Genomic DNA, 72,089 nt, shown 5'->3' on the forward strand with positions numbered 1-72,089 from the left:
CTGACTCTAAGTATGTAGATTTGTTTTTGTATCTCCTATTCTGTTTCACTGGTCTATGTGTCTGCTTTTGTGAAAATATCTTGCTGGTTTTGTTACTATAGCCCTGTAGTATAATTTTGAAATCAGGTATTGTGATTCTTATAGCATGGTTCTTATTGCCAGAGTTGCTTTGGCTATTCTGAATCTTTTGTTCATCCATATGAATTTTAGGATCATTTTTTTCTAGCTCTGCGGAGAATCTCATTGGTATTTTGATAGGGATTGCATTGAATTGAGATTGCTTTAGGTAGTATGGTCATTTTGACAATATTTATTTTGCCTATACAAGAACATGGGGAGTTTTCTCCTCTTCTAAGATCTTCAATTTCTTTCTTCATTCTAAAGAGGAAATCTATAGAATGAGAGAAAAATTTTTCTAGCTACTCCTCTGATAGAGAACTAATATCTAGAATATATAACAGACTCAAAAAACTTAACATTAAACACCCAGATAACCCAGCCTGGCGTGGTGGTGCAACTTGTAATTCCAGTACTTGGGAAGCTGAGACAGGAGGATCTCAGGTTTGAGGTCAGCCTCAGCTACCAAGTGAGGCCCTCTACAACTTAGTGAGACCCTGTTTCAAAAATAAAGAATAAAAAATGGAGCTGTATCTTGTATCTTGGGGGTAGAATGCCCCTGGGTTTCATCCCTAGTACCCCACCCCACAAAAAAAAAAAAAAAAAAAAAAAAAACGGATAACCCAATGGGTAAAACCTGAACAATAGAACTGAACAAACACTTCTCAAAAAAAAATACAATTGGCCAATAAATATGTGAAAAAATATTCAATATCACCAGCAATTAGGGAAATGCAAGTCAAACTATACTGAGATTCCACCTAATTCCACTTAGAATAGCAGTCATCATGAATACAAACAATAACAAATGCAGTGTGGAAACGTGGGAATTCTTATACACTGTTGGTGAAATTGTAAATTAGTACAAACACTATGGAGATCAGTTTAGATATTCCTCAAAAAACTAGGAATAGAATCATTATATGACCCAGCTATACCATTTCTCAGTAACTTTCCAAAAGAATTAAAGGCAGAATACTATAATGAAACATTCATATCCAAGCTTATAGAAGAACAGTTCACAGTATCCAAATTATGTAGCCGATCCATGTGTTCATCAGTAGAAGAATGGATAAAGGAAGGACTTCTATTCAGCCATGAAGAAAAAATATGTCATTTGCAGGAAAATGTATGGAACTGGAGAATATTATGCTAAGTGAGATTTCTCAGACAAGGTTGATACGTTTTCTCTCATTTGTAGAAGCTAGAGAGAAAATAGAAAACATAAAGGGCGTTAAATACTGCCGATGGAGAGACCCATAAAATAGTTAAAGGGGGAAGAGGCTGAGGAAAGAAGTTAGGGAGAAGAAAAGAGAAAAATCTGAGGTTAGAAGCCTTTATAAGATAAGTCTTAGATAAGTCTATCTCACTAAGCCATAATGAGGCAAAAGTAAACTTACTTTACAGGACTAACATAATAAAATGTCCATCTATTTGTTAAATACTTTCTGAGTACCTCTCTATTACTGTGCATTGTTCTCAATGTGGAAAACAGAGGCATGATTGAAGCAGGTGCTAAAATAGACCAAATAACATTACGTCTATATGTGAAAGTCTCACTAACAATCTTCCTAGCACGTCTGAGGAGCGAGGGGGTATAGCAGGATAAGGGTAGGAGAGAACTACATGAAGAGATCCTGTGTGGGTATGTGAATATAGTGCTTTTAATCTCCCTGTGCTGTGTAATCATATTGCATGAATAAAACTCCAAAAAAAGTGAAAAAATAAGAAAGAAACAAATGAGTTATTTGCCTTCGAGAGCTTATATTCTAGTAGAGAGGAATAAATAATGGAAAGATAAAAGGAGACAAGAAAATACCAGGCAGTAGTATAGACTGTAGAGGAAAGAGAAAGGCTGATATGACTGAAAAAGACTATAGGGTTTCTATAGGTCTGTGTTAGGTGATCTCTGGGGGTAGAAGTGACATTTTGAATGATATCTGAGTGATAAATAAAAAAGGTATGAGTGAAATTCTTGATGAGGAGCATTCCAGAGAAAAAGTACTATTTAGTTCAGATACCAGTGTGTGAATGAGCCTAGGGAGTTCCAAGAATACAAGAAAGGCCAGGATGCCTCCTACAGGACCGTGGAAATGGAGGGGGAGCCAGAACAGGCTAGGCCCACAAGCCAGGAAGAGCATTTGGATTCTTTACTGCCTGTCATCTCAATGCATAGAGTGGATAAAACCAGGGAGCACAAGAATGTGATTTACACTTTCAAAAGCTCTCTCTTGCTAGAATGTGGACAAGGTTTCTTAGAAATTAGAAATGAAAGGAAGGAGTTGTTTTTTTTTTTTTTTTTGCGGGTGTGGGGATGGAACCCAGGGGCATTTGACCTCCGAGCTACACCCCCTGCCTTATTTTTTATTTTGAAAACAGGTCTCACTGAGTTGCAGAGAGCCTCACTAAATAGCTGAGGCTGACCGCAAACTGCGATCCTCCAGGTCTCAGCCTCCCAAATGCTGGGATTACAAGTGTGCACCACCACGCCCGGCAGAAGTTTTTTTTAAACTTTTTATTGGTGCATTGTAATCATACAGCTTAATGTAATACAAGATGGAGGAGGCATACATGCGCACTTCGCCCAATTAGCCCTTATCCAATTCCCGGCCCCATTACCTCCCCCTCCTTCCTTCTCATGTTTAGCTTAGTGATTGACATTGATATGTTTGTTATATAACACCATGTGCATTAGAAAATTTCCCTCTTCTCCCCTCTCATCTCCTCAGGTCACATTATTTGCTCATCTATAGTATTTCCTTCATTTAGAGTTCCTCCTATGACCCATTTTCTCCCTAGCTTCCCCATATTAGGGAGAGCATTAGATGTTTTATTTTTTGTGAATAACTAATCTCATTTAGCATAATGTCCTCCAGTTCCATCCATTTCCCTGTAAATGATGTAATTGTGTTCTTCTTTATGGCTGAGTAAAATTCCATTGTGTACACAGTTTTGTAGTCCATTCATCTGTTGATGGACATCTTGGCTGGTTCCATAGTTTGGCAATGGTGAATTGTGCAGCTATCAACATAGATACACATGCATTAGTTTGGTAGTTTGACTTCCTTTCTTTTGGGTAGACACCCAGAAGTGGTATTGCTGGGTCATATGGTAAGTTTGTTCCCATTCTGCTAAGGACCCTCCATACAGATTTCCAAAGTGGTTGCACTAATTTGCAATCCCACCAACAATGTAGTAGAGTTCTCACTTCTCCACATCCTCTCCAGAATTTATTGTTGTTTGTGTTTTGAATGATTGCCATTCTAGTTGGAGTTAGGTGAAATCTCAGGGTAGTTTTGATTTGTATCTCTGATTTCTAATAATGTTGAGCATCTTTCATGCATATATTGGCCATTTGAATTTATTCTTTTGTGAAGTGTCTATTTAGTTCCCTTGAGAGATGGTTGTAGTAATCAATGTGAGATATGATGATGGTTAGAAGTGGGATTGGGGATATATTTATAAGAGAGAGAGAGAGAGAGAGAGAGAGAGAGAGAGAGAGAGAGAGAGAGAGAGAGAGAGTGTGTGTGTGTGTGTGTGTGTGTGTGTGTGTTAGGGGATAGGGAGTGTTCCAAACCACAGCCTGGGACATGCTAGGTAACTATATCCCCATTCCAGCAATGTATTTAGTACAAGATTTGCTCTTAGGTCAGATGTGGAAACATCCAAAGGGAAGAATTATCCTAATCATTATAAGCTTTTGGACATTAGATAAAGAAAACTTTTTCAAATATGGAAAAGAATATTTAAAGAGCAAGCTTTGGAACAAGGAATAAGGATTCTATTTTAAACATGTTAATTTTGAAATGCCTATTTTACATCTGAAGGAATATGTTAATTAAGTATCTACATATATGAATCTGGAATTTTGGGAGTAGTTAAGGTCCAGAAGTAGTTAAGTTTAGGAGCAGAGTGGATATATTCTACAAAGGAACAACCGCAAGTTATTATTCTCACTATTAAAGAGTAGAAATAAGATGCAGATACTGTAATTGGATTATTTTTATGCTGAGCCAAGCATATGAAAAGATATTTTGATCAATCTCTTGAGAATTGGAATCAGAACCTTCCAACATTTTGTTCCCAGCATGCCCTTACAGTGGGAGGCCATAAGGGGGCATGTTTGAGCTATATTCATCTTTTGGGTCTATTAATTTCATTATATCTCTAGGTCTGAGAATGTGTGTGAACCATCACTCCAGCTGAGACAGCCTCACACGGAGACCTTAATGACACACAGGTAGTTGGCAGTGTCGGATTTATCTTTGATGTTTTGTTTTTATGTTTATGTTTGCCGTCATTGAGGATTCTTCAAATTTAAGACTTACTCTTCTGTTTTGATTTGAATCTAGAATGTCCTCCAAAGTCTCCCGTTGACTGCGTGGTCCCCAGTGTAGCAAGGTTCAGAGGTGGCGCTTTCAGGCAAAGACTGGGTCATGAGAGCTCTGACCTCATCAGTGGATTAGTCTGTTTGATGCACTCACCCAGTGATAGCTGAATGGAGTACTGGGAGGCGGGACTTAGTTGGAGGAACGGGGTGACCAGGGAGCACCCTAGCGTTTATCTTCTCTTAGCTTTTCTTCCCACCCTTTCTCTCTGCTTTCTGGATGACAAGAGCTGAGCAGCTTTCCTCACTGCAAACTTGTGCCATGATGTTCTGCCTCATCTCAGACTCAAAGCAGCGTAGCCACATGACCATGGCTGAGACTGCAGAAACTATGGCCAAACAAAATTTCCCTCCTCTAAGTAGCTATTATCAGATAGTGTGGTCGCAGCTCCCAAATTAAAGTTCATACTTGGTAACAGAAATAATCATTTTAAGCCGGGCATGGTGGCGCACTCAGCATTCAGGAGTCTGAGAACAGAGGATCGCGGTTCGCGGACAGCCTCAGCTACTTAGTGAGGCCCTCTGCAACTCAGTGAGACCCGGCTTCAAAAATAAAGAATAAAAAATAGGGCAGGGGCTGTAGCTCAGAGGTCAAATGCCCCTGGGTTCCATCTCCAGACCTGCAAAAAAAGAAAGAAAGGAAAAAAAAAAAAAAAGAAATCATTTTAGAAATAAGTGGAAATCAAGTTTTGTTTAAGTATATAATCCAATTCCATGAAGTCATGAATTCAAGTGAGATTATATTAATATCAATGTCTTTGTTTTTTAAATTTTTAAATATTATTTTTTAAATTTAAATCAAATGTATTTTCTAACTGATATGTAAAAATATGAAAATTGAATATTGTTTATGGGGGACCATGTCATGTTTTAATGTATTTTTATGTTATATAATGCTCAGGTCAGGTTAAACATATTTATCTCCTGAAAAATGTACCATTTATTTTTTTATTTTTATTTTTATTTTTTTGAGGGTCTGGGGATGGAACCCAGGGGCATTCGACCTCCGAGCTATACCCCCTGCCCTATTTTTTATTCTTTGTTTTGAAGCCGGGTCTCACTGAGTTGCAAAGGGCCTCACTAAGTAGCTGAGGCTGTCTGCGAACTGCGATCCTCTGGTCTCATCCTCCCAAATGCTGGGATTACAAGCGTGCGCCACCATGCCCGGTTTACCATTTCTTTTTTGAGAAAGCATTCAGGATCCTTTATTTTATCCTTTTGAGATATACAGTGCATTAGTGTTTTCTATAGTCACCCTGCTGTGATAGGACACATCAGCGATTCTCACTTCCTATCAACAGCCTTGTTAACAAATTTCTTTATTCCCTCCTTCCCTCTATTCTCCATGGCCTCTGGTAACTGCAATCCTATGAGATCAACTTAAGATTCTGTATGTGAGTGGGTTTATGTGGCACACGTCTTTCTATGCCTGCCTTCTTTCACTTAATGGTCTCCATTTCTCAGCCATATTGTTAGCAAGGACGGTTTCCTTTTTTTTTTTTTTTTTTTTTTGTGGTACTAGGGGTGGAACCCAGTGGCTTTCTACCTCCGGGCTATACTCCCAGACCTATTTATTTTATATTTTATTTGGAAACAGGGTCTCAGTAAGTTGCTGAGAGCCTCACTAAATAGCTGAGGCTGGCTTTGAACCTGTGCGATCCTCCACACGCCACCACACCCGCTGACAGTTTCCTTTTTATAGTTGAATACTATTCCACTGTTTTCTTTTTTCATTAATCAGTTGATGAAACACTTAAGTTATATCTATTTATTGGCTATTGTGAGTGGTGCTGCAAAGAACATGGGAGAGCAGTGGTCTAACATAATTTTCATTTCCATCAATATATAACTTTTAGTGGTATAGCTGGGTCATATGATAGTTCTATTTTGAGAGGTCCCTCCATACTGTCTTCCATGATGGCTGTACTTATGTACATTCCCACTAACAATGTACAAATGTTCTTTTTTTGCCTTATGCTTACCACCTTGTTTTATTTTTTACTTTTTTTTTATAATAGACATTCTTACTTAAGGTGATAGTTTGTAATGGTCTTGATTTTCACATTCCCTGATACCTAGTGATAGTGAACATTTTATATATATATGTTAGCCATTTGAATGTCTTCCTTTGAGAAATGTTTACTAGGTTATTCATGTATACTATTCATATTTTAACCAGGTTAATCGGTTTTTCTATTAAAAATTTTTAATTGTTTGTTCTAAATATTAACCACTTAGCAAATGTGTAGTTTGAAAATATTTTCTCCCATTTGGTAGTTGTCTTTTCAGTCTATGGATTTTGTTTTGTTTTGTTTTGTTTTGTTTTGTTTGCCAAACAGAACCTTTTTAGCTTGACGTGATCTCATTTGTATTTCTTTCTTGTGCTTTAATTCTTTGACTTTTCCGATGTCCTGAATGCTTCCCCTGTGTTTTCTTCTGGTAGTTTCATAGTTTCAGGTCTTACATTTAAATCATTCATTTTGAATTGATTTTTGTAAATGGCAAAGATAGTGGTCTAGATTCATTCTCCTGTACGTGGATATTCAGTTTTCCCTGCGCCGTTTATTGAAAAGGCTGTCAGGTTTCCACTGAGCGTTCTTGACACCTCGTAGAGAAAGCCGAGGGAAATCTTTGACTTCAATTTAATTGCTTTTAAAGCTGCTGGCATACTCAGTATTTTAAATGTTATGTCTACTTTGTCACTTTTCAAATTTTATTCATTTTCTTTAAGTTTTCTAATTGCCATGCCTGTTCGTAATATCGTATTGCTATTTTTACTAATTGTTATATCAGTATTAACTCTCCCTTTTTATTCTCTATTTATTTCGTCTTGTATTTTCATAGCAAATCTTATCAGAGGTTTGTTGAATTGATCTTTGGAAAAAATGTATTTTCATTCGTTTTCATTCCTTTTTATTGGCAACTGCATTTCATTTTATTATATCCTTTCATCTCATTGTGTTGGGTTCACTGCTGCTCTTCCTCAATATTGGTAAGATATCAACAATTAAGGTGGCATAATAACTCTGAGTGAGTGATCTTTTAAATCTGTCCAAGAGTTTTAAAAGCCACTTTTTTTTCTGCAAACATTTAAATTCCATGAGCAAGTTTCTCTTTTCCAAAAAAAATTTAAAGTAATTATTTTATTTCATATTACAGGAATGTTTTTCTCTGTTTAGTTCACTTTTCTGGGTCCAAGCCTCTATCTTGTTTTTGGCCAATTTGTGTGTTATAATTACTGATATGATAGGACTTTTTCAATTTTGTCTTTAATTTTTTATATTTAGTTTTAATATTTTTACATGTCTTTTATTGAGCTAAAATTATTTTAATACTTTAAAATAATACTTCGTGCATATTCTTCTGGTGTTTTCTGCTAACTTACTAAGGACAATATATATACTCATTTTTTAATATCAACTTTTTCGATTTTCAACATATATTCATTAGTATAATTCTTACTTTTATTATCTCATTTCCTACTCTCCTACTCTTCCATGCAGTTCTGAATTAATTAGTTACTTTATTATAGAAATATAATTTTGAGCACTTGTTTTTTTTTTTTTAGGCAGTAATAAATTTTAGTGAGTACTTATTCTTTTTATATATCTTATAGCCTCCCTCTGGATTACTTTTTAGTTTTTCTAGAGTACTTCTTTTGAAAATATTTTAAAGCAGTCTTGATGTCATAAATTTTCCAAAGATTACATGCTTAACAATATCTCTTTCATTCTGTCATTTTATAATAGTTCAATAATAAACTGTAGGCCCAAGACTTTCAGCAAATAAAAATAATCAAGGCCCAATAAAATGTGATTTACACACTTAAAAAAAAGAATAGCGATAAGGTAAAAATAATGTAATAGGAAATATGTGGCCAAAATAAAGGGTAACCTAATACAACGATGTTCATATTTTTATGAAAGAATAAGAATATTTAGTCTGGCATGGTGATGCAGACCTGTAATACTAGTACTTGGGAGGCTGAGAAAGGAGGATCATGGATTGGAGGACAGCCTCAGCAATGTAGCAAGACTCTTAGCAACCTAGTAAGACCCTATTTAAAAACCAAAAATTAAGCCGGGCGTGGTGGCGCACACTTGTAATCCCAGCATTCGGGAGGCTGAGATCTGAGGATCCTGGTTCGCGGACAGCCTCAGCTACTTAAGCCCTCTGCAACTCAGTGAGACCCTGTTTCAAAAATAAAAGAATGAAAAATAGGGCAGGGGGTGTAGCTCGGAGGTCGAATGCCCCTGGGTTCCATCCCCAGACCCGCAAAAACAAAAAACAAAAAACAAAAATTTTTAAAAAGGGCTGAGGGTATAGCTTGGAGGTAGAATGTTCCTGGAATCAATCTCCAGCACCACAAAAGAAGAAAGAAGGAAGAAGGAAGAAGGAAGAAGGAAGAAGGAAGAGGAGGAGGAGGAGAAGGAGGGAGAGGACGAGGAGAGGACGAGGAAGAAGAGAAGGAGGAGTAGGTTTATAGCATCACTTTTAAAATTAGCCTCAATTTGAAAAAAAAACAAATGCCCCTTAATGGTAATGATACAATAAGTAAATAGTTGTGATAAACAGTGCTTATAGAATGGGATACTGTTCCACAGTAAGAATGAATGAGCTACAGCTGTATGTAATAAAGTTTTTACATCTACAGCTGAATGAAAGAATTCCGACACAAAGGAAGAAATACTTTATGAAATTCAAAAACAGAGAGGCCTGGTCTCTGGTGGTAGAGGTAGGAGAGCGTTTGCCATGCTGGGGCGTAGGAGTGCGTAAGGGAAGCCGAGAAAGCCGGAAGAGCTGGTAATGTTCGATTTTTTGATCTGGGTTCTGCCCACATAAGTATACTTAACATTCAAATTGTGTACTTACGATATATGCACTTCATGGATGACACACTTAACTTCAAACATTAAAAAAATGTGCCCGTGTAACAGTTTTTGTAAAATGGAATTAAAAGTTTTCAACACAGATGGGTGTGGTGGTGCATGCTTATAATCCTAGCACTTGGGAAGCTGAGACAGGAAGATGCTAGGTCCATGGCCAGCCTCAGCTACTTTGAGGCTTTTTGCAACTTAATGAGACCCTGTTTCAAAATAGAGAATAAAAGGGTGGGGGTGGGGTGCTGGGGATGTAGCTTGGAGGTAGAATGTCCCTGGGTTCAATCCTCAATACCATAAAAAGAAAAAATAAATTTCAACACAGACAGGTATGGTGGCTCACACTTGTAATCCCAGTACTTGGGAGGCTAAGACAGGAGGATCACAGTTTGGAGGGCAGCCTCAGCAACTTAGTGAGACCTTCAGCAACTAAGTGAAACTGTTTCAAAATAGAAAATAAAATAGAGCTGGGGCTGTAGCTCAGAGGCAGAATGCTCCTGAGTTCAATCCCCAGTACCACAAAACATATATTTTTTCAACACTTTGAAAATATTAACTCACTGCCTTCTTATATCCAGCATTGCCCTGTAATTTAATGTCTTTGATTTTTTTTCCTTTGTGTTACTGTTCTCTTCATATCTGAAGCTTTTAGAATTTTCTCCTTGATTTTCTTGATTTAATCTTCATAATTTCTCTGTATTTCTATAAGTCGGCTTTCTTTAATATGGCCTATTTGGCCCTCCATGATTCCTTTAGTCTTTTCAATATATCTAAAGGAATTCCTTCATCACTTTATGATTTACAGTCCTTAGTTTTTTTTCCCCTCTTCCTATGGGTCTCCTGTTAATACAAATATTGGTACTCTATTTCTATGTGTGTGTGCACAGGCATGTATAAATATTCCTACCAACCCAAACTGGTATACTCTGTTAACTGGAAAGGCATTTGAGGAAGCGGTTGGATGAAGGGAAGGAGGAGCTTAGGAGTGGTAAGGTCATACCTTCCCTGAGTTACTCAGATATTTTATAAAGAACATTTCTGAACCCTGATTGAAGAGGTAAATTTAATTAGCTTATAGACAAGACAGTCTGGAAGTGAATTTTAGTTTCTGAAGATAGTAAGAGTGGTTCAGAGGTTAAGTCCATTATCTAAGTGACTTAAAGAAGAGGCTAGGACCCACTTGTTAAATATAAAGCAATTTCGCATCTAACTGGCAAATAATAGTGATAGGTTGCTAAGAACTCACTATGTATAGGAATTAAGCTTCACAAGAAATCATGAATTTGGTATTATAACTATTCTGTTGTTCTCTATCAGAAGTGTTAAGCAGCTTGCTCCATATCAAGTAATTGTCCCCAGAATTCTCTGGCTATACTGTCTGCAGTGCTACATACATAGGGGTGCTAGTCTTTTAATTTTCCTTCAATTGCGGTTGCCACTTTCTAACTCATAGGTCATCTGACTCATAAAAGTAGTAATAAAATTCTTGAGAAAAGAACATATACTTACAAATAAAAACTTCCAGAATTTTCTCCAGTATTGCAGTCTGATTTTAAAGCTTTATTAGAATATGCCAGTGTTGGCACTTGCCCAGGCACTCTTGACACCGTGCCGTGCCATGCTGTGTGATCAGGGAAGGACAAATACTGCCTGACACAACTTATGTGGAGAATCTCAGGCAGCCAATAGAATGGTGGTTGCTAGATGGTATCAGAGGAAGGGAACTGGAAAATAGTAGTCAAAGAATGCAACATTTCAGTTGCAAGTTGAGTAGGACTTAGAGATTTACTAATAGCGCGGTGCCTTTGATGAACAATACTGTATCTTATACTTGACATTTTTCTGAGAAGGTAGGTCTTCTGTTAAGTGCGCTGATCACAAATAATTAATGAGCGTGAGTAAACTTGCAGAGGGTAGATACGTTCATGGCGTGGATCACAGTGATGGTTTCTTGAAATTGTACTTAGGCCACATACACAGATATGTCAATCACACCTCAGTTAAGTGAGGAAGGAAGGGAGGAGGCAATATTATGGGTCTTTACAGTAAAAGCTTTGTGCCTGCACCTTGTCAGAGGGTACTGGTAATAAACATAAACGGCTTTAGGAGGCCCTGAGTGGTAGTATTAAGTCCTCAGTGGTATGTACTAGGTCCTTGGTTGGGCTCAATTCCCCAGTACCACGAAGAAACAAACAAACACAAAAGGCTTTGGAAGGTTTATGTTTCATCGATCTCTTTGCAGGAGATGAACATTTTATTGATTTCTTTGTCTTTTTTTTTTTTTTAAGACCCAAGAACTGTGGCACTGGTTAAAATAAAATGAATCTCCATCAGTAATGCAAGTGGAAGGAACTGTTCAGCAAAGAGAAAAACTGATCACATCGTCAAAGAAGTCATCGCAAAATTGATTGCGTCAATATATAATTTGATTCTGAATTAAAAATAATAAATGTGAGGGTTTTTTTTTTTTTTAAGTGTCCGTTTGGTTAAATTCCACTGGAAAACATGTGCCACCTTTTCAAATGCTAATAGTTAATTAAGCCATTCATCTCTCCCTCCTCCCACTCCATTTCCTTTTCAGCACAGGTAACAGAAAAATGGAAAAAGTGATTTTTCCAGAAGCTTTCTCAATTTTCCCCAATTGCCACTTTCGAAAAAAAAAGTCAAAATGCATATATATAAAACAAAAAACCCACTAAAAAACCTATTTGAAGATGTGAGACCATCGGTGCCCACGGCGGGGGCTTCCTGTGGCCTGGTGGGGGCGGGGCGGTGGAAGGAGGCTGCGGCGGGAGGAGGGGCCGCGGGAGGGGGGCCTGTTGCTGGTGCTAATGCTGGGGGCTTCGAGGCAGGTGAAGCTCCGCCCTAGCTCGAGTCCGCGCAGCCCGGTCCTTGGAAACCGCCAGCCCTTTCTCTCGCTGCAGTCGGGCACCCAGCGCGGCGGGAGCGAGATGGAGAGGCTGGTGAGCGAGCGGCGGCCGGGTGGGAAGGGGCGAGGTGGGGCCGCGGGTCCAGGGCGCTGGCCGGCGCGGGCCGCAGTGCGGGGACGGCGGCTGCCCTGACAGATCTCCAGCCAGGTCCGTGGTGCTGATACGAGCGCCTTCTTCTCGGCGCTTTACCTGGCTGAGAGGCTGATCTGGCTCTCCAAAGGGTGTTAACAGGCCATTTCTGGCGCCCTGGTTCTCTGTCCTTGGAGAAAAGGATGCTACCAGGCGAGGGCTCCGGAGGCGCCTTGCCGGAAAGATCATTGCTTTCTGCCCAGAGGAACTGGGCCTGGGAGCCGCGGGACCTCTGGGCGGCCCCTATCGCTGGCCTCAGTTCTCAAGGCCAGGAAACCACAACCCCTTTAAAACTGCCCCAAGACGGGGCTGGCCGGTGTTGTGCTGGCTCGGGTGGGAATGCAGAATTCCCATCGCACGCGCTCCAGGAGGGCCCCTTCCCTCTCTGATGCCCAGCCCTTTTCTGCATCCTCTGGGGCTTTGCCTGGGGAAGTCATGGAGGATCCCAGAGGCTGCCGCAGCGCCGAGAGGCGATCCGAAAGCTCTGCGATCGCGTTCCTTTGAAGGGTTAAAACCCGGGATATCCAGGGAGTCAGACATTTTGTTTATTCAGGATCTGTTTATCTGACAAAAATCAAAGCAAAGGGTGTTCCTATAACCTATTGGTAGAATTAGATAAAAACCCAAATACAATGGAAGCCGCTAGGTAGTATTTTCATGTATAGCTCGCTCGCAAGCCCAGACAGCCATTTATTTTCTTGATCTTTCTTAACAAAGGAGAATGGTGGTCTGTGAGCTAGTCTCTACTGACGCCGCTCAATGCTTTTTTTTTTTTTTAATCTTTGCTGCTATCGTTCAACAGGAATTAATACCCTATTTTACAAATAAATAGGCAGGTTAATTTTTCCAAGTCCATGTGGTTACAATGTGGTAGGATCGGAATCTGGATTTAAAACTCTCAAGAGGATGAGGGGCGTATGTATACCAGCTAGGTGGGTGGTTGTCAGGGGAGACCCAGGCCTTCTAAACCTTGCCTGGCCCTTCATGGTCAAAGCTAAGGCTGGATGTCTTTGTTTTCGCAGAAGGACTCCTTGTTTAGGTGCTGTTGCTAATCGTTTTTTAGCTACCTAACTCATTTTGACATTTATTAACACCTAGGCACTGTACTAAGTAATGTAGGCTCTTTACTTTCATCCTATCCCTATGAGATTACAGCAACACTGATTTAGTGCTTATTTGTATCAGATGCTATTCTAGGAGCCTGATATATATTCCAGGTTGAATATCCAATATCCAAAATGCTTGGGACCAGAAGTGTTTCATATTTTAAATTTTCTTTTGGGTTTTAGAATATCTGTATATGTCTGATAAGATATGTAGGGAATAAGACCCAAGTCTAAACCTGAGATTCACTAATTTTTCACGTAGACCTTACGCACACTAGCCTGGAGATGATTTCGTAAAATATTTTTGTGTGTATCTGCTTTATGGCTACAACCCATGACACAAGATCAGATGTGGAATTTTCCATTATGATACCGTTTCAAAAGTATTAGATTTTGTAGCATTATGAACTATTTCAAATCTCTTACTTATATTTCTATTAGTCCTTTTAGCTGTGAGATTGGTAGATTGTTTTCCTAAATCACAGAAAGATAAAGTGATTTATTTTACCTTACAATTTAGTGCTCATGCCAACCAGTGTCTGTCTTCCTCATTACAACACAGCAATGCCAAGTTGCTACCCTAAAAATATAAATACCGCTGTTTTCAAGTTGGTAGTATTGTCTGTTATTCTTCATGGGCTAGAAGGCAAAAATAAATTGTGAATGTGTGTGTGTGTGTGTGTGGTGTGTGTGTGTGTTTAATAGCAAGGCATTTCTCCAGATTCCCATTGCTTCACTGTTTTCATTTCTTAAATTGCTGGCTCCTAGCTGGGCGTGGTGGCATACATCTGTAATGCCAGTATTTGGAAACTGAGATAGGAGGGTCACAGGTTCAATGCCAACCTTGTCAAATTAGTGAGATTCTCTGCAACCTATTGAAACCCTGTTTCAAAACAAAAAATAAAAAAAGGATTGGGAATGTTGCTCAGAGGTAGACCGACCCCTACCCCTCACAGTCTTGTATGTATGAGTCTGCTTTCCCTCATCCTGAAACACAACCACTATGAAAGCCTGGATTTCCATATGAGAGAGAGAGAGAGAGGGAGGGAGGGGAGGGAGAGAGAAACAGAAAGAGGAGTGTAATAGTTAAAAAAAGCATGGAATTAGGATGCCAATATATGTCTCCATGGTAGCCTTAGCTAATGGCAAAACAAAATGTGTTGGGCCCTAGCATCACACCCCCAGGAAACATTTGACTCTTTGGGTTCTTTTTATTTTATTTTCCCCTGACTTTTCTAACACAGTAAGATAGGATAGAACAGTCTCAGTGATACTGAGAAAATTTTCAGGTAGCCATTGTGGCCCTTCAAAACTAAATGGAGTGCCTGCGAATGGGTGAGAAGAGGAAGTGAGGTGAGCAGGCGTCGTGGAGATTGTCTCTTTTTAGACAGCGCATCATCCTAAAACACAGACATCCACTATGAAAGCAGATCCATCTGCATTTCCTCCTCACAACCTGCTAGGGCCTGGATTTCCATATGAGAGAGAGAGAGACAGGGACCGAGACAGAGAGAGAAAGAGGAGTGTGCCCTACAAGCAGTGTCTTTGTTATTAGCTTTAGACCTAAGAAAATAAGAGAAGTCATGGGTAGGCGTAGCAGTCTCATGGTATGCTTGGGTATTGAACAATAAAAGTATATGAACAAATGGCACCTTATCCCAATGGCACATTTAGATGATGTACAATTTTATTTTCTGTAGCTTTGGGAATGTAAGTAAAAATGAAGTTATGTTACATAGATGAAGTGATCAGGATGCTCCATGAAGGCACTCTACAGGATCTAGACCAAAAATCTAAGAGATTGGGCCTTTCTGTTTGAAGACAGGAAGGCGCTTGGGTATGGAGTGGCACTGGAAATGGGCCATGGGAAGGTGAGATATCATCTCTTCCAGGTCATCCATTTCAAAAGATGTACAAGGGACACTGCTGGGGACTGATGAGATGCTACCTCTCAGGTAGTCTTAGTGGATGCTGGAGAAGAGCTGGGCCTTCACCCAGGCTGTGACAGGTCTAGTGCTCCCAGGCACTCCCACCTCCAGGGTCCAAATGAACCTGGGGGAGTTGAGACAAGCCTGGTTCCAATGTTCATCACCTTGCTGATCCTCTGGCACAGTCCTAGCCAGGATAATCGGGGCTCCTGTCTTTATGGCTGTATACCTAAGGTCTAGCTACTGTGAGTGATTTCCATGAAAAGGTCTACCCCTTCCTATAAGGGCACTTGGCAACTCTGAAACTGAAGGGAAACCAAGGTTACATAATGACACACCTACAAGACACCAGTGGTTCTAAACTGGTTTAGTGATTCTTCTGTAACACTTCCCATTAAGTTTTAGGTCATGGCTCTTTCCCAAGGGAGGAAAAACATGTGTTGGTCAGAACTAACAAGTCCAGACAGTGGGAAGGAAGAAGGATACTAAAATTGGAGTGTGTGCCTCCACTGGACAGGAATAAGAAAGAGAAATTCTCTTGACAGATTAAGGAGAAGATGTTGAGATCCTCAAAGACTGTTCCACTAACCCCTGATCCTATGGCCAAGGAATAGGAAGATATAAAGCAATAGAAATCCCAGAGAAATTTTAGGACAATCAGAAGGATCCAGTTCAGAATGTTGGGGCAAAAAGGAACTCTTGCAGAGAAATCATTGTATCTAAAAGGACTGGCCAAAATAAGACCTCGTTAAGGCAGATATTAAGAACAAAGTGATGAGATTCTCTCTGTGTAATATACTCTTCAGTACTGTCCCTCAACCAAGGCAATTTAGGTGGTTATGGTCCAATAGTCTAGAAATAAGCTTCAAGTTATATTAGCAGACGCTGGACCTGAGCAGGGTTGGTAAAAACCTACACATTCAGGATGGGATGTCCATGCAGAGTTTGCCATGTCTATGGATTAAAGCAAGGATAAGCCAGTCGGCATATCCTGCTAAAACAATAGGACTTGGTGAGTCTTGAGGTTCTTGTGGGGAAACAGAAAACATAGACAGAGCCAAATAAGAGATTGTCTTTATCCAAACAGCCAATATCCCAACCCCAGGAATTTAGCACAGTCTGAGAAGATTAGCAGTTTCAGAATTGGCAGGTCAGGTTTTGGTATTAAGTTTTTCCCACTGACAAGAGAGGATGAACTGGGGTAGGGAGAGCTAGACTGGTGCAAGCGTATTGGGAACAGTGTCTTGGGTCTTGGGTATGTGTTGGGCTGCAGTGAGAAGAGGTCATCTTCTTTCAAGCTAGAAAGTAAACTGATGCCTTCAAAGACTAAGAAGTGGTATAAAGGTGAATGAAAGAAGACCGGAGCCCTTAGGCATTAGGAGAAGACGCCTGAGTGAATGTGCAGAATAGAGATCAAAGGCTCAAATCTTTGATCTTCTCTAAAAAGCTAGGGGCTATGGAAGGTTTTTAAGGAGATGGCAAATTGTGCAAAGGTGAATATAAGGAAAATCAGTAGACAGTATCTAATAGAATGTTCATTTATGAATAAGCTGATAGCAAACTTATTGGGGGGGGGGACTGCCCCTTATATGCTGCTCTCTCCAAAGCACTTCACACAGTGTGTGGCATAAGGTCAGATTCAACAGAGATGATGAATGAGAGAATAAATGATAGAAGTATTAGAAGAGTTAGAAGACAATGCAACCATGCAAAACACCAGTGTAGGAGCCAAGATGAGGACAGAAAGGTAAAAAACAGTGACTTTGCAAGTGATAATTTGTTGTATACTAATTACCTGTCTAAGAAGAGGGAAAATGTAAAGCCTAGGATACCTGAGTGCCTGGGAGACAGAAGTCCAGAGGAGAAGCCGCCTTAAAATGGTGGTGAGTTTGGTGTCATGAATACGTTTCTTCGTTCACTCCTTTCCTTTTATTCACTCAACTGAGAGCACTGGAGGCCAAAGGAAAACAAAGGAACTAGAGCAGGAAAGAGTTTGGTGCTCCTAATGCGTGGAGAGGGTGTGGCGTGCAAGGAGAGGGCACAGGGCATGAGATGGGCCGCCGGTTTGTAGGCGCCGAGCTGCAGGTGGTGGGAAGCTTGCTGTGGCTATGGTTTGGAGCAAAGAGAAACCAGTCAGCATATCCTGCTAAAACAACAGGATTTGGTGGGAATTGAGGTTCTTTTATGGATCTGGGAAGCGGGTGCTGTCTAACATTTGTGTTCTCTGCGTTTCTGTTTTTGTTGAAGGCAAGTTTGTTTCCCCAGTGATCCCATGCCTCAGAGACCTTGCTCTTGGCAACGGTGGCTGTAGGAGCAAAGCCGCCGATTGCAAGGGCCAGTTGCTGTCATGAGAATGCCACACTGCGGCTTTTCCCTCTCCACATCCTGAGCACTCTGTTGTTTCTTCCATTTATAGCCTCTGGTTCTGTTTCCACAGAACCCAAGTTCTCTCCTGGGTAAAGACTTACTTCCCACATTTCCTGGAGTAGCGATCAAGTTGGAGATTTCTTTGGCTTTATCCAAATGCAAACCCCCATTTCTGTACTTTGCTTTCTGTCTTCAGGTATTCAGGAAGCCCTTCTGTCACCTGTCCACCTACAGCCTGATTTGGGGCATGGCAACAGTGGTGCTGTGCGCAGCACAAGGTAAAGATGCTCGAGTCCCTGCCCGAGCCCAGCAAACGCAACATCTGGGGTGGTTTGCCACTAACTACTGTTTGTGCTGTGTTACTTCCATTTGTCTGCATGGATCATTGAAGGGTGTGATTTGCTCAGAAGAATGGGAATGCTTCTCTCCTCTTTCCACATTTTTTAATGTTTGTTTTCAATGCAGAAGAACAATTTGATATTTAAAAGCTGTTTTCATAGAATAAACCAGACTGTTGAAAAATATCTTAAGTTCAAATATGCTATCATTTTTTACCCATATAACTAAAAAACTTTAATAATTCCCTGCATCTGTATGGATATGGGAATGCTTGGGGAAGAACATGAGTGCATGCAGTCTTTTTGGAAGATAATCTGGCAGTGTGCCTTACAGTTGGATTTACTTTATTTTTACAGAAAAATGTAGAAAATAATGAAATACAGGCTACGTAGGTTCATATTACCTAGTGTATACAACTGGATGTGTGCTATCTACTTACCTGCTGAATTCCCTAGTTCTTCCCCTCTGCCTACTTTCCTGGTGGCCTTTTTAAAAAATATATTTTTAAAATCTAATTTATTTTAGTCACTTTCAGTGTGGTGTTGCCCAACATCAGCCTGCGCAGGATGGGGAAATGCTGGGAAGGGAAAGGCAGGCTTCATGTCCATCCACAATCCTGGCCCACAGCATTCACCGTAGTGTGACTCGACTGACTGGGGAATCTCAGTGGGTTCCACACAAGCAGGGAAGAGCTGTAAGCTTTCCAATAAGTGATTTCTTCCGCAGTCAAGAAGGAAAAAATCATCCTAGAGTTGAGCCTTAGTTTGGGTCTCTTTTTCATTCTGAATTCTAAAAACCAAGTTTCTTTAAATCTCTTCTCTGCAAAGTCTCAACAAACTCTCAGGAAGCCTCGGCCCCACTGACAGGTGCCACCTCCCGTATCTTTCTCACCTTCAGGATGGACACCTGCCACCACATCCCGAGCTCCGCAACGCTGGGGGTCCAGTGTGTGCCCTCTCTTTGTCCCAAGATTGTGGGGAGGCATTTGTGCAGTCTTCGGATTTTCTGCTTATAATTGCCAACATTCCATCTGCTTTCTTAGTCTTAAAAACAGATTTTGGTGTTTTTGATCAAGTCTGCATTTTGTGTATCATTTATAACTTGATATTTTTAAATAATTCACTTCTCTTTTTTTGAGGAGGAGTAGGTTTGGGAGTGAGTTTTATATTTATTTTTAACCTTTTATTTTCTATTAAGTATACCTTGGATTAAATGTGTTCCTCCAAGAATAGCTTTACCCATTTCCACTGATTTTTAACATATTGTGCTCTGGCCATCAGTTATAATATGATTTCTGCTATGATCTCTAGTGTTAACTAAAGAGTTAAAAAGATCGCATAAATTTCTCATTTTATTGCATCGTGGACACTGTTCAAGGACACACTGAAAATTTTTCATAGCTGGTTTCATGTTCAATTTGGGGGAATATTTTACATTTTGAAAGATATTACACATTCTCTCTGAGTTTTAAATATACATATATATTTGGGTAATCTATATGTACACATAATCCATACAGTGCATATGTAAATATGAAATGTCATTATATTAAATATATAAACTATATGCAAAAGCATATATATCTTCAAATTTTCTATATCTTCATATTTGCTTTTTTGCTTTAATGATTTTTTAATATGTGGAACTATAGATTCTGAGAGATGGATAGAAAGCTCTCCTATGATGATTGTGGGCTTACAAATTTTTATTTGTAATTGTATTCACTTTTACTTTCTATATTTCAGAGTTAGATTGTTAGGTGCATGAAGGTTCATGATAATATATACTATTTTTAATTTAACTAGTTCATTTGTTTTGTGTTGTTCGGGATTGCATCCAACACTCCATGCATGCTAAGGAAGTGCTATATTACTGAGCTACATCCCCAGCCCAATATATCTTATTTTAAATTGATCCTTCATCACGTTGAAAAATAATTCCCCAAACTTTATAGTACTTTGACCTTCCATTCTCCTTTTCATCTCCTCTTTACAAGTTCTATTGAGCCGATATTGGAATATTTAGGTCTACTCTTTGAATGTATCTTAACTATCTTTAATATTCTTATCCTTGTATGCGACTTTCTGGAAGAATTCTGTGGCTTGGGCCTTCCTGCCTACTAATTTACTCTTAAGTGGTGCCTGTTCTGCTAAGTTAAACAATATGTGTGTCTCTTGGTTCCTGTATCTCTAATTTCTACTTTTCACAATGTTGTCTTTTCATTACACTCAGAATATCACATTTATTTATATTAAAGTGTTTATTGATTTATGATACCTTTATTCATTGGATATGTCTCCTTGGTTTAGTAGAGTTTATTACTTCTCTTTCATTGTGCTAGCTTCCTTCAGTGTTTGACTACCTGCTATTATACAGAGACTTCCCATGACATCATCCTTCATAGTATAAGTGGCCAGCATTGCAGGGGAGGAGAAGTGATTGGTATAGCATTATATGAAACTGGGGAATGTATAGATTGTCATCTGGGTGTCAAAGCTTCAAACTCTCTCGGGTACTCTAAGCCTTGCAGAGCAATACCCTGTATATTTCTGTCATATGTCTGTGCTCACTCCTACTGTCTGGAGGCATGCACCTCTGTTCTCTTCCCTTCCTATGTAGGTGTGTGTGTGTGTGTGTGTGTGTGTGTGTGTGTGTGTGTGTGTGTGGCTTCCCCATCTTCTTTGCTTAAACCAATCACACTGCCTGTTGTCCTTTGGCCTTCTCTTGCTCCTGGCTTCTACCTCTCCAAGCATGAACACACACTTGCTGGTCCTTTCATCCTGTCTGGAAGTTTTCGTCTTCAATCTTATTCTACTTATTTTCCAGTTTGCAGGGAATCTTTACAGTATCTGGTCACTGAGCATTTTTTTCTTGTTATTATACTCTGCTACTCTACTTTTAAAGATTGAAAAAAAAAACACGTTTCTCTATCAGCATATAGGTATGTAAATACATTTTGTTTTCTTCTTTGCATTTCTATCTTTTCCATACTTGACTTTCAACGTACATCATATTTGTTATCAAGAACACATGTGCATGTGTGTATGTGTGTGTGGATTAAAATTTTAAGTCATAAATGTTCTTTTATGATTCCTAGAGCAAGTGGTGACCCAGGATGAAAAACTGCCTCTGCACACACCTGCGTCCTTAAGATGTTCTCTGCACACTTCCCAGGAAGCCTTGGTTGTGACATGGCAGAAAAAGAAGGCTGTAAGCCCAGAAAACATGATCACCTACAGCAAGAACCACGGGGTTGTGGTGCAGCCTGCCTATCAGAGCAAAGTGAACATCACTGAGCTGGGACTGCAGAACTCAACCATCACCTTCTGGAATACCACGCTGGAGGATGAGGGGTGTTACATGTGTCTCTTCAACACTTTTGGCTCTGGGAAGATCTCAGGAACGGCCTGCCTCACCCTCTATGGTGAGCATTTCTGAGAATACATGGTCTCTGTTGGGAAATACTATTTTCAAGAGTGTTTGGAACATGGTTATATGCCTGTTTTTTCAGTTTTCTAATCACAGAAAGGTTCACTAGAAGGTGCTTAGCCTTCCATGTCTGCAGCAGCAGTTGTTATGTCATTTGTTGCTGTTGTTGTTAAGAGTTCATGGCGCTCCACTGAGGTCTTTGGCTGTTTCTCTGAGGGATCTTTCTCTCAAAATTGAGAACAACAATGCAGACCATTAGGTTCTCTGTAAGTAGTGATACAACATGTGACCCTGGAAGAGTCCTGTCTATTATCTATATCAGAGTTTCTTTATCTGGACAATAAGGGTGAAATATATAATCCCTAGAGCGCCTTACAATTTTAACTGTTTGGATCTATGGACAGAGTTAAATGAGGTGAACCAGGAGCTATTGTAATGGTCCTTATTTTTCTTCAAGGCAGCTGTTTGAGCATAGGCAAACTCACACGCACAAGAAAGGAGCTCTTCATACCTGACAGGGATGAATAATAAACACTCTTTAAAGATCCAATAAGCTTGATCCAGTGGGATTTTTGTCCTCTTTACTGAAACATATCTGAGATGAAGGATTAGGAAGTGAGAATAAAGAAGAGCTTTGGAGCACGGCACACTTCGTGGTGGTTTTAGAAGGGAGAAGACAAACTTAGACACGGTTATTAGGAATAATAAAATGACATTTTAAGCACACTGAAGATATTGGCCATGGGAGAAGAGGAGATTCAAGGCAACAGTGCAAGGGAGATATGAACACTGAAATGCAATTTTCTTTCAATTATTTTGCCTCTGCTCAATTCTCTCCTCAGAATCTTATGTCAGGCTTTCTTATTGCTTTCCACTTCATTCTTTTGCTGTCTGTTTCTCTCCTTCTTTTCCTCCCATTTCTCCCTCTTTCTTGTTTTTCTTCTCTGTTCTTATATTAATATTTCTCTTTTCTATTCATTTTCTTCTTATTATACTCTTCTTTTTCCTCTCACTCCCTTACTCATAACCTATTATTTTTTTGGTTTGAAAACCAGACTCCTGAGTGTTCTAGCTGGTGAATTCTATTTTCATCCACACCGACCCTTTCTAGCCATACCTTAGAACTTCAGTCTAAGCCATTCTTTGGTACCCGAAGGACCCTGACACCCCATATGACCACATCATTAACATTCATCTTAGCTAAGTGTGGTCACACACACCTGTAATCTCAGTACTTGAGAGGTTGAGACAGGAGAATCATAGGTTCGAGGACAGCCTCCACAACTTAATAAGACCCTGTTTCAAAAATTAAAACGAGCCGAGCGTGGTGGCACACGCTTGTCATCCCAGCATTTGGGAGGCTGAGACAGGAGAATTGCAGTTTACAGATAGATAGCCTCAGCTACTACTTAATGAGGCCTTTTGGAACTCAGTGAGACCCTGTTTCAAAATAAAGAATAAAAAAATAGGGCTGGGGGTAGAGTTCAGAGGTAGAATGCCCCTGGGTTCCATGCCCAGTACTGAAAAAAAAAATTAAAAAGTGCTGGGGGTGTAACTCAGAGGTAGAATGTCCCAGGTTCAATCTCCAGTACCCAAACCAGAAAGCAAATGAAACAAAAAACACACATTCATCTTCCTTCACTTTTCTCTCTCTTTGTCTAGAGCTCTAACTATTTGGAATCTGGCCTTTTTTGGACGGAGCTGCCGTCCTTTAGCTCCACTCCCCTGGCTGCTACCTTCCCCCTCCCCCCAGTTCTTAAGCCTACATGCACAGACCAGCTTTTATTAAGCACTTCCTTGCAATTATCTTGAGGCTCTAAAACCAACTACAGAAAGAACAGCCTGCATTTCTTGTCAGAGATAAATTCTACATTCCAACGAAAATGAACTTTCAAAAAGGGAACAAGCTACAGCTGAACTGAACATTATATCTCATTTCTCATAAGCTGGTTGTTTTCCCTTAATCCTATCAGGTGATCTCCAAGGTCCTTTGAACTGTCATGCTTTGTTTTTACTGGTTACGGCTTGTGCATTTCCAGTTTGCATTTTGTGTAGCTCTTCTAGGCAGGGATTTTACAATTCTCTTCTCGGTATCTCGTCCCTTGTTCCAGGTTTAAGCAAAAGATGGCTCTCACTAAACAGTCCTTTCTCTGTGGGATGTTGGTTCTGCACCTGCCCATGTGCTTATGGTAGATGCAGGCTACATATATGGAGGTGCTGGTTGGGTTTGCTGTCAAACTATTTGAGAGGAACCCCCACAAGAAGATCAGGATTCTGCCTTGATCCTGCAAAAGAACAGAATAAGTCAGCTTTGGAGTATTGGGAAGAGAAGAATATTGTCTGACTTTTCCATACTTTCTCTCCAGATAGCTAGTTCTTCTGGAGATAGTAGAGAGAGGGCCTTTACTAGCCCACTCTCCACCCACAGCATCAGGAAGGACTGAGGAGGCCTCGGTGGGGGTGGGATGCACTGCCTTACCTGTATATCCCCAGCAGTCTTTCAGGATCTTTCCATCACCTCCCTGAGGAGGAAGATGAACTCAGACCAGGTGTTTAACTGATGGCAGGTCATATTTTTTTGTCCCAGTACAGCCCATAGTATTCCTTCACTACAATTTCTTTGAAGACCACCTAAATATCACTTGCTCTGCGACGGCCCGCCCACCACCCATGATCTCCTGGAAGGTGGCTGGGTCCGGGTTTGAGAACAGTACTGAGAGTATAGTGCACTCGAATGGAACCACATCCGTCACCAGTATCCTCCGTGTCAAAGACCCCAAGAATCAGGTGGGGAAGGATGTGATCTGCCAGGTGCTGTTCCAGGGAACTGTGACTGACTACAAGAAAACTCTGAACAAAGGTAAGATGGCTGTCTATGGTCGCAGCTGTGCGCACCTACCTGAAAGATGGCAAATGTCCCTTAGAGACTTTCAGTCTTTCACCAAACGAGGTAACGGGAAAGAAAGGAGCAAGTGAGGAAGGCAAAACAGAGTCGAGGAAGCAAATAAAGCAGGCTTTACAGTAGTTTCTCCTCATCCACACAGGATCTATTCCAACACATAAGGTAGAGGCCTGAAACCGATAATACCAAACCTCTGCATACCACATTCTTTCCTATATTTACATATCTATAATGAAGTTTAGTTTTTAGCTGAGTGCAGTGGCATACATCCCTGATCCCAGTACTTTGGAGGCTGAGACACAAGGAACCCAGGTTCCAGGCCAGTCTCAACAACTTGGTGAGACCGTCAGCAACTTAGTGAGACCCTATTTCAAAACAAAACAAAACAAACATTTTTTTTTTAAAGGCTGGAGGTGTTGGGCGCAGGGAGAATACCTGCCTGGGTTCAATCCCCAGTACCAAAATATAAAGTTTAATTTCTAAGTTAAACACAGCAAAAAGATAACAAGATACACTAGTAATGAAATATAACATTTGTGACAATGTACTTTGATAATCATTTGTGCCTTAAATCCTTTATTAAATAAAACAAAGTTTTTTTGAACACACGCACTGTGTGATCTTGTGAGTTGATCTGAGAGCAAAGTCAGCTACTAAGTGAGTATCAGGCAGGTAGTGTAGACAGTGTGAGTACGTGGTACAAAGAGATGATTCGCATCCCAGATGGGGTGCAAGGGGAGGGTGTGAAGTAGCATCACACTACTCAGAATGGCGTTCAGTTTGAATCTTATGAATTGCTTATTTCTGGAGTATTCCATTTCCTGTTTTTGGCCCACAGTCAACTATGGGTAACTGAAATCAGGGAAAGTGATAAGGGAGACTCCTGTACTTTGGGAAATGTGATAACACATTGCCCACATATCAAAGGCTGTTGCTGATACACATTCATTCATTTCCTTATTACATTCTGCTATGATATACTGAATGAATCTTGTGTGCCAGACTTTGGCACAAACACAGGAATAATCAAAGAAGACTTGATTCTTTCACTCAGAGTTCTTCTGGTCTCTGATACAGACAGAAATTTCTCTGGGCATTCATAAAGCTGTGCGTTAAAAATGTCAATAAGAAGCCGGGAGTGGTGGCGCACACTTGTAGTCCCAGCATTTGGGAGTCTGAGACAGGAGGATTGCGGTTCACAGAGAGCCTCAGCTACTTAGTGAAGCTCTTTGCAACTCAGCGAGACCCTCTTTCAAAATAAAAAATAGGGCTGGAGGTGTAGCTCAGAGGTAGAATGCCCCTGGGTTCCATCCCCAGTGCTGCAAAAAAAAAAAAAAAAAAAAAAAAAGGAAAAGAAAGAATAAAAGAAAAAGCTTCAATAAGAAAGCTACTAGCTGAGTGCAGTGGTACACACCTGTAATCCCAGTACTTAAAAGACTAAAGAGAATCACAGGTTTGAGGCCAGCACTCAGTAATTTAGAGAGACCTTGTTTTAAAATAAAAAATAAAAAGGGCTGGGTGTAGCTTAGTGGTACACACACACACACACACACACACACACACACACACACACACACATTACCATGGGGAGGCGAGGCGTGGGGATTAGAAGGGTTCCTGAGGACCTGACATCTGTGATGAAATCTCTGTGTCTTCTGCAGTGGGAAAGGGCAGATCGGAAGTGTCTTCATTGCTCTTTTGGAACAAGTTTCTCCATTCAAGTTCCCTTTGCTCTCTGTGTTTCCCTCTGTCTCTGGGTCTCATAGATACAACATGAGAGAATTATGTGTGAGAGAATAAGGGGAGTTGTGGTCATAGAGATAAAAAGTTTTACTGAGGACACCCATAATCTTCTTTTTCTAAGTAGTTTTGAAGCACTAATGGAGAAATAAGCCTTCTAATGTACCACTGCTCTTCTGGGAGCATTTTAAACAAAGAAGCCTGGAAACACTTGCCTTTGTACCTCACTGGTGCAGTATTCTGCAAGGTACATCTCCTGGTGGTAGTTCTGAAATCCTTGAAAACTCAGACTAATACAAAAAGTGGTTATTTAGGTAAATTTGTTCCAAGAGATTTGCAGTGTCAGATTTGGTCATTTGTGAAAAGATCCTCAGATTTCAACCAAGAAAAAATGTAAAATTTCCTGGAAAACAAGAAGGAAATGATATCTCCTTTTCTAGAAATACTAAACTTGACTTATGCGATGTACAATGTTTAATGCCAGTTGCATATTTGTTTACTCTGTGAACATATAATTAAAATCTTTCCTGTTAAATTATTATGCAGAACACTGGAACTATAAAAAGCAGACAAATCTGTGCCTGAAGGCTCTTGGTTAAATTGTGATGTAACAAATTCCATTATGGAGATGATAGTGGACACTTTCAAATCAGGGAGCTTAATTACAGGGAAATGGATGGAACTGGAGAACATCACGCTAAATGAGATCAGTCAGTCACCAAAAGTAAGAAATCGGATGTTCTCCCTAATATGCAGAAGCTAGGGAGAAAAAGGGTCAGAGGAGGAACTCTAGATGAAGGAGAAGCTACAGATAAGCAAATAAGGCGACCTAACAAAAGGGGATGGGAGAGGGGAAGAAAAAAGTTTCCTAATATACATGATATACATTCACAAACATATCAAAATCAATCAGTAAGTCAAACATGAGAAGGAAGGAGGAGGAAGGGAATGGGGTGGGAATTGGGGAAGGGCTAAGTGAGTGATGTGTACATGCCTGCCTCTGCCGTCATGTACTGCATTAAGACATATGACTACAATGCACCAATAAAATTTTTTGTAAAAAAAAATCAGGGAGCTTTTCCTTTGCATTTGTGCTACAAGGTAAAGATTTGATAATTGAGCCATAGATTAGAAGAAATGCGATTAAAACATTGAGATGAGTTATTTCTGGGAGTTGAAATCATGTAATTCATAATTTTTTCCTTCTTTATACTTCTCAGTATATTCCAAAATTTCTTCTATGAGCTTTTAATGCTTGACAGAAATTGTGGTGGAATATAAGTAATTTGGAGGCAAACGGACTTCTGATTGGGCCTTGGCTCTTCTGCCATCTACTTACTATTCAGATTTTAAGCTCTTTCGGCTTCTCTGAGCCTCGGTTTTTATTTTCTACTCTGTTAGAGAATAAAATAATATTTAACTCTTGAAATGTTTTGAGCATTAAATGAGATAACATGCAAAGATCCTATGTAGTAACTGCATGAAACATGTTAACTATGAATAATGTTTCCTAAGAGATATTGAAATCATATGAATTCATGCATACATAGACCTATAGTTTTAATCGGAAAATCAACTCTAGTAAAAACTCATCCGAAATGTTGCCTCATCACCTTTTGCCTCAACAGTTTCCTTTTGTTTCCTTTTCCCTCCCTTTACTATTCACAGGCTTTTGGTTTTCAGTGCCACTATTGTTGAGCATTGTCTCCCTGGTAATTCTGCTGGTCTTAATCTCAATCTTATTATACTGGAAACGTCACCGGAATCAGGATCGAGGTGAGTGTTTGTAGCAAGTAGGCAGAATGAAACAAGTGGAATAATTTTTTAATGATAGTTTGGGGGTCCTCTGTAGATAAAATAAGGGTATGTCAACAGTGGTGTTCTGTTTGTTGTTCTTAAAACATAAATGGTAAATCTTGATGCTGTTTTAAAATGCTTCAGGGTCATTTTCTTGCAGTTGGACATTTCTGCTTTTCATTTGCTAGGATGGTTCAAAGGTTAATTATTTTCTAAGCCGAGAGAAAGGGTTCATGAGAGGAAATGAGGAAAGTGGAATGAGATCATTTAATGGCAGAACCAAAGAAAGAAGTCTGGCACCCATGCACGGTCCTCTCTACCTGTTAATAAGGACAATCTTTTCTCTTTTTACAGCATTCCACAAGCCAGATGCCCATTTAAGAGGCTGTGAAATTGTCCAATATGATCACTCATTAAATAGCACTTCCTATGTTACACTCCCATGATGTCTCAAACACTCTCGGCAACATACAGGTGATCCACACTTAACAGTAATTGTGTCATGTCGTTCTGCCCTTCTAGGCTGTAAATTTTTCTTTATCCCCTACAACATCTATTACAACATCTTATCTCTATCAGGTGTTCAATAAATGTTGATTTATTGAATGAATGAATGAATGAATGAAGAGATGATGAATAGATTTTCAAAGGGAGTTTTTCAATTTCTTTTTTCCTATTATAAATTCAGTTCCTCATAAATGCCAAGTTTAAAATATTGTGAGATAGTATAAGACAAGAGATGCTATAAAACAAAAGAAGTGAGCTATTTATGTAGGAAAAAATTCCTTCAGTTTCTGAAAACAGTGCATAAGTTCTTAAATCGCATGCAAAACTGAAGTTTATGGTATGAGATGGGAATGCCTAGGGTAAAGGAGTACTCTAGGGATTTCCACTATCTTAGATGACTAAAGGTCAGAAGTCAGGGAAGAAAAAAATGTTGGGTTTGAGCATTATTTTAGATTTTTATTAAAAGTCTCCCTCAAATACTATCTTATTTCCCCTTTCATTTTATGTTTCATGGACTATGTATTTCATGAGTTAGGTATCTTGACCACTTTATTTTTGTATAAACCTGATAAGAAACACCAGATCAGTTCTTATGGATTTATAAAATAAGCAACAAATCCTCAGTGCTCGTGGCCCTTTTGCAAAAATAAATAAAGGAATTTGTTCTATCTGGGAGAAGAGATCGCAAAGCAAATTATCTTATTGCACAAAAACAGAAGCCCATAGAACTCATAAGAACGTCACAGAATATCAAAACCAGAAATCTGTTTGTGTTTTATCCAAACATTTCATTCTTCCAAATAGGAAATGGAGGCCAGAGCCAGAGTCAACGTCCTTCCCTAAGGTTACCCAGGTCATCAACAGCAGGAGAGGATTAGAACTCTGGTCTCCTGACCTCTGTCAGAATGTTCTGTCATTACTGATGCCCTGAAGTCCTGAATTGAAATGAGCTATTGTCATTAGTTACATTCATTCTGGTTGGTATTTGCTGTATTGTGCTTTTGGAAAGCACAAGCAGAAAAGTGTAAAGTTTTCAAATTCATTTAAAAAAGTCCCTCTTGGACAAGAGTCTTAGAATACAATCCATTTACACCCAAGGTAAATTCTACTAAACAGGAATATTTGCAAAGTAATTACCCTTTTTTCATTAAGCAAGTCTTGACTTTTCTGGGAAATACAATTGTTGAAACTTTGTACAATTCTTGAGGCAAAAAGAGCCCATTTATTTACATGCCCAAGTTTTTCCTCATTTATGAAATAAATATCCAGAGCTGTTGTTGAGTCATGTAAGCACCAGAGTTACTGATAATGTCTTCATGGTATATGGCAAATTCAGTCAATCCCTCTGGTTGTTCAGTGGCATATTTTGAATGAGTTGATTTTTGAGTGACTTAAACATTTAACAGTGAGAGAATATGGTTCCACATAGGTAAAGCTGGTTATACCATATATTGATTATACTGGATGCTTCTAAGTTCAGAACTAAGGAAATAGTTGATCATTAAGACCAAACCTTAAACAGAAAATTGTGAGAAAGGGTGGAAAATCATAAAATATAGTAACAATTTTTATTTCCTCAAGCTGTAAACCCTGATGGTTAATTTTTGAGGAAGAAAAATATTCCTATACATTTGTCTTTCCTTGTTCTTTTACCTTTACTTTTATTTTCTTTCTATTTTTCTTTCCATCCATCATCTTTCAAAATCTTAAAACATTTGGATGGGCAGGGAAACGTAATCAGACAAAATTGACTTAAGAGTTCTTAACCCTGAGACATAATGATGTGAACATAAATAAGGAAGTGAAAAAGTGGAACTACTGAATGTGTGTGTGTGTGTGTGTGTGTGTGTGTTCAGAGTGTGTAGTGAAGTATAGAAGAGGAGAAAGATAAATTAGGACTTGAATTTATCAAGTAGAAACAAAGAATCATATTTTTGGAGCTTCCTAATGGCCAGTATGAAAAATCTGTTGAGGAAGGTCAACTATTGTGTTTGATAAATAACCAAAACAAAATTTATGTAGATCATGATCACTTTTTTTGGCCAACCAATAGTTTCTGCACCACGGGATGAGCTCTGATGGCTAACATTATTTTTGCATATACCCCAACCTCACCCTGCTTCTCTAGTGATTCTATTTAATGACAGAGAACATGGTACTGTTGTTTTTGGCTGTAAAGCTGTGCTCTGGAGGGAAAATATGACAAGTTAGTAGGCCATTTGTCTGTATCATTCCTGATAGGGTCATCATCGTTATTTCCCTGGAGTCTACCCTAATCAGACTAGTAAACTGCCAAAGAATATGCTTTTCTTCTTTTGTAAATCCAGGGTTTGTTACTGAAATAGAAAGTGAGAAAGAATTAAAATTTTCCTAGGGAAATTTTGTACCATGTCATATTAGTTCTTTCTATTAAAACTCAGTGATGACATGAGTTTGTGTCTTTCCCATGTAGAAGAATGAAGTTAAATATGAGGTTGGGAATAATCTTTTATGTTTTATTAGTCGACCCACCAGTGATTATATGTTTTTCAGACACAATTATAAAAAACCTTCAGTTTGGGACAGATCATCATAGACAATCACCTAACTCTTATATTTTGAGTAGCCATTTTTCTTGTTTGGTTGATTAGCTCAAGGCTGGGTTGAAAAGTGATAAAAATTTAAACAATCATGGGAGATGCATATTTTGAACTTCACCTTTTCTTCAAATACTAGTTATTTTATGTGAAAGTATATTTTTGAACTACACAATCTTAGTATTTACCTTGATTTCCTTCACTTCACAAGAACCTAACCTCTGAATGGACTCTTGCTATGTAACATTGGTAATGTTAGTGTAACACTACTTCCTGGGCAGAACACTTTCTCCTATTTTAAGCAGAACACTTTCTCCTATTTTAAGCTTAGTACTATGTCAAATAACAAAGATATTCAATAATTTGTGATGGTGCAATTGGCCATTAGTTGGAAGGACAATACAAAAATATTTGTTCCCAAAACAATAAGAATCTTAGCTCTGCTAAGCACTCAAGCTTCCCAGACAAAAGCCAGGGGAAGAGTCATGCTCACTCTCTTCCCCACGGAGAGGGAATGTGATGCTTTATTTGAGAAAGACAATGGGAAGCCTTTATTGAACTGCTCAGGTTAGCATTTCTGGGAAAAGTCTTGCAGTCCAAGGCTATCTTGCAGAAAAGGGTTGTTTTTACTTTTTTTTTTTTTTTTTTTTACACACAGTTTTATAATTTTCACATACATACAAAATGGCATGAGATAATATGATTACAAAATTATTAACAGACCCTTAAATCCCAGACACTCTTGCCTGGAGCTGTTCTTTGCTGCTCTCCTGTTTAATACCCAAACCCACATTGGTTTATGTGACCCAAATGTTGTGTTTCAGTCTGTAGTGGGAACAGCTCTAGGAGTCAAAACAACTCATCCTCCTACCCAGCAATTAAATGCCAGTCCAGTTTTCAAATGTCACACTCATTTCTTTGGCTTTGTGTTCGTAGGGATGTTTTAAGGAGATGAGCCATCAGCATTAGTGTCATCAGTTAAACAAATTAATAAAAAATCAAGGATGAGAAAACCTTCCGCCTACCTAATCCTCCAACATTTCTGTTGCATTTTTATTTTTAGCTTGTATCCTTGACCAAGTGTCTATAACTGGTTGCTTTGTTTGAAACTGTCATAGACTTCATCAAGTTTAGTCACATCTATACCACTGAACTTACCCCTTAACAGATCCAAGGTTTTAATACCCACCGTTAGAAGCCAACTTTATGTTCTTTAAACTGGAAAAGATTGAGCCAGGCATGGTGATGCACACCTGTAATCCCAGCATTTGGGTGGCTGAGACAGGAGGATAGCGATTTGCGGACAGCCTCAGCTACTTAGTGAGGCCCTTTGCAACTCTGTGAGACCCTGTTTCAAACTTAAAAAAAAAATAGGACTGGGTGTGTAGCTTGGAAGTAGAATGCCTCTGGGTTTCATCCCCAGTACCGGAAAAAAAAAAAAAAAAAAAAGCTGGAAAAGATTGGACAACTTTGTAAATGTACTCAGTATGGCTTCACTGAGAGGGAAACGCCATAAATGCTATATTAGTTTCCTATTATTTCCTATTATTTCTTTAACAAGTTATCACAAAGTTAGTGACTTACAACAACACAAACTTGTCATCCTGTAGTTCTGGAAGTCAGAAGTCCGGCATGGCTCTTTTGGGGCTGATATTAAGGTATCTGCAGGGCTACATTCTTGTCTTTCTTTGTGTAGCTTTTAGAAACTGGCCACACTGTTTGGTTCTTTGCCCAGTCCATCTGCAAAGCTAGCAATCAGTGGCTAGCTGAGTTGTTCTCATATGGAGTTACTTTAACTTCTACTTCTTTCCCGCCTCCCTCTTTTTCTTTCAAGGACCCTTGTGGTTACATTGGGTCTACCTGTATAATCTAAAATAATCTCTTGGGAGCCTTCATTTAATCACATCAATTAGATCCCTTTGTCAAGGTAGGGGATGTAGCCCCACCTTCCTTCAATAATGATGTGGACATTTAGGGGGACCATTATTATGCTACCTCAAAGGTTAAGAGGATGAGAGTGAGCTGCGCAGAGGGACAGCTGTTAACTGACTTCCCAGAGCAGACTTTCTGTGTCTGTAATTCCATAGCCTTTGCTTTGTTCATGGTAACCCTACATCAAAGGACATGAGAACCTGGTCAGAACCCTGAACACGTCACTCACATCACTCAGGTTTCCTCATTCGTATCCCATCTCCCTCCAACAAGGTGAGACCTCATCTTCAAGAGTCCTCACGATTATCTTTTGCCTCTCAATCCTATAAGACAAAAGCATTACTTCTGGTTTCTCTTTTATTAATCATCACTAACTGTAACATTACAGAAACTTGTTCTTTTCATTGGAATCTCACTTCTTGAGTATTTCCTGCTTCTCCACTCACAGCCCTCTCACAGAGGCAAGCAGTTCTGACTTCCTTTAATATCTTAGTCAGAGGTAAGTTTGCCAGATTCTCTGTGGAAGAGCAAGGTGGGAAATTCATACTTATCACTCTATATAGTGGTATCAGGCATAAACATATTGGCCTTTTTTCTATCAGAACTCATAAAAAATGGAGACTTCTGAGCTCTTTGCAGAATTATGTTGTAAGGCCATTTTGGTTTTTAAGACCTTAATATTTTCTACATTATTCCTAGAATTCTTTAAAATCCCTACTTAATAGATCCAAATTGTTCCCAACAGCCCATATGCGATAAAGCAGTTTTTCCACTAATGGTTCAGAACTGTGGATTAAACTGAGGGGCTATTCTTTATTTTAAAACAGGGTTACAAAAGTCCTCACTAAGTAGCCAAATATGGCCGTGAACCTGTGATCCTCCCGTCTCAGCCTCCCAAGTACTGGGATTACAAGCATGCACCACCGTGGCCTGCTAGCAGTTCTCTTTAAAACAGAGCCAAATTATATACACTTGAGTAATTATATCAGGTAGAAGCTTTCTTAGAAATGTCAGATGTTTTATCAAACCCTCTAAGGAACTAGGTTATAAATCCCCGGGGTGCTTGCTAAAATTTACATGAATAAATTTAGTCTCCTCTAGCAATCATACCGTAAAATACGCAGTTCCCCTAGCAAATAGTGAACAAATAAGACTCTGTAATACAAACATGTAAGGCAGGTTCTGCAAAAATCACAACTTCAGTGTTAAATACGACATTTTATGAGGGCAGTTATGGGAGCTTCTATGGATAAGAGACCATAAGACAGACTCTTGCCCTTAGTGAACCAACAAGATAGAATTCCACTCTGACGGGTTAATGCGCCCGAGTTCAAAGTAAATTCTTCAACTTTCTCCCATAGGTATACAACAAAGAGAAAGTGCTGCTCTTGTATTTGGTTAGTCCTTTAATGTTTTTTATTAGATACCTTTTGGACTTGTGCACACTAGTTTATTTTAATTTTGTTAAAAGTATATGTTATTTTTATTATATATTTTCTAAATTTACAAAAATTACATAGATTCATGGTATTCAACATATGTTTGAATGTATCTACAAGTTGTGGAATGGCTAAATCAAGCTAGTTAACATATCATTGCCACACATGTTTATTTTTTGCAGTAAGAACACTTAAAATCTACATTCAGCAATCTTCAAGTATGCAGTTTGTTGTTACTATAGTCGCCATCTCTTTAACTTATTCCTTCTGTCTACCTGAAATTCTTTTCAACTTAACTGAGGCTGCATGAAATCACTGATAAATTAAATACAACATTTTATTTCTCCAACAGTATTGCTACCTTTGAGGCTTTATTTATTTTGCAGTACTGGGGATAGAACCCAGGGGCATCCCACCACTGAGCTACACCCTTAGCCCTGTTTTTTAGTCTTTTTATTTTTTTGAAACAGAGTCTCACTGAGTTGCGAAGGGCCTCGTTAAGTAGCTGAGGCTGTCTGTTAACCATGAGCCTCCGGACTCAGCCTCCAGCATGCTAGGATTACAAGGGTACACTACCATGCCTGGCTAAGGCTTTAAAGTTTTAACTGCCAAGCTCAGCAAAGATGGTTATAAATGCCATATAAAATTAGTCATTGTTTTTATCTGTAACTATGAATAATTACTTGGTGATTTTGACCAAATCCTATCTCTTTGTGTGTGTGTGTGTGTGTGTGTGTGTGCGGGTTTGGGGATATAACCCAGGGGCATCTGACCTCCAAGCTACACCCCCTGCCCTATTTTTTATTCTTTATTCTGAAACTAGGTCTCACTTTATTCTGAAACCAGGTCTCACTTTGTTGAGGCTGTCCGCAAACCGTTGTCCTCTGCTCTCAGCCTCCCGAGAGCTGGGATTACAAGCATGCGCCACCATGCCCGGCTCTATCTCTTTACATATTAGCGAGTACCTTAGGCAGGTCATTTATATCCTCCCTCTTCCATTCCTTTCTCATTTGGAAGATGGGGATAATAATTATAGCTATCTCTTGAGAGTGCTGAGAAAATTTAAAAGGGAATATACACAATTAGAAAGTGCCTAAGAACAGTGGTGTGTTGGGAAACTAGCTTGGGGGGAAACTGATAGAGTTGCTTTCAACAACTTTTGTGGTATAAAGATGCCCACATGGTTGATTTCAAGCTACCCACAATTTAACCATCAGCGGGGTTCTGCACACACTGAGTTCAGCATACGTTTCCAGTAAGTGTTAGTTTCTGTCATTACTCAGCGTAAGATCCCTTCTGGTTTTTTCAATGAGTACTTTCATGAGTTGTACAAATGATGGAGGAGGAACAAGTTTAATGAAGCCCATAGAAGGAAAGGCAGGGGGATTATCACAAGCAGGTTTTGAGGAAGGCAAGATCAGGAATTATATGTACCAAAAGCCTACATGTGCTAGAATGAACATGTGATACCTAAAATTGATTTCTTGGTATTTGTGACATTATTTGTTTCCTTTTGAAGATGGAGAAATATTTTTGTTGTTGTTGTTGTTGTTTTTTGGTGGCACTGGGGTTCCTGGAAGCCCTTCTACCTCAGGGCTACACTCCCAGACCTATTTTATACTTTTTTTTATTTTTGGAAACAGGGTCTCTTACGCCAGCGCGGCTGGCTTCGAACCTGCGTGATCCTCCTGTCTCCGCCTCCCAAGTGCGGGGATTACAGGCGTGCGCCACCACGCCCGGCAGCGAAATATTTTGATTACACTTTTTTGTTGGAGGATGCAAAGAACAGTTATTTATTAAAGTTGGCAAAAGTAAAAGTAGGATAAGAACAGTTACTGTAAGGATGTGTGTGAATGGGTTTCCAGGAAACTAGAATAGTCAGACATCAGGAGGAGCCATTGGCTGTGGACCTAGTGAGGCCCTAGGCTGGATCCACAGGCCCAGCAGCAATGACACACACGGTCTCCATCTAGCTTCTCTTGTCCTTACCACAGTGTGGCTATTCTCTCTTTTATCCATTAACTGGTTTCTTCATCCTCTATTCTGTGTGTCTTAAACATAGCTCATGGTTTCTGTTATCTCATAAAGGTAACTCATAGATAGCACAGTTTTTAAAAGAGGATATATTTTTAAAAGACAATCAGAATCTTTAAGTATTTCTTGGGTTTTGGAATGAAACAGTTCTTCAGGTGGTCCTTAGACATTCTAGAGTTCAGAGGAACCCTAAAAGGTTCCACATTTCAGTAAGGGTTATGAGTCAAGCATTGCATGGCCCCTTTTGTGGGTGGAAGGGCAGGGCATGAATATACATGACAAAGAAACTTTATTTTAGAGAAATAAAGAACTTTATTGTAAAACCAGATCCAAAACCAATCAATCAATCATTCAAAATCAAGAATGAGAGATTAAAAAAAAAACTTTTCTAGTGCCCTTTGAAATACACTACTTTGTCATTTGAGTTATTATACTGGATTCTAAGTCAGTAGCTAGGTTTTATTTAAAAAAATGTTTCAGTTCTGCTATTGCTAACTGGTAATCCAAAATGAGTAGTCTTAGGAAAAATGCTTAGATCTGAAAGGACAAAACTTTTGAAGTGGGAATGCAATTGATGGTAAAAGGAAAACATAGAGGGTGTTCTTAAATATTTGCATGTGAATATTTTAATTCACAATACAAAGGAAGTAGACTTTGTAGAAGTCATTATATCTAATTCTCACAGCAATCTATGAGAAAGACATTTCTGTCTTAGAGATGATGAAACTACGGCTCATAGAAGTTAAGTTTATTCATTCATTCATTTTACAAATATTGATTAATAAGTTTTTCATGTGCATTATAAAAGAAATGGGTTATATTACAGTGAATAAAGCAGGGCATTGTTGCCAGGTATGGTGGCGCACGCTTGTAATCCCAGCATTTGGGAGGCTGAGACAAGAGGATCCGAGTTCGCGGACAGCCTCAGCTAATTACTGAGGCCCTTTGCAACTCAGTGAGACCCTGTTTCAAAATAAAGAATAAATAATAAGGTTGGTGGTGTAGCTCAGAGGTAGAAGCCTTTGGGTTTTATCCTCAATACCGAAAAACAAAAACAAAAACAGATCATTGGTGTTCTAGTGGAACTTATAGGCCAGTGGATCAAAGAAACCACAAATGAACTTAAAAATCAGTAAATATTATTAAAATATGAGAATGTGTTATAAGGAAATAAAATAATAGACAACATAGGATGAAAGAAAGTATATAAAAAAAACTTTATTTTTGATTGGTTAGGGAAAGTTTCTCTGAGGTGGTAATAGAACACTCCTACAAGGAGAGAGTAAGACATCAGAGGAGGACAGAAGGGGGGAGAATGGCTTCTAGCAAAAGTGTTAGAAACGTTAAAACTTTAAGGCAGAAAAGTCATTGATATTTTAGAGCAATGTTACATAAAGTACGGTCTGAGTATGGTTGCTTATCCAAGAACTGTTTCTTACTGATCTGAAGTAAAATGAGTACATATACGATACTTTATTAACAATTTGATAGGAATTTTATGTCTGTTGAATCTAATAATTAAAAATGAATTACATTATATATCTATTTCATTTTTTAAATAATTCATTTTGTTATATATTTTTAAAAGTATTAAGACAACTGTTGCTGGGCGTGGTGGCGCAAGCTTGTAATCCCTGTGCTTGGGAGGCGGAGACAGGAGGATCGCGCAGGTTCGAAGCCAGCCGCGCTGGCTTTAGAGATCCTGTTTCCAAATAAAAGTATAAAATAGGTCTGGGAGTGTAGCCCGGAGGTAGAAGGGTTTCCAGGAACGCCAGTACCACCAAAAAAAAAAAAAAAGTATTAAGACAACTTGAGAAAAAATAGTACTTCCATGGTCATTGATAGCTGATGTTAGAAATGTTGGCAGGGTCTAAAATTGGCAGAACTTTCTGGGTTCCAGTAAAGAATTACCTAAGATTGCCCAGAAAATGAGAAGTAGCATAAAATTCACTATATACATTGCCTTATAGGGAGCCTCAGAGCCTCCATGTTTATGTTCTAGAAAATCAATAGTCCTTAAAAACTTCTCTGTCTTTCTACTCTGTGACTATTCCCAATTTGATGTCCAGCAAGTTAGTCGCAGGGAGCAGAGCTTACCAATAAAATGCACTTATCTGGCACAGTTAGGCATGTGCCTTTACTTGTAGTCTTGGGCAGTTCTCCAAACCATTATTTCCTATGTCTTTTTTTTTTTTTAATGTGGATCATATTGCAAATGGCATACATTCAGACTGTCCTATGTCTTTTTTTTTTTTTAAAGAGAATCATAATTCACACACATCATATTGGGTTGGGAATGTCTACTTCTTTGTCTTTATCAATGAGTTTCTTAATCCTTCTGTGTGTATCTTCTTAGAATACATGAAGATAGAAATGATAAATATCCAAAGCTAATATCTTGGTCTTTCTTTTATTCAGAGCCCTAGAGAAGTCACACAGAACCCTGAACGTTTTTCCCTGGTGTACTTGAATATGATGTAAGAGAAAAGAAGGAGGAAAATGTGTCATTCTCCAAGAGACCTAAAAGAGCAAAAGAGGCGGGGGCAAATGTTTTAAGAATTCCACAATTTTTCACTGCCATCCAAGCTACTCAGTGTTTGAATCTCAAGAGGAAGTCTATTTTACCTCTCAGGTCTGTTGTAGGACTTGATTTGTAAAGCAATGCAGTATTATGCTATTGAAAGGGCACTGGACTTAGAATCAGGAGTGCTGGGCCCACAGGCTGACTGGGCTTCTACTGGTGGAAACCCCGTGTTGGTTACTTTACCTCAATGAGCTTCCGCATCCTCGTCCAAAATATAAAAGAATCGGACCTGATAATTTGTCACACAGCGGTAAAAATTGATGTTATTCCAGGAGAAAAAGAAAGAAAGAAAGAAAGAGGCAAAGGGGGAAAAAGTAAAAAGAAAAAGAATATGGAAGGGTCCAAAGAACTTTTCTGAGACTACCTTTTGCCTTTCTGTTGGTGTTTATGTCTCCTTCTGTTCTTAGGTCTGTGAGTTTGTTTCCCAGTGGTTTGGGATCTAGTCCCCTCGCTGCTTACTGTTTTGCTAATTCTTGGCCTTGCTAGAACCCGTGATTCCCCTGCCATTCTTTGTGTGCTTCTATGAGGTTTACTATGATGAAAATAGGTCAGAATTTATTGTGAAATAACATTGGCAACCTTAACTTATCTATTTAACTTATTTTTATAGCAGGATAAATAGTGTTAGTCTTAGACAATAGCTCCCAGTTTAAAGAAAGCATGCTTTTCCTGTCCATTTGTCTCCTAATATGACCCCAGCCCTATTTTAGGTCATTCTGAATTCAGCCAAGTATGATGAATATATATTATGAAAACAGATATTTAGACATCCTGTACAGTAGTCAGCCAATTCATATGCTTTGTGTCTCCTGGCTTCTTTCCCCATAAATTAACTTTACACAAAAGGAAAGGAAGCAAGTTTGAACATACATTCCTCTATTCTAAAGTTGTTGTTCTAAGTAGTGAAACTATATTGATTCTTGGCCATAAGATGAAATTAGTGTTTTCTAAGTATCTTTTGCTGTGTATGTCTCTATCCAGTGACCTAGAAATTAAAATGTAAGTTGTTTTCATTGTTGAATTGGATATTTATATATTTAGGAAGCTTTTCATGTGTTTGTTATTTAATTCTGTATTCATATATTTGTATTAAAGTACTGAACAATTAAAAGTGTCAACTCTAAATACTGGATTGATGATATTCTCTTGAGAAATGTGGAAATGAATGATAGTCCTTGAGTTTTCTTTCTGTGTGTGAAACCTTCCCCTCCACCTTATTCCTTACCCCTTAACAGATGCATTTGACATTTCTAATTAATTACGCAGTTACAAATCAGATGTCTCTGACCTGACCAATGGAAGCCCCTCCAACATGGTGCCTGTGTTCTTTGATATGGCCCCATTAGTATGACACTTTTTTAACACTCTTTTGGTTTTGCTTTTAGATACTGACCTTTGCAAATTCATTAGCCCACACAGTTTTGAATTTAGTAGGTATCACTATTCTGCGTTTCACTAATTTCTGGTACCCCACCTGAGTTGGTATTAGGTCAGGCAAGACAAATGAATGCACCAGTTCTCAGACATATTGGTCTCAGCACCCCTTTATGCATCTGAAAACATTACTGGGGACCTCAAAGATCTTTGTGTAAAGTAACTTATAGCTATTAATATCTATCATATTTGAACACAAAAACCAATAGAATTTAAAAGCAAAAACACTTAACATATCTTTTTAGCTCTCAGATGTCAACAACATCATATATCACATACCTCTTGGTGTTTTATGCAGCCCCCTTGGGAACGATTGAGAGCAAAAAGGGCAGAAAAGGTATTTATGCAATTATGACAGTGTTTTCAGTTCTGTCAATCCCCTGTAATGATATTAGAGACAATATTGGAGATTGTGAAGAAGGAAATCGCCTTATGAGAAGATTTCACAAATCTTTCTCAAAGAAACTCTTTCTTAGCTATCTCCATAGTACCTAGTGTTTCACCTTATTTAGGCTACTGGCTGCCTGGAAATTTAAACTTCAGAATTCATCATTAATTATCCAATTTAAATTGACTTGTTAAATGGCTTTTCAGTTACCTGTCTGAATACTGAGACCCTTGGATGTAGAACAGGTACATTTGATAGAGAAGAAAGTTATAGAGAATGAGGAGAAGGAAAGGGTGTCAGTGTGGAGCACCCACGCTGCTCTCTCCTCTGACTTTTGCCCTTTCACCCCTGGAAGAGGTTTCTAACCATCTCATCCTGGTCCTAAACTTGTAATTATGGGTGCTCTTTCTGCATTTGTGAATTAGAAAGAGGTAGCTCAGACCTTGCATTTTAAGCAAAACTGGGAAAGTTATAAACTTTTGAGTCACAAAGAATAATTTGATCATTTATTTCTTTGTAAAAATTTAGAAAAATTCCAGGGTGGTGGTAAACCTGTTCAGAGATGGGAAAACAAAAGAAGCTTTCACACTTAACTAAAACTGAAACTGAAGACGAGGATTTTTTTTCCTCCCTCTTGGTAGGTAGTCACCAATCACTGACAAGATATTTACAGATCAAAGAGAACAAAAGCTGTGTTAGTATTAGATAGTGTTACTATGAAATATGTTCGGTGTGTGAGGGGAGAAATAATTCCCCCAACACAACCACACAATCAGAAAAACCGTGGGTTCTTATCCTGAGCTAAGGATAAGTATACATACCTCGGACACTTGCTGAAGATTTAAAGTTTATTAAAAAGACAGAAATACAGAAGACAGTTAAAGCCCCATGCCATTCAGAAATGGTACAGGGGGGCGACTCGAGTGAATTCACCAAAAGACCCCTGCATGCTGAGTGTTCTTATCCTGGCCAAGTCTGAGGCAGGTCCTTTGATGTGAAGATACGCTGCCCTATCTCTAGCCCGGGTATCTGCTCTGTCTCCATCCCAGCCAGACCCGCCCCCTTGGAGGCAGGGAGGGGGCAGCTCTGTCTAGGCACAGACCCCCACACCTTTTGTTATACTCCCAAAATGTGTTAAGTTGCTTATCTGGGATCTGGATTTCCTCCCATCCTTGAGGCAGTTTGTCTCTCTTTAGAAATGTAAAGAAGCCCTTTTCCCTGGCATTCCTGGCTTTCTTTACTTCTCTTTAGAAATGTAAAAAGTCCCTTTTTCCTGACACTCATGTATTTCTTTACTACCAAAGATATATTTTTTAAATTGGAAATCTTTCCCAATACTGGTACATTAATACATTTTGAAACCTTTTCCCAATACTGGTACAGATAGCATAGGCTTTGCTTAAAACAAATTTCTCTTAATCAGTTTTCTTCTTTGGTTATTCCTAACTTATCAAGACAGAGATTTCTCTTTTAAAAATAAAGCTTCCTAAAGTTATTTCATCATAGTTATAATGTTTTTTAAATTGTTTTCATATTTTTTCAAAATAATTCATCTTTTCCCTCAAAATCTCTCTCCTTGTTCTGACATATACATAGTCCAATCACTTATACAGTCACATACAGCCATGACATGGCCCTAGTGTGTCAGTATTCACATAGAAATTCAGCCATATTTTTATGGTTGGGTAACTGCTCTGGGGACCCCATCGAGCTCCTGAAACTGTCCCAGTGAGAAAGAGAGAGATGTAGCCATGGGTTCTTGTTCTAAACTAGGTATAGAAAACTCAAGTCTGAACTCTTGCTGAAAACACTAGCCTGAACTCTTGCTGGAAGCTTAAATGAGTTTATTATTACAAAGATGGAAAGATAAAATATAGATTAATATATCCTTATACCCAAAAGAGTATAGGGGGATGACTTGAAAAGTCACTGGGGATTTCTGGATACAGAGTATTTTATATTCAGTAATTTTGTGTGTGTGTGTGTGTGTGGGTCTGGGGATGAAACCCAGGGGCATTCAACCTCCAAGATACACCCCCTGCCCTATTTTTTTATTCTTTATTTTGAAACATGGTCTCACTAAGTTGCGTATGGCCTCACTATGTAGCTGAGACTGGCTGAGAACCACGATAATCTTCTAACCAGACTAGATCCACCTTTTTTCTGGGGCCTGCTCTGTCTTCAGCACAGACCTCATACCTTTTGTTACACTCTAAACTGGGTTAAGTTGCTTATCAGGGAGTCTGGGGTCTCTGGGAGGCTCATGGCATTCCCCCCACATCCTTGAGGAAGTTAGCTTCTCTTAGAAATGTAAAAAGACCCTAGGCTTTTGGGCTTCTTCTGTTCTCTTGCTAATTACCCTTGGCGCCTGGAAATCTGCAGCCCTTTCCTTGAAGCTCCTGGCTTTTTTCTACTGAAGTTATTTTCAGATATGTTTTGAAAATTGAAAATATTTCCCAATACTGATACATTAATACATTTTGATGCCTCTTCCCAATACCGATACAATATTATTTAGCTGGGCGTGGTGGCACACATCTGTGATCTGTACTTGGGAGGCTGAGACTGGAGGATCGAAAGTTCACAGCCAGACTAAGCTATTTAGTGAGGCCCTCTGCAACTTTGTGAGACCCTGTTCCAATTTTTTATTCATAAAAAATAGGGCTGGGATGTAGCCCAGAGGTAGAATGCCCTTGGGCTCCATCCCTGGTAACCCTTCTCCCCCACACACAAACACAAAATGAGGCTCCCAGGTTTCCGTGAATTTCTTCTGGTAGCACAGTAAATGTGACAGAACGGAAACTCCTAGAATTCCAGGCTTCCTGATCACAGTCCTCTCTCTCCCCCTCTACCCCACCCATACCACAGTGTGGGTTGTGATTCACCCCACATCCCATTCATCAGTGTATCTTTTTCTTGTAGCAACATATTTAGACTCTAACTCCTACCTTTCACCCTATCTCCTGGCCAGAACCATTGTTACCTTTCTCCCAGATCAGTGCAGCTGCTTTCTGCTTAATCTCCATGCTTTTGCTTCCTCTTCTTTTCTGTCTATTCTAAACATGATGATTTTTAAAATACATCAAGTCAAATCACGTCATTTTTTTGCACAAAATTTCTTTTTTCTTTTCTTTCTTTCTTTCTTTTTTTTTTTTTTTTGTGGATCTGGAGATGGAATCCAGAGGCATTTGACCTCCAAGCCACAACCCCTGCCCTATTTATATTCTTTATTTTGAAACAGGGTCCTGAATTCAAAAATATATTAGAACATCCATGGAACCCTACACATATGTACAATGTTTTACATGTTAATTAAAAAAAAAAAATAAGTTGGAGCCAGGCGTGGTGGCGCATGCTTGTAATCCCAGCATTTGGGAGGCTGAGACAGAAGGATCGCAGTTCGCCGACAGTCTCAGCTACTTAGTGAGCCTTTGCAAGTTAGTGAGACCCTGTTTCAAATGAAAGAATAAAAAATAGGACAGGGAGTTTAGCTCGGAGGTCAAATGCCCCTGGGTTCCATCCCCCGACCCCCAAAAAACAATTAAGTTGGAACTCATAAAAAAAGAGAGTGGTATTTTTCTAGGAGTAGCTTTGACTTTTCAGTCCAAGGGCAGAGAGGTGCTGAAGCCCAGCTGCTTGGTGCGCTCAAATACCACATGATCCTGGACCTAGTGTTAGGGTTTAGCCATGTATCATAGCAACTTCCTTAACTTTTATACATGTTGTTTTCCTTTCTTATAATCAAAGACAATAGCATATATGTTTATGACTATACATAGATATGTTTTCATATATAGCTATATATTATATATACAAATATATTTAAAACAAATATATATATATATATAATTTAAAAATAGGAAAGGTGGTAAATTTAATTAAGTGCCTTTAAGAAGTGTATTAAGAAACCAGATGACTCTTAGTTCAGAAATGTCATAAAGCACTAAAATTTCAGTGGTCAATAAAAAACCATTAAATAGTCCTCTTGGGGAGGCAAGCATCTTGTGTACCATTGAGGCACATAGGACTGGTCTACCAGTGTTTTTGAAACATATGCTAAAGAGAGCCTAGATTGTAGTCCAAATTTCCATTTTCCCAGTGGGTTTCTGAGAGGCCATACTGGCTCAAGGACTGCTCAGACATGGTTGGAGCCACTCAGGGAAAAGGAGATGCCTCTTTCCGCTTTGTTTTAGGGCTAACTTTAACTAACAAACCTCTTAGAGAGAGAATGTATTTCTTGGGAGAATCCCAGTTCTATCAAGTATTAATTGTATTTGATTTGGTCAGACTCTATATTCCAAAGCGCCATCGGAAGCCTCCATTAGATATGTAGCACCTTGTATAAATGAAGGTCAGCCACCGCTTGAGATTTGGTATCTCAGAAGTGAACCTGAGTCTATCCTGAGCCAATACCTCAGGGTAAATTGAGGCTACCTGATGTACACCAAGAGAGAAAGTATCCCATGAGTCTCTGTGGAAAAGATCAAATGGCAATCCTAGAAAGTCAACCTTAGAAGGGGTATTTTTCTAAATCACAGATCTAGAAAAGTCAAGGGACTTCCTGGGACCACACCAGTCTCATACTTTTCCCAGGACAGATGAGACAGCCAGGCATAATAGTGTATGCTGTCTGTAATCCCAGTACTTGGGAGGCTGAGACAGAAGGACCTAAGGTTCAAGGTCAGCCTTAGCAACTTAGCAAGATCCTGTTTCAAAAATGGATAATAAAAAAATGTCTGGGGATAAGGTATAGCTTAGAGGTAGAATGCTCCTGCATTCAATCCCCATGAAAGAATCTCTCAGTGTAGTTACAAAGATTTTTATGTAGCCTGATAGAGTCTGGCTCAGCTAACAACAACAACAATAAAAATACAAAACAATTCCCAAGTTTATATACAGTGTCAGAATCTCAGTGCTTATTAAAACTTTCCTAAACCATTTCCCTCTGTGAGGTTCAAAGATGTTCAAAGCATTGGATTTTGACTTATGTCCAGCTTCTTTGGCAGTAAGAAGGTACACATCTGGTCCGATAGATAATACAAACAGTTCTAATATTAGATTCAGTTCTGGACAGCACCTTTTCTAGCCAAGGGAAACAGTTCCCTTCACTAGATTAATTCTGATTGTTTTTAGCAAGGGTGCTTTTCCCCCTTGGGTCTTAGAGGGGGAGAGAGAATCCATATAAATAAATGTGTGAGTGTATTCTTGGCTGGAGAGGGAAAAGTGTCTGGAGATAGCAGATTAATAGCAACAACAACAAAACACCAGGACCACTCGAGAAGCCAGACTTGAATCAATTTCTCACTATTGTGACATATGGGCTATCATCACATACAGGCTAACATACCTGAGAGAACTTTTCAACAGTGGTAAAAAAGATGAAGCAAAAGAGAAGAAATGACTTCACAAGTGTGGGTACATCTTTGGCTTTATTTATTCAACAAAGGCATGAAATACAGGTGCTAATATCATTAGATGATGTTTGTAGCTACTCAGTTTTACACCAAAGAAAAATATAGTAATTTTCTGAACATACCATTGTGAGAAGGTGACACTGTATTCTCTTTAGTATATTATGCATATGCTTTTTCTAGTAATATTCATGGTGATCAAAAGAACATGTGGAGCTGGGTATAGAACTCAGTGGTAGAACATGTTCAGGGTTCTGGGTCTGATCCCTAGATTGGTGGGGGGCAGCATGTGTCTGGCAATGAGTAATTTTTTATCTAGCTATCACTGTGATAGCCCCTTATTATACTGTATCCTGAGAGGCAGTTGGAAGAGAAGCCACTAGTAAAACCCTGTCCTGCACTGGGCATGGTGGCACATGCCTGTAATCTCAGTACTTGGCGAGGCTGAGAAAGGATGATCTCAAGTTTGAGGCCTGCCTCAACAACTTAGTGAGAACTTGTTTCATAATAAAAAGGGCTGGAGTGTTGCTAAGAGGTAGAATGCCCCTGGGTTCAAACCTCAGTGACGGAAAAATAAAAAGGAACTGAAAAGCCTGTTTTTAGAAGCAACTTGTGAAAAATTATGCAGTAATATCATGAATATGAAGTAAAAGAAATGGGGACCAAGTATCCCTTATAGAAAATGCTTGCCACTAAAAGTGTTTTAGATTTTGAATCGGGGCATATATGTGTATACAAAGAAAATATCTTGCAAATGGAAGCAAGTCTAAACACAAAATTCACATATGCCTGAATGAAATTTTATACAATATTTTGAGTGTGCCTGCATTTGATTGTGATCCATCACATGACATCAGGTATGGAATTTTTTCATATCTAACATCATGTTGGCACTCGAAATTCTTGGTTTTTGAAACATTTCAGAATTTCAAATTATAGATGCTCAAGCTGGACATTTATTATGATTCAGTTTGTGCTTTGATTCTGTACAATTACAAATGTCATGTTATGATATCTTGGATATGAATAAGAAATAAGATTGGCCATATGTTAATTATTGTTGGAATTAAGCCTTGTTATATGCTTTTCTTTTGCATATGTTTAAAAATCTTGTTGCCCAAAGTTAAAAAACATAATATGACATGGATCCAACTTTGCTACTATCTAGTTACTTGAGAGTAGCTTTTTGTGTAGCCCAGAATACTAGCATTTCCTCTATCACACAATATATTCAATTCTGCCAACTTTTCATCTAGTTTCTCAATAAGGCGCTTCTTCAATGCCCTTGAGTTTCATTACTCTAGACTTTATTAGTGGGAGGAAAATCCCAAACACTCTACACTCAATCTCCCATCAAAACCCAAGTGTTAAGATGATGTATACAGCCATCCCCTTGACAAGTGTCACCATGGAAAAGAGTTGACAGAAAGCCAGGTAGTGACAAAATTTGGGTCATCAGACAGAATTTAGTTTTGGATTGAAAAGAAAATCAATTATGGTCAAGATACACGGCAGAGAGGTTTTCAGTAGTTTCTCTGGTCAATTTGGGTGAACGTCTTGACTGCCAATGACTTATCAAAGCACACACTCTTGCACATTGCAGTCAGACTGGCATTACCTTCTCACCTTCTGGTAGTATCAGTATTTTCTTTTATGACCACAGTATTTCGCCTCATAGTTTGAACTGGGTACAGGCTGGAAACCACCCAGCCAAGCCAGAAACCTTATCACTTCTGGAGTTGTGCTGTATATGATATTATTGCAAACATTTAAACACATATTTGGTCATGTTCAGCTATTCCAAGCTATTGCAACTGGCTCTAAGCATACTTTCAAACACATTGTTTTTACACTAGACCCAGTCACTGTGCTTTTATGTGCACTGCTGGGCTTATCCCAAAACGGTCTTTAGGTAACATAAAATCCATCGAATTCGTATTCATCCTCACAGCACATAATCTTAGCCCATCACAGAATTATTTATACTTTCTACTCTTTGCAGACAATGCTACAAAAAGTAGGTTCAGCCACTGTCAGTGTATTTACTAAGAAATAATACTTAGGTCAAAGGAGGGTATACTCTGCTCAGTACTCTAAGTAAAAACTGATGCTAGAAAAATTGTTGTTTTCCTGAAGGAACTGACACACTCCCTCTTTTCAGATTCTATCTATATAAATAACTAATTTTCCCTTCTTGCCATGACTATCAAGAAGCCAAGGCCCAATTAAAAAATTTTTCATGATCATAAAAATAGTATATGTTCATTACAAAAAAGTTGTGAAGTAAAAGAGAGTAAAAATTAGGAAAGAGGATATCTCAAAAAATTAACCCACTATCCTGCCATCCAAAAAAGGTCACAAATAGCATTTTTTTGTAAAAGCCAAAAAGGCATTCAATTGGAACTATTTTTACCATTATGTTTGATACTAGAGTGCTCAAAGTTTTAGTTAGTTCCAATTGTCCAAGTTTAATATTCTTTTTTTTTTTTTTTTTTGGTGGTACTGGGGTTCCTGGAAACCCTTCTACCTCTGGGCTACACTTCCAGGCACCTATTTTATACTTTTTTTTTATTTGGAAACAGGGTCTCGTAAGCCAGTATGGCTGGCTTTGAATCTGCGCGATCCTCCTGTCTCCACCTCCCAAGCGCGGGGATTACAAGCATGCGCCACCACGCCAGGCAAGTTTAATATTCTTAAGTGCATATATTTTTAAAATGCTTCAAGTCACTTTTGGGAAAAGGAAGGGAAAGCAAAAATTAATTCTTAAAACAAGTGATATGGAGCCGGGCGTGGTGGCGCACGCTTGTAATCCCCGCACTTGGGAGGCAGAGACAGGAGGATCACGCAGGTTCAAAGCCAGCCGTGCGCGCTGGTTTAGGAGAGCCTGTTTCCAAATAAAAATGTAAAAATAGGTCTGGGAGTGTAGCCCGGAGGTAGAAGGGCTTCCAGGAACCCCAGTACCACCAAAAAAAAAAAAAAAAAAAAACAAGTGATATGGTAGTAATATGATGCAAGACATGCCAAGCCCAGGATTCTTGAAATATAGCCACCCAACCATGGACTTATGAGAATTTATTAGATGAGTCACTGGTTACCCATAGAAAACTGCTATGAGATGAAAGGACTATGAAATAATGACAATAAAAATAGCAAGTATTAGGTACTTTGCTTTTTTTGCCAGGCATAGTACAACGAGCTGTTCATAACTTCATGGCATTTAATAGTCACAGCTGCCCTAGCAGGGGTACCATTACTTTATTTCCAAACAATAGCAAACTTTAGAGGACTGGAAAGGCTAAGCAACATTTCCAGTTACACACCGGCAAAGTTATATATTACCAGACAAAAGAATTTTGATATGTTGGGGACTTTTTTTAAGTTGTTTTGGTTAAAGCTTCCTTGAGAATTTCTCCAGGAAGTAATACATAAATTCTGGCTTTTGATTATTAAACAATCTACTTTGCTGTTTTGTAATATAATGGAAGAATAGATTGAGGTTACATATTGGGGTTAGTTGACTATCCATTCCTCTTCTAGAAGAAATGAAGAGAAGAAATGAAAGACTGAACCGACTTAAAAAAATCACAACAACTATTTCAATGGAGATCAGTGCAGCAGAGAGAACAAAAGAGGAAATCAGCCGTAGGGACCTGGAGAAGGATGGTATGGGCTAGAGAGAGAAGTACTTTTATCCTGAGGTAGAAACAAAAGATAGAAGCTTACCCATGCGACTGGGCATTCGTTTCAATAATTATGGTTTTTTGACCATCAATTATGAATTTTACTCTAATGATGTAAAATAAATAAGACAATTTATTTTCTCTAGACATACTTTAAAAAATCATCGTGTGAACCAGAGCAGTGCTAGAATACAGCATGATAAATATTCCAGGTGTCAGACTTCCATGTGATGAGGCAGGGAACAGGTGTGGAACACCAGGTGAGGCCAAGGTAGGAAGGCGTTGTGGCTGAGAGATGGAGGTGGGCAGAGAAAAAGGAGATTGAAGACAGTAGGAAAGGTAGGCTACACTCACACCACAGGAGACCACCCTGATGTAGGGAGTTTGCTGTGTCTTGAGTGAGACAAAAAAAGGTGCGACACTTACTATTAGAAAAGTTCATTTGAATCAGTGAATATTTCTCTTATTCAGTTATCTGACTCTTTAGACTCAGAATTATTCCAAAGCCAATAATTTTATTTATTCTGGCCAATGACAGCCTATGTCAGGTGAATAAAAAGAAATATTTGCTAACATTACATTGTTCAAAGGCAACAAGAATTGGATGTTATCTAGTCCATATTCTTTTCCCCACACATTGAATGATAAATGGACCCCTATCAGATAATAGTAATTTCATGGAATCAAAGAGCGATAGGATTTATCACGTCTGACCTCTACATATTACAGAAGAGGTATGATTTACTCATGATTATTACTTCAGCACGGAGAATCTCAGCAGCCTAGCAAGACCCTGTTTCAAAATAAAAATTAAAAAGGGCTGAAATATAGCTCAAAGGTACAATGCCACTGGGTTCAAGCCTCATTAACACACACACACACACACACATACACACACACACACACACACACACACTATGCACACAGATAAAATAATGTGGATTTTGCTTGGCCGGTTGGTCTTCACAGGTTGTTCCACCCAGAGCCAGTTAGAAAAGAATCAGGTCTTGTAAGGGTATCATCAGGCGGGATGCTGTGCTGCTGTGCTTCCCACACTCATCCATCAGGCCAGATCATTGTGTTATTTATTCAGCTGAAAGAGAGAGAGAAAGAGAGAGAGAGAGAGAGAGAGAGAGAGAGAGAGAGAGAGAGAGAGACAGACAGACAGACAGACAGACAGACAGACAGACAGGACAATGCAATAGAAGTAACTGCAAGAGTTATCACATGCTCACACAGTTGAACTTAATTGTATCTTTAGGAGAGGTGTCTTCAAGCCTCTCTCAAGCCTGGGCTTATATATGCCAATTATACTTAATAATATACTATCATTCAGAACTTGCAAGTCTATAGTTGGGTAGCACATATCGCAAGGTCATAATTATGGGTAAAGATTTCCTTGGTTACACAGTGACCAAGTATTTAGAATCCAGAGTTTAATTCAGTTGCAAGCCAAGAGATGTTTCTAAAACAGAATTGTTTGTTTGTTTGTCTGTTTTGTTTTGCAAATGGCATGGCTTTCTTCCAAAACTGAAGGATTTTTAAATTGTGATTCTTCTGTTGTGACTTGCCACCAGCTCCATACAGCATCCTAGTCTGCTATAGATAGTTTGGGCACGATTACATCCACCTATGTGCCCAGTTGTTCTTCCTGTCTCTTTCTGACTCTATCCCCACACATGTACAATTTTCTCTCCCCAAAACGAGCTATTAGCATTTTGTACACTAAAGATGGGTTAATGATATTTTCCCCTGACTTCTTGATGCACTAAACAAAATGCTTGCCACCTGTTATAATGTGCAGAAATAAAATGTTAGTAAATAGAGAGGAGAGACAATAGAAATGAACACATTATATGTTGGAACATAGTAGGTATTCAGCAATGTGAATAATTTTTTATTAATTTGAATGAGGGGAAACCTAATATTTAATTTCAAACAATGGATAGACAATTCTGTGGAAGTAGATGTGTCCTTTAGAGGTTGTAGCAAGCTTGAAATCCACCCCCTAAAATACAGGTCTACATCCTAACTCCCTGAATCTATAAATATAATCTTATTTGGAAAACAGATATGAATGTCACTTGAGATGAGATCATGGATTATTTAGGTATCCTCTAAATCCAGTGAAAAGTGTCCTATAGACACATGGGAGAGAAGAGAGACAATGTGGTTGTGGACGCAGAGCTTGGAGCAATGAGGCCACAAACCAGAAATGCCCAGAGCCACCAACAGCTGAAAGAAGCAATTGACAGATTTTTTTCTAGAGCCTTGGGAAGTAATACAGCCCTGCTAATACCTTGCTTTTGGACTTCTAGCTTCCTAAACTGTGAATGAATTTTTGTTGTTTCAGGCCACCAAATTTGTGGCAACCCTAGGAAACTTAAACACCCAGACAGAAGATGATGACCAACAGGGGAAAGATAAAGGATGCACTTTCTAATTATTGAAACTGCTGAAGAGTGTGAGGGATATGGCCAATTTACCTGTCCGTCAACAGATAAATGGATTATAAAATTATGGCACATAATACACATTGGAATTCTACTCAGCCATAAAGCAGAACAAAATTATGTCATTTGCAAGAAAATGGATGGAACTAGAGAATATGTTACGTAATATCAACCAGTCACACAAAAAAATGAAGGATCATATGTTTTTCCTCATATGTGGAATCTAGGGAGAATTGGGATGCAAAAGGGACTCCAAAGGGAGAAATCCCAATGCGGTGCTGGAGAGAGTCTAAAGAAGGGACATCGGTGAGAGGAGAGAGACTTGATGAAGGAAACACTCCAACTGACATGATATACATATTTCCATGTCAATTTCAATACATGTATGGAGAAAGGGAGGGAGTAGAGTAAGAGATAGTTCACCAAGTGCTACGTGCATGTACGTCCTTATTGCATTTAACTTCATTATAATGTGCAATACAATGCACCAACAAAATTTTTAAAGAGAGAGGAAGGGGCTGAGTTATGAAATAGTTGCCTCTGGTCATTGGAATTTGCAGCCCAGTGGTTTCTTGGGAGGGAGAAAGTCCATTGCATGAAATTGGGAATCTATTAAGGCTCTTCTTTTAATTTTATCTTATTTATATATTCCTGAGCAGAATTTTCTGAAATAACTTTCCAGGAATCCCCAGACTTTACTCACATTATTGGTCATTATTTCTGGTTGGGTTCAGAATAATATAGTTAGGTCCAAACAGGAAGATTAGTTTCCAGAGAAGGAAGTCACTATTGCCCATGCCTGGAAAACAGATTGGAAAAAACCAGACATGGCATCATATCTTTGCAGCCATCTCCCTGTACTTGATTCATCAAATTCTCTCTAGAATTGCAGAGAAACAGACTTTTCTTACAGAAAAGTAAGGAAACTGCTTTATTTATATTAATATGACATTTTTCTTTGAACCACTAGCTTTTCTGAGGACCCAAACCTTGCATAATTTCAGGAAACCTTAAAGATAGCTAAATAATTCTCCTTACCTTTGAAAGAATACAGAATTTATACTTTAAGCCACATTAGGCTATCTTATTAGATGGATGTGAGGAAGCCTTGGGTGGATCTTAACCTGTGTTTCAAGGATATGAAGCTGACAGCTTCACAATCCTCTTGAAATTGTAAGCAAATTTTTGCTCTCTTGAGAAATACAGTAAACTCTTTATCATCAAGTTCAATGAAGATCTTTCAGCTCTTCTCTGCAGATCTCACACTAGAATTTCCTTCTTAAAATGTTCCCATTATCCTCCATGATACTATGCATTCTTGACTTTCCTATGACTTTTTTTTTTGTGTGTGTGGTATTGGGGGTGGAACCCAGGGGCTTTTCTACCTCTGGGCTATACTCCCATACCTATTTTATACTTTATTTGGAAACAGGGTCTCACTACATTGTTGAAAGCCTCACGAAGTAGCTGAGGCTGGCTTGGAACCTGTGCGATCCTCCTGTCTCAGCCTCCCAAGCACTGGGATGACAAGCTTGTGCCACCATGCCCGGCTTCCTATGATCTTTTAAGCCCATCCTCTTGTACCTCACCTTAAAATTTTTCAGTTCTTGAAAACTTAGAGATAAGCCCTCTCATTTTCTCATTGTATATTCTCCCTGTGTGATCTGATTTGTCTCCATGATTTTGATTAAAGCCTATATTCACAACCCCAAAATGACTACTTCCAACCTAGACCTCTCTTCCATGCCCCAGCTATGTGTATCAAACTGCCCATCAAACATCTCTATAGATGAACCCCTGGTCTTTCCCAGTCCTACAGCTGGTCCTCCTCCAAGTTTCCCAATTATAGCAGATGGTGTCATTATCCATTTAGCACATAAGTCATAAATTTGGCAGGCATGCTTAAAACTTTTCTCTCCATCAGCCGTATCCAATTAATAAAAGTCATATTACTGTTACATGATAAGTATAAAATATCCATCTCTGATCTTCACTATCATTATTTGTCTGAAATGCGGCCAAGTATTTTTTCTAAATGTTGGTAATCTTATTTCCCTGACTCTCACCCACCAATGACTTTCCATTGCTGTAAGAATATCATCTAAGTTTTTTAACAGAGTTCTTGGTCTGCTCTCTGGCTCCTTCATCCACTTCATCTTATTCCATGTCCTCTGACTCTGTATGCAAATCAGGTTGACAAGAGTATGAGTATGTGGCAGTTACTAATGCCACGATCAAGTTGCAAAACAGCACCAAGTCTAGGGACACATGGCTACCATGCATTGCTCATGCATCCTTGATTGGTAAGACCTATGTATCTACATACAGCTCTTGGTTAGGTATGCTCCCATGTCTAGGAATCAGCTGGGAGTCAACAAGGAAAACTGAGACAACTTGTTTTCTTCCTGCTTTTCTCATCCTCCATCAGACTATCCTGGACACATTGTTGTGGCAATTAAAGAAGGTATAGGAGAAATCAAGTGGAAACACACAGGCCAGCCGAGGTTTGGAGCAGATAGGTATCACTTCCATCACATCCAGTCATCAAACCACCAAGTCCATCCCAGACTCAGGAACTGTAGAAATAGATGGCACCTCTTTTAGTGAAAGAAATATCAAAGGCACTTAGCAAAGGGTGAGGATAAAGGTGAAATCAAGACTTCGGACCATCATCACAATCTATTGTCTTTCAGCTCTTGAGGCACCTTTTTCCCTCTTACCAGCCTTAATAGCTGCTCTTCAGCTTACCTGAATAATTTCCCCACCTCATTCCCATCACTCCATTCGGCTGGCTAAATTCTACTGGTTCTTCAGCTCTTGGACAATGAATTTTTCCAAAAAGAATCGTTTAGAACTTCCCCTTTCAGACTTGTTCATAAATTCATAACTCAACATGCCCCCATGTCCTTGCCTTGAACCAGCACTTCAACTAAAAGGAATAATTAATTGTATAACTTTCAGTTAGATGTCCAAACACCTTTAACTCCTGAACTCCTTTAGAGCAAGAAGGGTTATTTTTCTTGTTCAATATTGCATCTTGCACATTGAACACAGTATCCTGCACAGACTACAGACTACGTGCTCAGTTAAATTTATGCTTCAAATAAGACTGAATGCTTAAATCTGAGAAAAGGATCCATTGCTTTTATTAGAATCTCAAGTTGGTGATCCTCTAAACAGTGAATAACCACTGCCTGAAGCTATTACTACTGAGAGACACATTTAGAAGTTGGAGGGTCCTGGTTTAAGGAAATCAGTACCCGAATTGAGCACTGAGCTGATAACCTGGGGCCCATCATACAGCACAAGAAAATCTAAGGTCCTGTTAAAGCTTTTTTTTTTTTTTTTTTTTTTTTTTTTGGTGGTACTGGGGTTCCTGGAAACCCTTCTACCTCTGAGCTACACTCCAAGACCTATTTTATATTTTTTATTTGGAAGCCAGTGCGGCTGGCTTCGAACCTGCGTGATCTTCCTGTCTCCACCTCCCAAGCACGGGGATTACAAGCGTGTGCCACCACACCCGGCATCTGTTGAAGCTTTTCTGGTAGGAGTTGGTCACCAAAAGCCAACTTTATTTCATGTTTTTGCTCTCCTGGTTGCTTTGTGAACTACTTTGTGGAACCATTTAATATAAATTCCTTTAGGAATTGTCATCATTATAAAAAGATTCTAGAATCAAATAGAAGATAAATGCACACAAAAATAGGTATTTTTCTGAGAAGAGTGGAAAGGGGTGATATGTCTACCATCTATTATGACCCAAATACTATGTTGAGTTCATTATTTTACTTAACTTTTGCAATGAATCTAGAGATTGTATCATTATTTACATTTTATAAGTGAGGAAACTAATGGTCAATGGGATTAAATAAATGTAATTTTTAACTAATATAGTTTGACTTTAAAATATCCCACATTTTCAGTTCTATTCTTTTCATCATTTATTCTTTCATAGAGGCAAAATTAGAGATAATTAAAAGATCACAGTTCACAGTCTTAGCAGGATATCCCAAAAATGGACACAGTGGTTTGGGTTCCACTGAGGCCAAGGCCATTGTTTTATAACATATAAGTTTGCTTTTTCTTTCTTTGTGGCAATCTTTTTCTATTTATTTTCATCTTTTCTTTACCCCCCCTCCTTTTTCCCTTTTTGGTGCCAGGGACTGAACTCAGGAGCATTCTACCTCCAAGCCACACCCCCAGCCCTTTTTATTTTTACACTGAAACAGGGTCTCACTAAGTTGCTAAGTGAGTAACTAGTCTTGGATCTGTGATACTCCTGTCTCAGCCTCCCAAGTACAGTGATTACAAGTGTGCATCATCATGCTGAGCTTTTCCCTCCTTTTTAAATGTACAGATTACACCTTTTCTTATAGATTTCTCAGATATGGAGGAGGCTTTAGTCCCGTAAATGACTTTCAAAGCATCTTAGGAACGCTGAGAATTCTGTGCTGGGCTTGCCAAAAGACAAATTACACTACGTTTTGGAATTGAAGAAAGATATGATAGACTCTCAGTCTGGTCCAGTAGTTTTGAAAACATTGCATATCTCTTTTTGTAGTGTTCTTTACTTAGGGGGAGAAAAAATATGTGATATGTCATTAATCTAGTATGATAGCCTTCCAGTTAGCTGAAATTAAGTTGAGAAAGGGAGGGAGAGGTATGAATGAAGAGAAGCAAAAGAGTAAGGCAGGCTGGAAAACTTCATTAGAAGAATTTATTAAATATGTCCTGGACACAGAACACACTTAATGTAAAATACGGTACAAGGCTTGTTACCTTTTGAGAAAACTGAATTACTAAAGAAACCACAGGCATAACTAAAAGTGCTGGGATGTTTGAGACAAGACCTGGAAAAAGCAATTGCCTGCTCCCCACCCCTTAAGCAAGCAGGCGATGGATGCACTCTGCATTATGCAAACCTGTGCTTGTCATAAGCCCTAAAGAAATTTTTCCCCCCTCCGGTACTAAATCCTCACTCTTAAGGATGATTCCGTGTCATGATTTTAAGTATTAGGTCCCTAGGTGCAGTAATAAGTTGATAAAATCCATGCTTTAAAGCTCTTATCCTGATAGGGCTATGAGAACCCAGCAGCTAGCAGAGCTCAAAGCGCTATTTGGAGAATAAACTCTCATCACTGTGGCATGTGGAGCAGAGCTGTTCATCCTCCAGGAAGACGTTATTCTTCTTCCTTCCAATTGACTCATCTGGATCTCCCAGAAACACAAGCCCAGCCTGCAAATGACAGCATTGACTCAGTAGTTATTCAAAGTTTGGACTCCTTTTTAACCTTCTAGACACACATTGTATCCCAGAAAACTCTTGAGGTCTTTGATTACAACTAAAAGTCAGAGTCCATGAACTGGCCAATACTTCTGGGGACCCTAAATGGGATGTTGTTAAAGGGTCTGTCAACACTGCTAAGAATCACATGCGTTCTTTGGTACTACATGAATTTTTATTACATATGCACTTTACACAGCATGATCTTTGGCTCCCAGATATTTTTTTTTTTGACAAAGCTTTCCTTTATTTGGATGGAATGTACACATTTCTAGTAGCAGATGGGAAAACTATGGGCCTAACCTTTTGCTGCTTCCAATTCCTGCAAACCCAGTTCCTCTGGTCCTTTGTCTCCTTTAAGAAATAGAGAGCAGTGGGAATGGGTCGAGGGAAAGTGGGGTTATCCTTTGTCTCTCCTTGGGCCCCACTGGGGGCGTGCCTGCTCTACCGGGGAAAAGCCTGCTCCTGTGCCCTAAGGCATCCTCCTTTCCAGCCTTTGACCCCACCACCTGGCTTCCTTCCCAGAACATCCTTTCTTCTATAATCCATGAAACCAAACTGAAGCTGTCTGTGGCCGATTCAGAGGGAGGTAGAAATCCTAGAAACTTTGAGCATAGCCTCTGTTAGCGAGATCACAGTACCTCTTAAGTGAACAACAACAATGAAAGGAAACTTAATCTATTGCTGATCAAAGTAGTAGCCAGAGTGCACACTTGCTTAAAAAAAATTCTCCCTTTCCTCTCCAAGTGTAGTGGCACATGCTTGTAATCCCAGTACTTGGGAGGCTAAGACAGGAAGATCACAGGTTGTAGACCAACCTCAGCAACTTAGAGAGTCCCCCTGCAACTTAGCAAGACCCTGTTTCAAAAAATAAAAAGTCTGGGAGAGCAGCTAGCTCAGAAGTAGACTGCCTCTGGGTTCAATCCCTACTACAAGAGTAACTCACTAAATAAATAAGTATCTCCACGAAATGGCTGGGATTTGGGATGTCTTCTAGGCCTCAGGGAAACAACATAGCAATGCTGGAAGTGGGGCTTGTCATCTCAGCAGCAGATAAAGTCATTGTAATGAATTGATCTGGGTGGTGGCCCAGGCGGGTAGGGTAGGGTGAGGCTGAAGAAATGGTTTCCCCGGGCTGGGTTTAAGGATTATTCTTGGTTCTTCCTCCCCCTGCTCTCGGTTTTGCTTCTGGCCTCCATGATGTGGGAGCGAAGCCTTGCGCTCTTCCCCTTTCTACTTCTGACTGTCGCCATGTCCTGAGACCTGTAGTCTCCCCTTCACATGGACTAAACCATAGCATCTCCAAGGAAAACTGTGAGCAAATACACCTTCCTTTCTGTATGTTACTTGGTCAGTCTCTGTGAAAATGCTGGCTAATATGCTCCTTTCCCCCAACTCTGGGAAGAAAGTAGAAATAACTAAACAGAAGATTACTTCTCCTGGAGTCGTCTTGGTCAACTCCTCATCTTTCCAGTGTTTCATTCTATGTTGATCTGAGGGCCCTACATTTTAAATCCTTTTCAGTCTGTGTGTGTGTGTGTGTGTGTGTGTGTGTGTGTGGTGCTGGGAATGGAACTCAGACACATTCCACTGCCAAGCTACACCCCCAGCCCTGTATTTATTCTTTATTTTGAAACAGAGTCTCACTAAGTTGCAGAGGATTTCACAAGTAGCCGAGGCTGTCTGTGAACTGTGATCCTCCTGTCTCAGCCTTCCAAATGCTAGGATTACAAGTGTGCACCACCACACCCAGCTAAATCCTTTTCACTCTAAAGCCACTTTTGCTAAGATGCTAAGAGCGGTTTTTCTGGTACCTTGCTCATAAGAAAGTACTACTTTCCTTTACTACAATTAAAAGAGAGTGATCTAATACACTAGTACACAATAAAGTGTTAATTACTTCTGATCGGAAAATTTTCATTTTTGTTTATTTTTTAAATTTTTATTGGTGCATTGTAGTCATACATCTTAATGGGGTACAAGATGGTGGAGGCATACATGCACACATCACCCATTTAGCCCTTACCCAATTCCCATCCCATTCCTCCCCCCACCCTCCTTCTCATGTTTGGCTTAGTGATTGACTTTGATGTGTTTGTGAATGTACATCATGTACATTAGGGAATTTCCCTCTTTCCCACTCCCATCCCCTCAGTTAGGTTGCCTTATTTGCTCATCTAGAGTTTCTTCTATGACCCATTTTTCTCCCTAGCTTCTGCATATGAGGGAGAGCATCGATTTCTTACTTTTTGTGACTGACTAATCTCACTTATCATAATGTTTTCCAGTTCCATCAATTTCCCTGTAAATGATGTAATTGTGTTTTTCTTTATGACTTTATGTATAAATCCCATTGTATACATATCTCATGGTTTTTTAATCCATTCGTCTGTTGATGGACATCTTGGCTGGTTCCATAGTTTGCAAAATTGTGAATTGTGTGACTATGAACATTTTTAAATACGGAACTTTGGAAAAGGCTTATTAATGAAACAGATTAAAAAAAAAACTGGACTTGGTTGCTCACAGGTGGTTGGCCTTGGTAGTCAGAGTTGGAATGTTCCCCCTCGTGACTGTTTTCTTGTTTTTGGTAAACTGCTCCTTAGACTGGGTCAGCCATGCTTGTGAAACCCACATATCTGTAGTTGTGAAATTCAACAGGCCCCACGCACCCTCTGACCTAGCAATCACAAATAACCTCAGACACAGTGGATAAGTTTTGTTTGGCATAAAAAGTATTTTAACAACATTGGAATTTTTTTCTATAAAAATATGAGCTCGCTGATATGGTTTTGAAAACTGTGAATCAGCTCATGTTTGGCCAGACGTCCAACTCGTGCACAAACCCATAACTTTCCCTAGACCTGCAATGGCTCAGTTTTCCACAGACCCCTTACATCCTATTTCCTCATCCATGGAAGGCTTTGCTCATTTCAGTTACTTGCCGGGCCCCTCACAGAACCCCTAACAGAACTGGAACTTGTAACTTCTAGTCTAAAGGAATTAACATACATCTGAATTTCAGGTGCCCTCCGCCAGGAGGCTTCCTCTAGTCCCACTCCACCTTTTCCCAGGGTTAGAGGCCCACTTTTCATGACCACCCTCACTTCTGTCTTTCTCTAATCTTTCCATCCCTCTTCCTGGCACACTTTAGTTCCAGTGTTTTCTGTAACCTCAGCACAGTCAAAATGATGAAGATGGTGGGCAGATTAGGTCTGATCCATCCCAATATTGGCTTTTCTGGTAAAAACTATGGAAATGACTTCCAGAAAGTTCTAGGGTTTGTCATTTCTTAGGCCAACTGTACCCTGTCCTGTGATTCCTTTAGAGAATTGCTTTTGAGGTTACTTTTAGGGACTCAATGGTAGAGCAATTATACTGAAAACATTTTTCTTGAATCCAAGAAAGATAAATTAGATCATTTAAATTTCAGGGAAAAGTAGTAAGGACTATTGGTATAAATAAGATTCTATATTTTACTCTCCCTAAAAAAAAATCTAAAACAGAATACATGTCTTTATAAAACATTTTCTCTGTTTATTTAAGTCCTACTCTCCCATCAAGCACAACTTACATGTCTCTCCCTTTGAAGGATGTTTTTAGATTTTCCACTCTGAAATACTATAGCATTTTTTCAGATTTACATTTTTAATGTCTTATTTGGTAATGCTTGTGTGCCTTCTTTCTTCAATGGCCTGTGGGACAGAATACATATCCCGTTTTTCTTTTTATCTGCAGTAGCGATCAGAACCAGGCACAGGCACAGGTACACACAAGGTGCATAAATCTTTGTAGAAAAATTTGAGATCCTGAAATAAACTTAAATTGTTTCTATTTGAAATGATAGAAAAATAAAAACTCTCAGAGTGCATAACATGTGATAAGGGCATGTGTTAATTCATAAAATGCTAAAAATATGTACACTGGGTTATATATATTTCTTCCTCTGGGCTTTAAAAGAAGCATAAAACACTGAAGTATGATCCAGTTATTTAATAATTTAATATTCACACAACTTGGAAGATACTTTAGTATATATTTCAGTAGCTTTTTGGTTAAAAACTCAAATGTGCATGCCATTATTTTAACTAAATTGAATTAAACCCACACCATAGCCTATATGTCCTCTACACAATTTTTAGACAATGGGCAAAATCTTCCTGTAACTGGGTGATTAAATAGACATAACCATTTCTTAAGACAACACTACTGCTGGGCGTGGTGGCTCACACTTGTAAACCCCGGGCTTAGGAGGCAGAGACAGGAGGATCACGCAGGTTCGAAGCCAGCCGCGCTGGCTTAAGAGACCCTGTTTCCAAATAAAAATATAAAAATATGTCTGGGAGTGTAGCCCGGAGGTAGAAGGGTTTCCAGGAATCCCAGTACCACAAACAAACCCAAACAAACAAACAAACAAAAGACACCACTACACCACTACTGAAAGACAAATACCAAATGGCTGAGAGAAAATGGAAGGCAAATGTCCATCTCCTTCCTCAGTACCTCCTACAGTTTGGATGTGGTTTGTTCCTTAAAGGTTGATGTGCTGGAAGTGTGGTCCCAATGTGATGGGTTTGAGGTGGTGGGACTTAAGAGGTGGGGCTTAGTGAAAGGTAATTAGGTCATGGGGGCTTCGCCCTCATGAATAAATCTGTGCTGTGTGGCAAAGCAAGTTAGGTAGTAAGGTCAGTACACATTGGCCTTTATGCATAGAATCACCTTCCTTTCTGCTTTTCTATCATGTTGTGACAGAGTCAAGAGATGAGTGGCATGCTTTCTGGATCCTCTAGCTACCAGAATTGTAAACCAAATAATCCTCTTTTCTTTATTAAGTACTCAGCCTGAGTTTTTTGTTATAGCAACACAAATGGACTAAGACAGGAAGGAAATTGGTACCAGAGAGTGAGGTTTATTATTATTATTATTATTATTATTATTATTATTATTATTTTATTTTTTATTTTTTGGTGGTACTGGGGTTCCTGGAAACCCTTCTATGTCCAGGCTACATTCCCAGACCAATTTTATATTTTTATTTGGAAACAGAGTCTCTTAAGCCAGCAAGGTTGGCTTCGAACCTGTGCAATCCTCCTGTCTCCACCTCCCAAGCACGGGGATTATAAGCGTGTGCCACCATGCCCAGATGTGGGGTTGTTATTATAAAGATTTACGAAAATGTGAACATGGCTTTTATTTGGGTAATGAGTAGAGGTTGGAAGTGTTTGGAGGAGCGGGCTAGAAAAGGTCTCTACTGCTGTAAACAGAAGATTATAGAGGATCTGGTGAGAGCTCAGAGGACAAAGAGACTAGGAAGAAGCTAGAATGTTCCTGATTAAAAGTCTGTGATCAAAATGCTGATAGAAATGTGGACAGTAAAGAACATGTTGAGGTCTCAGATGAAAATGACGATGATCCTACTGGAAATCAGAGTAAAGGCCACCTTGCCACATCCTTGCTTAGAACGTGACTGCCCTATGCCCTTGACTCTAGGGCCTAACACTTTATGAAAGTCCACATTTAAAAGTTTTGATCTAAGTTATCTGGTAAAAGACATGTATACACAGAGCTATGTGGATGCTTTCAACTCCTTTATGCTAAGATGAAAGAGGAGAAAGATTAAAAGTCACATTTATAATTAAGAGAAACAGAGCAGGAAAAAAATTAGAAACTTCAGTCAGCCTGATCAGGGAAAAGGCAAAGAAAAAAATATGTAGGCGTGTGGCCCTGACACTGCTAGTGAAAAAGATTAGCAAAGCCAGGCATGGTGATGCATGCCTGTAATCCCAGTACTTGGGAGGCTGAGACAAGAGAATCACAGGTTTGAGGTCAGACTCAGCAGCCTAGTGAGACCCTCAATAATCTAGCAAGCCCCTATTTCAAAGTGAAGATTAAAAAGGCTGGAGGTATAGCATTTCAGAGACAGAATGCCCCTGGTTTCAGTCTATAGTACCAAAGACATTTTTTTTTTTAATTCAGCAAGAAGGAGCCAGGTGTTATGCATGAGAACAATACGATAGGGGAGAGGCATCAAGGGCATCTCAGAAGTCAGCAAGGCCACTCGCCTCCCAACACGCTCCCTGCTCCCACACACGGGGCAGAGGCCTTTGAGGTTTCAGATGGTCTGGAGAGGTTCCTTGCTCAAGGTCACCTCAGGATTCAACTCCCTGCCTTCCAGTTAAGCACTCTGCAACCAGTCCAGCTGTGGCACGAGAGGGTCCAGGCAATGCTCGTGTTGCCACTCTGTAGGGAGCAAGCGGTCGACTTCAGCGGTGTCCATGAGGTGCTAATTCTTTCAGCAAGCCAAGTGCAAGAGCTATGGGGTCAAAGCTATGGGGTCATGGCAGCTTCCACAGGTATTTCAGAGGAATCCCGGGAAGATGGCAGAGAGAGGCCTGTGGAGGAGCAGGGCTTCCACAGAGAGTCTCGCTCAGTGCTCTCCCTGCTGTAATCCCAAACTACTAACCACAATTTAGAGGAAAGAAAGTTTATTTACTCACAATTCTTTGGAGAATTTGGGGTTCAGCCCATCTCAGTCCACGTTTGCAGAGCACGGTGGAAGGAAGCAGAGAGAGGGAATGAGCAAGGACTCTGCTCTCATATGATGGAGGCTGGAAGCAGAGAAAGCCAACAAGCAAGGGGACTAAAACACAAAAGCATAGGCCTAAGGCCACACCCCCAGTGGCCCACCTCCAACCACATCCCACCAGCCTAAGACGCCACCCAGTAAATCTATGACAATGGATTTATCCACTGATGAGATTAGGACCCTTATGACTTAAGTACCTCAACTCTGAACATGAGCTCTTTAGGTGACATTCTATAGCTAACAATAACAGAGATTCTGATGGAGTACAGTCTAACACAGATGTTGGAGTGGAGCTGAAAACCCAGGAAAATCAGTTTTCAAAGCCCAAAGTCTTTTTCCTTATCTTTCTGTTAACATTGTTTCCTTCTGAGCCTTATGAAAATGACTCTGAAGGTCCACCACCGCCGTTCAAGAGGGAGCCCTCAAACGTTTCCTGCTTCTGGCAAGATCCCCACTACCACCGATAGTTCTCATACCACTACCTGCATCACCATTACCTAATGGCCTTTATCCCTGTTTATGTCAGCCATTGCAAGAATTCAAGAACTGACTCAAGAAATTTCTCATTTCCCCAGACACTAACCTTTACAAGGCTCTGTAAATTCTTCTTCTCACCCTCCCTCCCAGCAATCCCCAACTCCTGGAACCTTTTAGGTCTGTTGCCTGGAACTTACCACCAGTGATCAATGAACTATCCTGTGTCCTCCACCTTTTTTCTAAGGGTTCTCTTCCACCTTTTGCATTACCTGGTTCTGGCGCCCTCTGGAGGACAATGATTTCTGCAGCCATTTGCAGTGATTTTATTTTCCTTGTACGGGGGACCTGGATTTGGCAGGGAGGGCCAGAGGGCTGCCTCATTTTGTTTTGTTTGCCCCTCATTGCCACTAGCAAGCTGCTTTCCTTTCCCAATCCATGAAAAGCCCCTTCTTCCAATCTCAGATAATCAGATGAGTTAGCGATCTTCTTTGTTAAATAGTCCATCTATCCTTCCTATGTTGTTTCCTATCATTCTTTGAAGATTTAGTTGCTGGCTAATTTTAGGCCGGCAAATTACTGCTGCCATAATTATTGGTTATATGTATGTGTACACAGATGATCCACTTTACTCTCTGGACTGTTATCTTCCACTAACCTCAGGCATCCAACCTCACTCCTATAATCACATCCCGATCTCTGTTCTTGCAGAAACTGCTACCCCTTCAGGGCCTCACACAACTTCCCATTGCCAAAAGGCAACCTCCAACTTTTCCTGTTAACTTCCTAAAGACTCCAGCTCTGGTTGCCCTTTCTCTATGATTTTCTTTATGCTTTATTTATTTTCTTTGGTTCTCAAATGAAGATAATTTTTGACCCCACTTACTCCAAGAAGACATTCAGAAGTGTCCAGAGCCAGTTATGGTTGTCACAGTTGAGGAGGTGCTGTTGGCATCTCTCCGGGATGCTGGTACTCATTCTATAATGCACAGGACAGCCCTCCACAGCAAAGATTTGTCCAGTCAAATCTGTGAATCGCAGCAAAGTTGAAAAATCTGACTAACACTGCTAGAATTCCACCTTTATGCTATGGATGGAATTGTGTCCTCCAAAATAAGAGGTGTTGAAGTTTCAGAGAATGTGATTTTATCTGAGATGAAGCCACTGTAGACGGAATTAAGTTAAGATGGAGCCATCCATGCTGGACTAGGGTGGGTCCCTAATCCAGGATCACTGTGTTCTTCAGGGCACCATGTAACTGATGACTCTGTTCTGCTTAATCAAGTAAATGGCTTTAAAAATCTGAGACTGTATCCAAAAAAGCCCATAATGAAAAATGAATATCACATCACTGTTTTATATAAAATTTGTATGCAAGTATATGTTTAAAAATCATTATATTGCTTTCATAGACTTTGTATAGACTACATTCAAGAGGAATTAATAAAATAGACACATGATTTTAACTGAAACACTTGAGAAGTTTTGCCCACTTGTAATATTAAATAGCTAAGATAATCTGATTTACTATATTTGTGATTTTAGGTTTCAAGATGTTGAAATGCTTCAGGGAATTGTGGGAATGTGTTACGTTTTATTATTAGCTTTACTACAATTGCTTATGTACTTGGGAAAGGTTTTGGGGGGAATTTCTATATTCTGTTTTTTAAGTGTTTGAAGTTTTTGAACAAATCTATTATGTTGATATTGTGACTGTAGCTGGAAATATGTAATTAACCAGATGTATAAAATATGTTTAAATATTTAATAAATTAATTTAAGCATTCAGTTGTTGAGTTAGATACATTTTAAAGTATAAAATAATTTATATTTATATAGAGAGCTAAAGGTCTATGCACATTTTATTAATAATGAATCTACTAGCAATGAATCAATCTGTTACCAAAAACCATCTAATTTCATCCTAAAAATTTTTCGACTTAGAAATTAACTTACTAGATTTTTTTCATTTGTGTTTAAAAGCTTAAGCAATGTTTTCCATTTATAGCTGTAGTAGATTGGATATTGGGAGTAATGCAAGTTACTGCTTTAAGTATTGTTTTCTGCACACAAAGGCCTCTATGAAACAAACAAACAAAAGAGCCCAAATGATGTCAATTTAGGGCAGATCTAGAAAATTTTTCTAGTGAAAGTGATGGTAAGGCTGAAAAGAAAGAATCTGAGAGGTCAGGGTGGTGGTGGTGGTGGTGGAGCACACAAGAGAAATGATTTGCTAATTTCAGCCTTGGCACATGAAGGATGATCCCTGGGGAGGTAGGTAGGTGCCAATACTCCTCAGCTGGAAAAGTATGCAAGAGGCAGCTAAAAACAACTCCCCCAAATGCCTTTCACTTTTGGTGTGTGCAGCTGCTGTACCACACGCACACACCCACGCAAGCGGTATGATAACTGAATCCAGTTGGCTTCTTTCAGACCTCTCTTCTCTGAAGAGGCCCTGGTGGGCAGCGCCTCCAGGGAAACAAGAGAGGCCTTTGTTTGTGTTTCCTTCAGCAGAGCCTGGTGCCAGCTCCATGGATCAGAGAAGAAAAAAGCAGGATTGTTTCTCTCTCCTCTTCCCTCTGGCTAACCTCATCCGCTCATTTCCTGGTGGGCAGTCAGACCTCAGCCCCTCCTGCCCTCTCTTGCCACCCATCCCATCCACAGGGCTGCCACTTGAGTGAAGGTCAACACAGAGTGTAAATGGGAGAAACAGAAAGCATATCTGGAGGAAACACGTTTTGGATGGGCTCAGCTACAACCCAGGCAGAGCTCTGCCCTGCCAAAGCCTCCTCCTGCACAACTGCTGACAACTCGTCTCCAGTTCAGGGCTTTGGCGATTGTCATGTTTCCTCTGTATAAAAAAGGAACCCTCCCTGTCTCCTACAGTGGCCTTGCCCCAAAACAAAATCTTTACATAATAGCCACTCAGAAAGTGTGTGTGTGTGTGTGTGTGTGTGTGTGTGTGTGTGTGTGTGTGTGTGCAGAAAGCAACAAGTTCAAACCTGCCTTTTCAATGGCCCATTCAGCATCTCAGCCCCAGTTCACCACCATGCTTGTCAGGGTTGCAGCAGTCCTGCCTTCTGACTTCCACCCAGGAGCCCTTCAGGGTTAAGAGAGAAGAACTGGCAGCTTCCTGGGAGGCTTTCAATGTAAAGTCTTCCCAAGGCGCAGACAGACTCTCTTTACTTAGTCTTTTCTCTGGGGCTGGATGTCATAGGTCCTGCCTACATGCACAGAACAAGAAACAAGAAGAGTGTCAGGTCAGTAACCCAGAGCGTTGGATTGGTGCCTTCTCTTCTATTACTAGCTCTACGACCTTGAGATACCCACAAATCTCTCTAAATCTGTTTTCTTATATATAAGATAAATTTGAAAGCCTCCTCATACATTAAATGAGTTAGAAACAACAGACTCATACTTGGTGGCAATGAGAAATAAAGAAGGTAGTATTTGCAAAGGTTTAGTAAAGTTCCTCAGGCAGGGTAAGCTCATTTTATATCAGTTATGATTTTTATGACATTGATAAAAAATAAAGGATAGTTTCACTTGGTAGATTCTAAATTGTGTTCCAGGTGACTATAAGATTCTCGAGGCAGCTCAGGTTCTATAAATGTTTAATTCTATTATTTCTATGAATTTAATCTTTAAGTTTTTAAAATATTTTTATACTTTTATTTAGTGCATTGTAATTATACATCATATTAGGGTATAAAGTGATGGAAACATACAGGCACACAATTCTTGAAGTACTTTCTCCCAAGTCCTACCCACTTCATCCCCTTTCCTTACATGTCTTTGAGATTGAAATTGGTAACTTTGTTTATGTACACAGCATTATTTCAACTGTGACATTCTACATCTTTATCCTCCCTCCCCTAGACCTCCTCTTATCGCTCCACTGGAGTTTCTGTTCTTCAACCTGATGTTACCCTTATTTCTGAATTTCTATCTAGCTTCCACATATAAGAAGAAACATCTATTTGATTTTTGAGACTGGTATCTCACTTAGTATAATATTCTTGAGTTCCTTTTGCTGTACTGAGGATTGAACTGAGGGGCATTATACCTCTGAGCTACACTCCCAGTCCTATTTTTTATTTTTTATTTTGAAATAGGGTCTCACTAAGTTGCAAAGGGCCTCACTAAGTAGCTGAGGATGGCCGAGAACCTGCAATCCTCCTATCTCAGCCTCCCAAGTACTGGATTACAAGCATATACCACCCAGCCTGACTCTCTTGAGTTCCTTTCATTTTCTACAAATGACATGATTTTGTTCTTCTTTATGGTTGAGTAAAATTCTGTTGTGTGTATATGCCATAGTTTTGTGATCCATTTATGTGTTGATAGACACTTACCTTGGTTCTATAATTTGGCTCTTGTAAATTGTGCTGTGATGAATATGGATATACAAGTATAATATTTTGTTTCATTTCCTTTGGAAAAATATCCTGGAGTTCTATCACTGAGTTATATGGTAGTTCTATTCCCAATCTTCTAGAAAGCTCCACACTGATCTCTATAATGGCTGTACTAGTTTTCAGTCCCATGAATAGTGTATTGGAGTTCCTATTTCCCCACATTCATGCCAGCATTTATTACTGTGTTCTTGATGGTTGCCATTCTTTTTTAGTCTTAGGTATATAACAAGATTGAGCCAAAGGTACAGAAATTTTCCATACCTTGCCCCCACAAATATATAGCTTTCCGCACTAGCAATATCCCACACAAGAGTGGCACATGGAGTAATCAAACCTTCATTGATACATGGCTATGACCCAAAGTTCATACTATACATTAGGGTTCATACTTGGTGTCATTCATTCTATGCATTTTGACAAGTATGTAATGACATTTATCTGCCATTACAGTATCATAAAGAATAGTCTCACTGCCCTAAAATCCCTCTGTGCTCTTTTGATTTATTCCCTCCTTCTCCCTAATCCTTGACAACCATGTGACCCATTTACTGTCTCCATAGTTTGGCCTTTTTCAGAATGTCATATAGTTGATGCTAAGAGTTGGATAGTGTTTGAGAGTGTCCTCCAAGTGTTCATATGCTGAGACTGTAGTACTCAGTGCGGCAGTGTTAGGAGGTGGTATGTCACCTTCAAGAGGTGGGCCTAGTGGGAAGAAATTAGGTCACCAAGGGAATAAACACTCGGAATAAACCAATATAGTTCTTGTAGGACCCAGGTTAGTTCTTGCAAGAGGGCTGTTATAGAAGAACAAGCCTGGCCCCTCCCTGTGGCTTCCTGTCTCATCAGTGATTTCTCCCTCCTGCCCGCCCACATGTGTTCTTACCGCTGTGATACCAACCATCTGCTAAGAATCTACCAAAGCCAAACCAATGCCATCACCATGCCCTTGAGCATCCCAGACTGTGAGATAATACATTTTCTTTGTACATTACTCAGTCTCAGGTATTTCAGGATAGTAACAGCAACTGAACTAACACAGTCATACTCAGATTGGCTTGCTTCATGTACTAATATGCAAACAATGTCTTTTCAGAACTGATAGTGAATTTCTTTTGGTGGTGAATACTATTCCATTGTCTGAATGAATCATGGTCTATTTATGTATTCAACTATTGAACTACGTCTTGGCTGCTTCCATGTTTGGGTGAGTATTAATGAAGCTGCCATAGATGATCGTGTGCCATATTTTCATGTGAACAAAATTTTTCAAGCCATTTAAGTAAATACCTAGGGGTTTGATTTTTGTATTATATAGAAAGAGTATGCCTAGTTTTTAAAAAACTACCAAGCTGTCTTTTGAATAACTACCATTTTCCATTCCCACTAGCCATAAATAAGTGACTCACATCCTTGCCATTGTTTGGTGATATCAGTGTTTTAAATTTTGTCCCTTTTAGTTGATGTTCAGTAGTATCTCATTGTTTTAAATCATATTTTTCTAATGACCTATGTCGTTGAGAATCATTCCATGTGCTTATTTGCCAACTGTATATCTTTTTTTTTGTGAGGTGTCTATTCAGATTTTTGGCTATTTTTAAATCTGGTTGTTTGTTTCCTTATGAGTTTTAAGAGTTCTTTATAGCTGAGTATAGTGTTGCATGCATATAATTCCAGTACTTGGAAGGCCGAGATAGGAATATAACAGGTTGGAGAAACCCAGCAACTTAACAAGACCCTATTTCAAAATAAAAAAATAGGGCTAGGGTTGTAGTTCAAGGATATATTGCTATTCTTCAATAGTAGGTTTTTACCAGATGGCTTGTTGTCTCATTGTCTTGATAGCAGCCTTCACAGAAAAGAACTTTTTAAGTTTAATAAAGTCTAAATTATTTCTCATGAATTGTGCCTTTGTGTTGTACATAAAAATCAATGACATACCAAAAGTCACCTGAATTCCCTGTTATTTTCTGGATCTTTTATGTTCTAAATTTTATGTTTAGGAATAATATCTATTCTATGTTGAATTTTGATTTGCCTGTACTTTCAGCAAAGTCATTGTCCTGATTCCTTTTCTTTCTTATTTTCTTTTTTTTTGGTAAGTTTTGAAATCTGGTTGTGTCAGTCCTCTGAATAGTTTCTTCTGCCTCAATATGCTCATGTTGGCTATTATAGGATTTTTTGCCTGTCAAATAAACTTTGTAATAAGTTTGTTGATGGCCACAAAATGACCTGGAATGTTGATAGGTCTTGCCTTGAATCTATAGATCAATCTTTTATGACTGGCTTCTTGAAAATATTAAGTATTCCTGTCTATGAACATAGAATATCTCTGCATGTAAGTTGATTTCTTTCACTGGGGATTTGTAGTTTTCTCACAAATGTAAATGATATTGTTTTATAGTTAAATTTTATTGTTTATTGATGGTATGTAGGAAGGTGATTACTTTTGTATACTGACCTCATATAACCAATTATTTGTTCTCGGCTTTTCTGTCAATTTCACCTGATTTTCTATTTAGAAAATTATGTTGCCCATGAACAAAGACAGTTTCATTTCTTCTTTTCCAGTACATATATCGTTTGCATTAGTTATGACTCCCAGTATGATGTTGAATAGAGATGTGAGTGGTGACATCCTTGACTATCTTAGTGAGAAAGCACCAAGAGCTTCTCTCAATTAAATGTGATGTTTGCTGAATTTAAACTTTGGAAACAATTGTTAAACTTTATAACTTTAAATAGAAATAACACCCTCAAGTATGTTTTAAGCAAGTAGAGACAGGGCACTGCATTTTTCTGCTAGGATGACTTCCAGAAAGACTTGGAATACAGTCTTAC

General features: G+C 39.2%; 1 protein-coding gene across 1 annotated transcript; it reads left to right on the forward strand.

Moving 5' to 3' along the window:
• Positions 1 to 12,335: 12,335 nt before the first annotated feature.
• On the forward strand, positions 12,336 to 28,497 carry CD200 (CD200 molecule; the record flags this gene model as incomplete). The annotated part of the gene is made up of 6 exons (XM_080696220.1): positions 12,336 to 12,347; positions 18,041 to 18,122; positions 21,281 to 21,607; positions 24,200 to 24,472; positions 27,923 to 28,030; positions 28,406 to 28,497. 6 exons carry the CDS (start codon positions 12,336 to 12,338, stop codon positions 28,495 to 28,497), a joined length of 894 nt encoding a protein of 297 aa, XP_080552346.1.
• Between the last annotated feature and the right edge of the window lie 43,592 nt (positions 28,498 to 72,089).

Source organism: Muscardinus avellanarius (genome assembly GCF_963383645.1).
Source record: "Muscardinus avellanarius genome assembly, chromosome: 5".
Taxonomy (NCBI): Eukaryota; Metazoa; Chordata; class Mammalia; order Rodentia; family Gliridae; genus Muscardinus; species Muscardinus avellanarius.